The sequence below is a fragment of the Marmota flaviventris genome, chromosome 6, assembly GCF_047511675.1.
Source record: "Marmota flaviventris isolate mMarFla1 chromosome 6, mMarFla1.hap1, whole genome shotgun sequence".
Lineage (NCBI taxonomy): Eukaryota > Metazoa > Chordata > Mammalia > Rodentia > Sciuridae > Marmota > Marmota flaviventris.
Window position 1 is genome coordinate 66522581 of NC_092503.1, and position 72089 is coordinate 66594669.

Below are 72089 nucleotides of genomic sequence, written 5' to 3' on the forward strand. Positions count from 1 at the left end.
GAAAAAGGAAGGGAAGAAGGGAGAAGGCAGGAGAAAAGATAGGAATCAATGAAGAGAAAGAAGGAAAGGATGGGAAGAAAATAACTAAATCCCATATTTAAACTTATTTGTAAGGAGCATATTGAGATTTTAACAAAGTGTCACTAATATATTGTCAGATCACTAGAAGATAGTTAGATAAAATAGGTTTCTCAAATTCATAATTGAAAGTGTTCTATTTTTTAAGCACAGTAATTATCATTAAGATGGCATGATACTTTTATTTTTTAATTTTAAAAAATTTTGTAGTTGTAGATGGACAGGATGCCTTGATTTTATTTATTTTATTTTTATGTGGTGCTGAGAATCAAACCCAGTGCCTCACTCATGCTAGGCAAGTGCTCTGCCATGAGCCCCAGCCCCAGTCTGGCATGATAGTTTTAAATGGTAAATTAAAACACAATTTCTCTGGAATTCTTGGAAACCTATGCACAAAAAAATATCATAGCATTTGAGTTATTGGATTTGTGACTCTAAAAGTTAAAATTTGAAAAAAAGTCCAAATGTTGCAGAGCATAATTAAAGGAAATCAATATTATCTCAGCCATCTTTATAATACATGATGTCTCAGTGCTGAGCAACAACAGAACAGTTGTCTGTGAATGATGCCTTAATTAAAGAAAAAGGGTTTTTTAATTAATGATGAATAAAGAGATGACATAGGTCAATCTATGGTGCTACAAATACATATGCAGAATATGGATATTGAATGGAATTAATAGCTTATTCTATAACAAGGATATTTATGAGAGGAGAGGTTAAAGAAACCTCAGCATGTAAAACAACTTTGTCAACTAGTTTCTGATATTAATTTTGTAAGCAAGTAAAGGAATTCTGAAGTTCTCTCAGAATTGTCAGATTTTAAAGGAATATCCATGCATCTTCAAAAATAATTGTCACATTTATTTATAAAAATTAACATACTACTTTATAAAAAATCTTGATATTACTTAATACCAACCTATTTAAAAATGCTTACCCTAAGACTCAATATTTTAGCTACCCTAGAAGAAATTCTTGGATAAACAGGGAATTGCATGTAGTTGTACATACTCATCAATAACTGTTCCATTTAGGGGTTAGACACCCATGGGTGGTAGACCACTGACAAATTAAATATTATTTTTCACTTTTGAACTGTGTCATAGTTCTGTTTTATCCTTTGGTCTCTAGAACATCCTTCATCTTAAGTAGACCAAAGTTAGATGGTTCAATTATACCCCTTTCTAGAAAATTTCAATTCATGATAAAATTCTTGGTCCCAGTATAATGAATTTTTAAAACAGATTTGCAAACATTTGAAAACTTGTATACCATAAAACTTATTTCCTGCAAAGAATTGGCAAGGTTTAAATTCTCAGGTATAAATTGAAGCAATTTTTAAAACTGCTTCCTCACTGTATTAGTAAATGAGTAAAATGATACAATCTATTTTGTAACATATGGAACAGTCTTGAGATAGTGTCTGGCACATGAGAAAAGCTCATTAGTTCAATAAGGCTTCTCTGTGCTTGTCCATCTGTTCCACCGAGACTTTAAAACTCAAGAGTGACTGTTCTTTGAAAGTATCCTTGATGTTTCAGAGTATCTACTCTCTCTTATTTACACCTTTCCCTGCCTACCTCTGTTTTGAGCCTTGTACTAATATATGCCATTTTACTAGTCATTCCTTTTTAATTTCCATGACAAAAAAACAACTAAAGCTAGTTTAATAAAAAAATAATAATAACAAAAAAGTTTGCTGGCCAATGAATGAAGAAACTCAAAGGCAGACATGAGGCAGATTTAGAAATGTCACCAAAGTTCTGTCTCTTCCAATACATACCTTTGTTTGCCTCTGTATGCTGCTTTTATTCTCAAGCAGAAACTTTACATGGGGGACAAAATATATCTGTGAAGTGCTCCAAACCTACATTATGAAAGCTCAGAAGAATAGGTTTGCATGCTCATCCCAGGAGCAAGAAAGGTGGGAACAATTTTTCCAAACAATATCATGTATTCAACCCAAAGCTACCAGATTAATAAATCTTACGGATTTCATTGAGTAGACAAGTTATCATTCTTCAAATTTAAAGGAGAAAATTATTATCAGAAAGTATAAGAGACATTTTGAAAACAAAACAAAAAAACAGATATCTTCTGAAGACATTATTATTTTTCTTCTCAACTTGTGAACTCCTAGGTTGGGAGACATTGTTCATTTTATTTCTTCATCATCTCAAAATAAGCACACTGTGTAGGTTTGTTAAATGAAAGTAAGGTTTTCCTTAAGTATAAAAATGGTCAAAGAATATGATATCTGAACAAAGACCTGAAGAAAGTAGGGGTCTACCATATTTGTAAAAGCTAAGAAAGTATCATGGGTTACTTCAGACTTTATTCAGATTTCAACATTTTCCATTTATTGTTCTTGCTGTTTCAGAATTAAATCTCAGAAACCAAATTGCACTTACTTGTCCTATATCCAATCTCAGATGCCACATTGCATTTACTTGTCATATATTCTTAGTCAGGAGACTAAGTCTAAGAGTTATGTGTCTAAGGCTTATGTCTGGTCTATGACAGTTTCTCAATCTTCCTGCATTTCTCTATCTTGACAATTTTGTGGGCTGCTGGTCAGATATGTTGCAAAACATCACTCAAATTGAGTTGGTATGATTTTTTTTTTTAAGTTTGACTAGAGTGGGGTGTTTATTCTTTTGTAGTTTTGTTTTGTTTGATTTTGGAAAGAACATCACAGAAGGAGCAGTGTTTTTTTTTTTTTAATTTCAGTTTTTGAAGTCAGAAGAAAACTGTGTGGCTGGAACAATACACTAGAGAGACTGAATTAATGATGTAGGAGTGAGAGGGGACCATTCTTACAGTAATGCCTTTGAGGAGAAAATAGGATTTAAAACCCAGGGGGAGGTATTGGCCTTAGATGAAAACAAGGACAGTGTTTTCATAAGAAAAGAAGGGCTGGCAGAGTGTATGAAAACAGATATATGCAGGAGGACACGTGTTTGTGGAGGTTTCTGAATATTTTCTTTTGGTGGTGTATTAGTTTCCTGTGTTTATGTTACAAATCATCACAAATTTAGCAGTTTTAAAAACATCTCACAGATTCAATTGTTAGGATTCCAGGTCTGACTTAAATGGACCTTAAGTGCAGGGATATCTTCCAATCCTATGTGGTCACTGGTAGAATTCACTTCCCTGAAGCGGTGGAAGGGTGGTGGCTTACTTCTTCGAGGCCAGCAAGAGAGGATCTTTATTTATTTTTTCCTGTCTTTAACTCCTAGACTCAATTAGATATTCAAAATAATTTCACCTTTGCTATCTCCATTAAAAGCAAATTATGGTACCACACAAACTCAAGGTGAGGGAATTATGAAAATGTGTGACTCAGTATGATCTCCATTTGCTTCTACTTTCTCAGGTAAGTAGGAAGCAAAATCAGCACTTGCCAATGAGGATAATGGAGAAGGTAGTAAATGTTTCAGGAAATGGGGGGAAGTATGAATAATGCTAAAAATGAGTGTACCTTTTGATAAACAGCTCTTTGAAATTTGTAGGGCTCTTGAACAGGGAGTTTCTTAGGATAACTGCTTATCCAATCCAGTTCTTGTACTTTAGTCAATCATTACATATTTTGAGGGCATTTATACGACTGTGTCAAAAGTAGTTTGCAAGGATTGAGTCTACTGTCCTTTTTAAAATTTATTGATGTATGAGGAATGATGATTAATGGAGAAATGAAGTTAGCATTCAAAACAGGGTTTTATAAATCTTCATATTGATTGAAAAGCATGTCAATATTTACTTCTTAAAAATTTCTGGTGCATATTCTGTTTTAATAGTCATATTAAATTTAGCAAAACATTTAGTGGAAAGAGCACAAGGATTATGCAAATAGCTCAGAAGCTATAACTATCTCAAACATTATACTGTTAGAATAAATGACTAGTTGTAAGTTAGTTTAAATGGGACAATTGCAGAATTTCTGACACCAATATGTTAAATCAACACAATAGGCTTGTTTTTTATGTAAGCAATTAAGTATTTTTTGTTTGCTTGTTGTTTTTGTTTTTACAGAACTTTCCTGAAATTTACTATATATAAAATGCTCATTTAAAAAACTCATAAAATATAACTGCTATTAAAAAACATTTTAGTTAATGAAAATAAAAGGAAATTAAATATGCCAGTATAGATTATTTGAATACAAATATCAACTCATGGAATATATTCATGATCTTCTTGAAAGCAGCTCAAGAAAATATAATTAATGACAATTAGTAAGAAGTATTCATAAATAGACCTCTATGTAACACAATCTTTTGCATATGCAAAACATCTTATAGATTTTTTTCTTTTTCAGTTCAACAGGTATTTAATTCATATCCTACTCGACTAGAGGTACTCAGCATGTAAAGGTGGAGGATATAGTCACCAGTTGGAAACAGGATCTTAAACTACAGGGAATGCTGTTTCATTAAACATAGGGTTGGGTCCCTGTCTTTTAAAAAATGTGAGTATCTGTTATTTTCTCTTTTTATGTGTGATATATTTTATGTCCTGAAGATGTGAAACCAAAGCTGTGCCCTATCTTCAAGGTGCTTTCAGTAGAGATGGAGATAGTAATGCTATTTTTAAAAAGTATCTTAATTAATGCAGATGAAAGGAAATTACATATGTATATACAGTCTTATTTAACTACAAACATCAGGTCATGAAACATATGTACAATCTTCTTGCAAGTAGCTCAAAAAATAAAAATTAAGAACATAAATAAAAATTGAGATATAAGTAAAAAATTTAAAATAAATCAATGACAATTACTAAGAGATCAAAAACAGAGATGAAGATAGTAATGGAAGAAGCTTATCTCGATACCAAGCAGTGAGTGCTGGAACAGGGTATACTCTGTGTGCCTCACTTGTGAGAAAGTAGGAGGAAGTTTAGATGTAGGGAAATATATCACATAAGTTTATCCTATAAAGTAACAATATAGTTTGTTTAGATCCATTCCTTCTCAGGTATACGACATTGGCACGTTTACATGTACAGTTTTCTTAACTGTACAACAAACATAAAACTTTCTTCAGAATGTGGGATGAATATTACATTCAATAAATAACACCTATGACACCAAATAGTGTTTGATACACATTAGGCACTTGTTAAAAAAGTTTATTTCATTTCTTCCTTTACCTTTTGTCCCACATTTCCCCCACTTTCCAGTAGAAGTAAATTAAGTGAAGAACAATGGAAAGGATATGACACACAGGGAGTTTTTCATGATGTTATGAAGTAAGAAATTGTGTTGGTGCTCCATTTGAAATAAAATATAATTGTCGTGATGAATTTGGGAAGAGGAACCAGGAGGAGAACCTGTTACTTAAGGAAGTAATAATTTAATTAACCTGTTAATTAAGGAATGAAACTGAAATAGGGCATGTCATATTCTTTGTAAAGATATTTGTGCTTTGTTCTCTTAATCATTAGTAGTCATTTCAAGACTACTAATGAAGGAAAAGAAGCAAAGGAAAAACCTAGATTTCCAACTTCAGAGATCACTTTATGAGGCAATACTGTAACTGTGTAAACTATTTGGAAGATGTGATAGGCCAGGAGAAAGGTGATGGTGTCCTGGATTTGGTCTGAGGTAGAAAAGATGGAGAGAACGATAAATAAAGATTCTGGGGGAAAAGGAAGCTGTATTTAAATTTACATAGGATGTAGGGTATGAGAGTGTGAAAAGGCAGAGAATTACTCCAAGCTTCTGGTTGCATGATATGATAGATACTGTCATCAACTGAGATAGGGAAAAGGGAATGATGATTGGAAATAGGAATTCTACTACTACTGGGGATAGAACTGTTATTTATGTAGTAAAGATATAGGAAATTCTACTTCTAGTGGGAATAGAATGGTTGTTAATACAATAAAGATATGTTTTATGAGAACTCGCCAAACATATTTGGAAAGCAAAAGAAATATATTATTATAAGCAAAGTATAAGAATTTTGGCAGTTTTTAATTTTGGCTTTGTGCATGTAGTTGTATGTTCTCTGAGTTTTGACCAATGTATGTATGTGTATGTATATATATATATATATATATATATATATATATATATATATATATATATATATATGGTCAGATAGCCATTACCTTAGTCAGAATATAGAACAGTTGCTCCACTTTCCAAAGTGGATTATTTTACAATAAACCAGCTCTCCCCACAACTTTTGGAAATCTCTATGATCTATTTTCTTTCCCTATATTTTACTTTTTTTCAGAACTTTATTTAAATTGAGTTATTCAGTATATAATTTTTGAAAGGATGTCTTTCACTTAGCATAATACATTTAAGATTCATCCATTTTGTGCACATGTTACTAGTGTGTTACCTTTTATTGCTGGGCTGTATTCCCCTGAATGAATGTAGCCGAGTCCACTTGTCATCCATCCATTGAGGAATATTTATTTTAAGATGGGTATAAAAGTGATAGTTAACATCTGTTGAGCAATACTATGGGTCAAGACATTTTAGGTTTTTAAAATATGTACTAACATAATTTTCACAACAATATTATTTAAAAGGCAAAGATTAAGAGTGACAAAATACAAAGTGAATGACAAATGTGAATCTCAAGGTTTTTATGATTTTTTTTTTTTTTTATTTGAGGGAGAGGGATACTGTGGATTAAACCCAGGGCACTTAACCACTGAGCCACATCCCCAGACCTTTATATTTATTCAATTTTATTTATTTATTTGTTGTAGATGGACACATTACCTTTATCTTATTTGTTTTTATTTTTATGTGTTGTCGGGGATTGAACCTAGTGTCTCACTCATAATAGGCAAGCACTCTACTACTGAACCACAATGCCAGCCCCTCAAATTTATTTTGAGACAGCATCTCACCAAGTTTGTTAGGGCCTTGCTAAATTGCTGAAGTTAGCTTTGAACTCCTGATCCTCTTGCCTCAGCCTCCTGAGCTGCTGGGATTACAGGCTTGTGCCACTGGGCCTGGCAAGGTTTATGTGACTTTATAAGATTTACTTTTTCCATAATAATTTTATGGTAGTGTTATAGAAATGCATTTTTTTCTAGTTATCAATAACAAAAAAATGATCAATGTTAAATAGCAATCTCAGAAGATATCTAGTCCAATCTCCTCATTTTAAACATAAGTAACAGGTAAATCATAAATATTTTGGCTTCTTTTTCCTAATTTGTGAGTTATGGTTAATATTCTGACAATTGAGCAAATGTAAATCCTTTTTCTATATAAAATTGTGACATATATAAGTAATCTCATTTTCCTTTATGGAACTTGTTTGTTTTAATTTCCTTTAACTTTGATCATTTATGAGAAACATTATGACACAGACTTATCTAATTAATCATAAGGACTTAATAGACACAAAGTTGTAAGACCTAGAAAGAATAAAAAGCATTTTGAAAGCAGAAAGCTAGTGTCTAAGTCGAATAAATCCCATTCATCAGTGTACTCTGGGGCATAAACTCAAGAAATAGGTAATTAATATAAATACTCCAAAATTTGTAGGAAATCTGCTTGAAGGATACATGCATGGTTTGTTCACTCATGTGTGTGTGTGTGTATGCATTTGATATATGTATCAAATTGGGCTTTGGCATAATACTTTAGTCATTGCATTCATAAGAAAGAGTATTGTATAATTTTGTATGATGCTGCTGCTGAAGATACTTCATTATATTACAATACTTTTATAAAAATTCTAAGAAGAAATTCTTCTTGAACACCAACAAGTAGCCATACTTGTTGATAAATTTCCTTTTATCTTATAACCATGAACATTGTTCAATATAGATGACTTTTTCATGTTGTCTATTAAAATTTTAGAATTGAATCTGTGACCATTAGCATAGCAATACATGTTGTCATACTCTTCAGTTTTCATCCAGTACTGGTCTCCAGGTGATTCAATAGGTATATTCCTAATTTTGTGGTGCTTCTAAGATTGTATTTTCATGTTCTGTCCACTCTAATAAATTTTTGATATACTTTTCAAATCAAAATGGATAAGAAAGAAAGGCAGGTAAACTGAGAACTAGAAAGATAAAGTAGTAAGTAGGCAAGTAGAGACACGTGGCAAAAAGAACAGAAAGTAGACTGCAAAAGTGGGATTTAGAACGAATGTAGGTATGTTTATCTTTTTCTACCTACTTCTCAGCTTCAAAAATGGAACTATATGTAATAAAAAATGTCAAATAAAAACATGTCAGATCCTTTTCAGGGAGTATAAAATCAAACTAGCAACCCCAAAGTCAAATTAGTACCAATAATAGAGAAAATTGGTTAAGAAATATATACCTGGATTTCTTCTTTGGATGTTTAATTTCTGCTCTTAAAAACTGTTAAGCTCTGGAGTAAGTTATCACAATGCCCCTCATGAATCCAGGAATTGTATATTATTGTTATATGCTTGGAATTTATCCAATTCATCACAATAAGTAAATAATCATAAAATCTTGAGTGTAACAAAATACTGAGGACATTTATCATAAAAGTTTTATATTCTTTTGTTTTTGGACGTAACCTTTCCAAACTCATTCTATGATGCTAGTGTCACCCTGATACCTAAGCCAGATAAAGTCACATCAAGGAAAGAAAACTTCAGACCAATATCCCTGAAGAACATAGATGCAAAAATTCTCAATAAAATTCTGGCAGATTGCATGCAGAAACATATTAAAGAGATAGTGCACCATGATCAAGTGGGGTTCATCCCAGGGATGCAAGATTGGTTCAATGTATGGAAATCAATAAATGTAATTCATCAAATCAATAGACTTAAAAGATAAAAATCATATGATCATCTCAATAGATTCAGAAAAAGCATTTGATAAACTACAACATCCTTTCATGTTCAGAACACTACAAAAACTAGGGATAATAGGAACATACCTCAACATTGTAAAAGCAATTGATGCTAAACCCAAGGCCAACATTATTCTAAATGGAGAAAAATTGGAGACATTTCCTCTAAGAACTGGAACAAGACAGGAATGCCCTCTCTTACTACTCCTACTCAGCATAGACCTTGAAACTCTAGCCACAGCAATTAGAAGAAAAAAAATTAAAGGGGTACAAATAGGAAAAGAAGGACTCAAACTATCACTATTTGCTGATAACATGATTCTATACTTAGAGGATCCAAGATCCAAAAAAACTCCACCAGAAAACTGGATCCATCCTACATTCAAAAACACTTTTCAATACTTGCCAATGTGTTATAAATAGAACATAATTATATATGGATATAGGTGGACATTCTTTTTAAAAATCCACTCTTTATGTTTGGGAGGCTGAGGCAAGCGGATTGCAAGTTCAAAGCCAGCCTTAGCAAATTAGCAAGGTCCTAAGCAACTGAAAGAGACCCTGTCTATAAATAAAATACAAAAATAGGTGCTGGGGATGTGGCTCAGTTGTTAAGCACCCCTGGGTTCAACTCCTAGTACAAAAAAAAAAAAAAATCCATTCTTTATTTATTAACTTGTAATATTTACCTTTGGTGGCAAAATACTTAAAATCATTTCTACAGAATCTCAATACCTGTATTCTAATTAGAAGAAACATGCCTAAAATCTTTTTAAGGATGAATCAAGGAAAAATAAACATGAAATGAGAAAATAGTACTACATTAACAGAATATTTTATTTGGGAATTAAATTATGACTTTGATTACAAAGACATAAAACTTAATGTGGAAAGGTAAAAGGAGAATTTGGGTTCAGCAACTGTTCATATAATCATTGTCACTAAATAATTTTTGTAAAATATTTAAAAAGATGAGAGTAATGTTCAATCATTTAATTGAATAAATATTACAACAAAGGCATATTTAAGAATTTTGCAATCATATTTGCAGCTGGCTTTTTACAGCTCCATTTTATGTTTATGTATATGTATTTACTTTTGTTTTTTGTGGTACTGGGATGGAACCTATCACCTTGCACATGCTAGAAAAGTGCTCAACCACTGAATTACATTTTCAACCATTTTTAAAATTTTTTTGAGACAGGATCTCACTAAATTTCTCAGGCTGGCTTGGAAATTGCAGTCCTCCTGCCTAGCTTCCTGAATTCCTGGGACAGGCATGTGTGATCATGCTCACTTTTAGGCAGCTCCATTATACTATTAATAACTTAATATTCTGGAATGCGGTTATTATAAATTTGGGGAATCAAGGTATAATATATAGGCCACATGTGGTGACTCATCTTTGTAATCCCAGCTACCATCTCCATATAAAATTTAAAAAGGGGCTAGAGACATAGCATAGTGATAGAGCTCATTATGCATGAAACACTCGGTTCCATTTGTAGTACTGAAAAAAAAAAGATTTATAGAAGAGCCACATTCAATAAATACAAATTTATTATGTACAAACAAAATATTTTTCATCTAACCTTGACTAAAGATGAATAAGTATCTATAAATAATGAAGGCAAAGTAGTACCTCAATTCTTAAGGAAAAAAAAAACACTGCCCTAAACTGACAATTCAGCTTTTAAGTAGCTATATAACAAAGGAATGATAAATTTAATTTGGAGTACATTGTTTTTTAAAAAAGGAATGCTCTGTACCATAAAGCTCTTTTGCATGTGACTAGGTCCATTTATCATTTGGAAATGGTATATATTTATGTGAATAAATAAAATTTTGCTGGTCTTTAAGAAAATATTCTTTTATGGCACTGTAGTATGAGAGTGTTTGACTTTAATTCAAAATTTTCCATTTACCCTACTTTTATTCAACACAGTACAAGCCAGAGCAATCAGAAATGAGAAATCAATAGATATTCAAATTGAAAAGGAGAAAGTCAAATTGCCATTGTTTCCAGATGACATAATCTTAAATATAGTAAATGCTGAAGATTCCACACACAAAAAAGCATTAGAAAAACAATTTTTAAAATTCTTCAAAGTTGCAGAGTACAATATTAACATACAGATTCAGTAGTGTTTCTGTATTCATCAATAGCAAGTTACCTGAAAAAGAAATCAAGAAAGCAATCTGATTTAAAATTGCTACAAAATTTTGATATAAATAGTTAAGGATTGTTTCTATAGGCATTGTAGAGTTTTGGAAGAGTCATTATGCCTACTTAATAACTGATCACTCTAAAAAAGCACATGGTGATGAATTGGTAGATTCTCTGGTGACTTTGCTGTTTTATGAGATAAGTTTTCCAATAAATGTTAGAGTTAATCATGATTTTACCTGAAGCAAGAAAAAAAGTGGAAAAACGTCTTCCAAAATTAAAATCTTTGTATGTGAATATGTGAATATTGACAATACTACCTAACATCTATTAATAAGAAATCAAAACATTTCATAAATAAAAATGAATACATTTTAATATACAACAAAATATTTTCATGTACGCTTTTATTAGGTGAAAATTATCTATTCCATATAAGAAAATAGTTGTTTCTCAAATCATACCATCTTAAAACAAAAAAGTAATACACAACTCAGATAAACATTAATAACAGCAGTTTTTGACAACATTAGTCCTTAAAAGGGGCAATAAAATATTTGGTGTCTATATAATCAAACTAAGTGACTAAATCATAAAAAACTATATCTTATAAAAGAATTCTTTATGATTCATGTATTACATATATCACTTTGTTTTAAAGGTTATTTTAGCTTATCAAATTTGAACACATAGTTTTTAAAACAAAAAATCAATTCTTTGCTTTTATTTATTGGGATCATTATAATCTGAATTCTATTAAAATCAAATGGCAAAGGGAATTGTAATGGATACCTGAGGAAGACTATGAAAGCATTCATCCATAAGAACTAACAAAATTATTAGAAACAATTTAAAATACAGTCACTCCTTGGCATCCATGGGGGATTCATTGCAGGACCCCCAATGAATAGCAAATCTGTGAATGCTGGAGTCCCTAATATAAAAAGGTATACAGTATTTGCATATAACCTACACACTTACTTCTGTGTATTTTAAAGCATTTTTTGGTTATTTATAATACCTAATACAATGTAAATGGTATACCAATAATTGGTACATTGTATTATTCAGGGGATAATAATAAGAAAAAATTTATAAATTCACTACATATGCAACTTTTTCCCCTGAATATTTTCAACCAACAGATGGATAAATCTGCAGATGTAAAACCCATGGATACAGAGGAATATTCAGATAATTATAAATGAGCCATTATGAAAAAAATACTTCAACAGTTTTTGGCATTGAGAATAACTTTTACAATGAAGACAGAATATATTTTATTGTTCTTTGAAATCTAACTGCTACTCTCTGGTTGGAGGAAGGTGTTGGGAAATCACAACAAAGCATAGAGGTAAAGCATGAATTATCTATGTCTGCAGTGGGAAGAAGGTATTTAGAGTGGTGGTATCCCTTTTGGGAATGTGTTGATCATATTTTTACATATGTTCTCTTAATCTCAACTATTTAACAAAGTTTATATTTTTTTGTCATGGAGGCTTCAAAGATACAATGTAAGAAATGGAGAAATTTCCTCTGTACCAGCTATTTCTCCAAAAAATTTTAATAAAACATGATATATTATAAAAGATTAATATATATGTTATAATTTACCTTTATAATAATATATAGTGGTTAATTGGATATGAAGGAAAAAATCAACAGGTTACATTTGTATGACTATCGCTCTGAAGATGCTTGGTTGTATCAAAATATCATTATAGTGATTCATTCTTATAATTTCCTCAGAGAATCTAATTTTCTGTGGCCTGATTATTCTCTGGGAAATAACAACTTTTAAGTTATAAATAAATTTAACATTAATGATGCATTTTCTCAGAAATATGAAATTTTACTTCAAAAAATCTTTTTATTTGAAGGATTATTTTATTATAAATTCCAGTATTAATTTGTTTCTGAATATTTTTATACTCAGAAGATTCATATGCAAAATTTGTTAGCATTTCCCTATTTCTTCTTAGTAGAATTAAATATGTAACAAGTAACATTTATATGAAAGAATATATATTAGATTTTCATTGTATGTAGTTACAAATATTAAGTAGAATAATAGAATGCATTGTATTATTCTTTTGTTTTTAAAGTTAAAAAGATCACCTCTTAGCACACAACACACAGTGATCAATTTGTCACAATCTGACACTTACTGATCATAAGTATGTTAACCTGACAGATACCATAAAATAATAATATTTTCAATTGGAATATCAGTATGTACAAGAATTCAAAGTATTGTATTTTTCAGAGATTACTTTAAATATGAAAGAATTTTTGTTTCTTTTATATCTAAAGTAATAAGTAACTGGACCCAGTATGCATGCTTATAATCCCAAGGATTCTGAGACTGAGGCAAGAGGATTACAAATTTGAGGACTAAAGCAAGAGGACTGCAATTTGGACTCTGTCTCAAAAAAAAAAAAGAAAAGAAAAAGAATAGGGATTGGGTAGGGGCAGGTGTGTAGCTCAGTAGTAGAATACCACTGGGTTCTATTATCTATGATAAAAAACAATTTAAAACATTAAAAACAATCCAATAATAGTATTAACTTTTTGCTTTCGTAGTTAACAGCTGGTCTTTAACATAAAATTTTGAGACATGAATAATAAACAGTAACTAAAGATTGGCAAAGAATCCCCAAAATAATACTTGGGGCACTATATATTGAACACAACCGGGAAAGGAATGCTTTCCTAATAATCGAGAGGCAACCACTTACTTTTATAAAGTATTTCCCACAGTTTCTAATATCTGGAATGCAGCATAAGAAACACTCTAAAAGATGCAAAACACCAAGCAAGCTACAAGTAATCAGAGACCTTAAAATGGTGATACAGATTGTGCTGTGGAAAAGAAATCTTCCAAACACAATATGGTTCACAGTTAGCCTTAAGATATCTTATTAAAAACAAAACAAAACAACAACAACAACAAAAAAAAAACCAAGACTATTATTTACAGCAATTTTAAGTTCACAGGAAATTGTAAGAGTGATTATATTATACTTAAACATTTCATCACTATGGGAATGTTGTCCAGAGTCTGAATATTAATACAATAAAGCTGATTGAATCATGGTCAAAATTAGAAATGAAACACATACACCATGTTTTGTTTGTTTTTCTTTAGACATACTGAATGCACAGGAGGCAAGCAGGAATTTACTGTGTGCTAACTGATTTCTGTAACACAACCATTTATCTAATATGAAAAAAAAATTGCCATCAAATTAGAACTTCAATTTAAGCCAGACATGTAATAAATAATGCCACAGGAATGTTATTTACACAATTTCTGTTACATATTTACTCAGTGCAATATGGTAATAAGTGGCAATGATAATACTCTTTTAAAAAGGTAAAAATTATAACAGCAATAATGCATATTGATTTTTATAGTTTTTTTCATAATTCAAAAGTAAAGTCATTTATTGAAATGAGGTGCTTCTTGTAATTATTAAACCTTAATCAATGTAGCTGTTGATCTGATGTGTAAGTTGTTCTATCCTTACTGTATTTTTCAGACCACTTGCGAGTTAGTTCCAGATAAAGACTTGGTTTATGAGGCCGATAATCCAGGTAAACTGTATTACTGGTTCTTTTGGGTACAGCTTTTTCAATTTGAGTTCCTTCATGCCACTCATTAAAAGAGGTGATAGAAATTAAACTGGGGTGTGTCTGAAGAGCAGCACTAAGCGCAACTTCATAATACTTCCCATTGATTCGGTTCCGAGTGTTTTGAGAGTTCCAGGGACGAATGCTGGTATCTATGTATCCTGGGCCCACACTTGGAATAAATATTAAATTGTATTTATCACAAAAGTATTTTAGGTTAGCCCAATTCTGATGTGATGAACCATAAGTAAATCCATTTGTGGCAAAATATGTGTAAATTCCATCAAAGCCACTTTTAAGAATGTCATATTTATGTTTTTCTTCTACGAGAAGTGCAATAAATAATCCATCATAAGGAGAATTGCGAACACTCTGAGACCCTGACGTGGTTAACAGATTGGCCCATTTTTCAGGTTTAGTGATATAGGAATCATAGACATAAAACATAGGAAGAGCATTTCCAGTCTTTGTCTTATACCTATAAAAGGCTGGGTGATTTCCATACCTAGAACACAAACATATTTAAAAGAAAGTTAATATTCACGATTTTTTGTACAGTTTAAGTACACCATTGTTCTTCAGGGAGTTAGTCATAAAAATATAATTAAAATGCATTTTTATTTTTAAACATTAAAATACTGGACATATTATCAAACAAGATATTACATTACTAAACAATATATTAAGTACACTGAGGTTTATGAATGGTGACAAATACCATAAAAAGCCCATTATTTTCTACAGGGAATCATAAACTGATTATTTTATATCAGTAATAAGCATTCCTTTGTTGTTGACAAGTGTCTTTTGTAAGAGTATGGCATCTGTCAAAGATTACTATTAGTAAAATCCTTTAAAAAATGAAACTATTTTAATAAATTCTTTCCTGTTAATGATACTAGATAGAAATAAAAAATAGGTAAGTGTCTATTGGTATAAGTAACATTATCTAAACCTTTTTTAAAATATAAAACTATATTTATATGATTTTTAAAATATAAACTTAAAAATCAATGACAGAAATCATCTTATAAATGTAAAACAATAAAATCAGCAATCTTTATTCATGCAAAAGTAACTTGTAAAAAATGTCAAAAATGGTTGGGCATTGTGGGTCACACCTGTAAACCCAGTGGCTTGGGAGGCTGAGACAGGAGGATCACAAGTTCAAAGCCAGGTTTAACAAAAGCAAGGCACTAAGCAACTCAGTGAGACCCTATTTCTAAATAAAATACAAAATAGGGCTGGGGATGTGTCTCAGTGGTTGTCAAGCACCCCTGAGTTCATTCCCTGGCAACAACGAGAACAAAAAATCAGAAATGTTCCTCAAAAAGTTTGAGATGTTTATTGTGAATATAGTCTAAATTAATTTTATTAAAATTCAAAGTTCACACACCATTCAAATTTCAAGTATAATTTAAATGTGGCCTTCTTATAATAACTATCACAGGATAATACAACAGTAATTATATACATTGAAGAAACTCACTTGTCTATAATGTACTTGACATTTTTGTACATGTTTTCATCATCTCGATTGTTATATGGTTCTATGTGAAAAGTAACCTAAAAGAAGAAAATAAAATCAATTACAGAAAAAAATTATCTAAGGTAAAAATAAAAGTGAATTATATTTTATATATTTTTAAAAGTGACTGATTCAATAACCTTATCTTAAGGTCAATTTTTTGTACTTAGAAGATACCAGAGAATTCTTAGTAATAAGGGTTTCCTCTGCTAATCAATATGTGAAACTCTATATTTATTACTTCAGTTAACCTTCAGAGTTCCATAAAGTAGTTACTGTCTCCATTTTCTAAATGAGGGAATTTAAAGTTAATATAGGTTCAGTAATATTCACAATTTGTTTGACATAGAAAAAAACTGTTAATGTATCAAAAATGAAGGTAATCAGTAAAGTTTAAGTACACCATTGTTCTTCAGGGAGTTAGTCATAAAAATATAATTAAAATGAATTTTTATTTTTAAACATTAAAATACTGTACATATTATCAAACAAGATATTACATTACTAAACAATATATTAAGTACACTGAGGTTTATGAATGGTGACAAATGCCATAAAAAAGCCCATTATTTTCTACAGGGAATCATAAACTGATTTTTTTATATCAGTAATAAGAATTCCTTTGTTGTTGACAAGTGTCAAAGTGTAGGAATGTTATTTACACAATTTTTGTTACATATTTACTCCTCAGGGTCATCCAGTTTGTAGTACGCAATATAGGTAATCTGAATTCAGAACTGAATTTAGTGTGCAAATATTTTATGAAACACGTCAAACACTGTACAATACTTTATTAAAATATCTTATCATAAAAATGTATAACATAGAAATATATCTTTACATTGTACATGAAATATATAGGCACACATTCAATATTAAGATACATATTTTTAAATGTTTTTCCTAGTGGATTACAGTTATTCATGAAAGTGGGGCTCATGCTATATGGAATATAATTATCTCTACTTCAGTCCCAAGTACTTCCTCCTCCCTTTCCTACTCTCTTCCTGTTCCCATTCCTCTACTCTTTGGTCTGCCTTCTATTTCTTTATAGGTTTTTTTTTTTTTTTTTTAATTCGTGTTTGATAGATATACACAAAGGTGAAATTCACTATATTTGCATGTGTGTGTATGTATATGTATGTGTTTGTGTGTGTGTTTGTGTGTGTGTGTGTATATATATATATAATATTTTCACTAAACTCACTCCACTGTTCCTCCCTTTTCCCACTGCCCATCCCTTCTCTACTCTGTTGATCTGTATTTTTCCTTAGTTTGTCTACTTCTGAATATTAGATAAAACATTTGACCCTTAATTTTCTGATTCTGGCTTATTTCACTTAGCATGATAGTCTCCAGTTCCATCCATTTACCAGCAAATGCCACTATTGTGGGCTGGTTCCACAACTTGGCTATTGTGAATTGTGCTGCTATAAATACTGATATGCCTGTATCAATATAATTTAGGCTGATTTCATTCTTCAGGATAATACCAAGGCATGGGATAAGTGGGTCATATGGAAGTTCCACTCCTACTATTCTCTTTTGAGGAAACTTCATGCTGCTTCTCACAGTGGTTGTAGTAATTTGCAGTTCCACTAACAATGTATAACTTTTTTCTCACATTCATGCCAGCATTCATTATTATATTCTTAATGACTTCCATTCTAACTGGAGTGAGAAAACATCCCAATGTAGTTCTGATTTGCATTTCCCTATTAGGAATATTGAACATTTTATCATTGATTTGTTGATCATTTATATTGCTTCTTTTGAGAAGTTACTGTTTAGTTCTTTTGTCCATTTATTTATTGGGTTATTTTATTTTTTGGAGTTAAGTTTTTTGAGTCCTTCGTATATTCTGGGTATTATTCCTCTGACAGAGGAGAAACTGGGAAAGATATTCTCCCATTCTGTAGTCTCTCTTTTCATGCTCATTTCCCTTGCCATGAAGCAGCTTTTTAATTTGATGATGTCTCATTTACTAATTTTACTTCTAGAACTTTACTTCAGGGGTCTTGTTAAGGAAGTTAGTGCCAATATATTAAGTGTTGACCCTATGTTTTTTTCGAGCAATTGCAAAGTACCTGGTCTAATTTCTAGATCTTTGAACTATTTTGAGTTGATTTTTATGCTGGGTGAGATAGGGATATAGTTTCATTCTTATATGTATGAACATCCAATTTTCCAGCCATTTTTTAAAAAATGTTATTTCCCAAACATATATCTTTGGCACCTCTGTTAAGTATCTCATGACTGTATCCTTGTAGACTTGACTGTCTTCTCTTGTAGTCCACTGATATTCCTATCAGTTTTTATGCTGATACCATGCTATTTTTGTTACTATAGCTCTATAGTATAATTTGTGATTAGGTACTGTGATGTTTCCACCATTACTCTTCTTGCTCAGGATTACTTTGGCTATTCTAATTCTTATTCTTCCAAATTAATTTTTGGAATGCTTTTATCTAGTTCTGTGAAGAATGTTATTGTATTTTGATGGGCATTGTATCGAATCTGTGTATTGCTTTTGATAGTATAGCCATTTTGACAATATTAATTCTGTCAAGAACATGTAAGGTCATTCTATCTTCTAAGGTCTTCTTTAATTTCTTTCTTCGGTGTTCTACAGTTGTCATTGTAGAGTCTTTTACCTCTTTGGTTACATTTATTCCCAAGGATTTCTTTCTTTAGGTTATTGTGATTGGGGTAATTTTCCTGATTTCTCTCTCAGATTAATTATTGGAGATTTAAGCATTAGAATATATCAAATTGGCAGGAAATAAAACTCATGTCTCTATAATAATATTGAATGTAAATGATCTAAACTCTCTAGTCAAAAAATACATATGGGAAGAAAGCATTAAAAAATAAGACACAAACATATGTTGTTTATAAGAGACTTAATTTTCAGGCAAAGACATAAACAGGTTAAAGATGAAAAGATGAAAAAGGATACACCATGGAAATGGAGACCAAGCACAAGAAGTGGTAGCTACTCTTAGACAATGTAGATATCAAGTTAAAATTAGTTAGAAGAGACAAAGAAGGTCAATGCATACCAAATAAGAGAATCATTCAATAATGAGATATAATAATTGTAAATAATTATGGCTCAAGTATTTATGCACCTATGTACACAAAACAAACCCTTTTCAATATAAAGAAATAAAGAGACCACTATACAATAATACTGGGTGATTTCAACACACCCCCTCACAAGACATAAATTAAGATACCTCAGACTAAAAAATACTGTTAATCAAATGGACCTCACAAACATCCATAGAATATTTCATCTGTAACAACTGAATTACTTTTTTCTCCATGGCACATGGAATTTTCTCTAAACTAGATCATATTTTGGACAGAAAACAGATCTTAACAAACAAACAACAAAAACACAGATATTAATCCTTGCATTCTATCAGATCATAATGAATGGAATTAGAAATCAATAAGAAGATAAAGAAGTAGAAATCATTTTAACACTTGTAGATTAAATAAAATGCTTTTGAAGGAGGAATGGGTTTTAGAAGAAATCTAAGGAGAAATGAAAAGATTCTTGGCAACGAATTAGATCAAAAAGAGAACATAACAAACTATCTCGGGCAGTACAAAGGCAATTCTAAGAGGAAAGTTTATAGCATTCAATTCCTACATTGAAAAAAAAAAAAAAAAAAAAAAAAAAAAAAAAACCCAGAAAGCTCCAAAATAAATAATCTAATGTTACACTTCAAATCCCTAGGAAAAGAAGAACAAACTAATTTCAAACTCAGTAGAATACAGGAAATAATTAAATAATTAAGATCAGAGATGAAATTGAGAGTAAAAAATAAATATAATAGATCAATGAAATAGAGAATCATTTGAAATGATAAGCAAGATTGATATCTTTCTTTAAATGTCCAATTAACCTGTACTATTATAACAAATTACTGACAAAGTAATATCTAATAGTGATATAGAACAATAACTTTCATAGTGCTTATGCTATTTATATCTTAAGTCTCTATAATAATAGTAGAAAGCAGTAATTAAAATGCTTTTGGCTGGGGATGTGGCTCAAGCAGTAATGCGCTCGCCTGGCAGGCGCGGGGTGCTAGGTTCGATCCTCAGTACCACATAAAATAAAGATGTTGTGTCCACCGAAAACTGAAAAATAAATATTAAAAATCTCTCTCTCTCTCTTTAAAAAAAATGCTTTTAAATGTGCTGTGAAGAGATTTAAATTTTCTACCCAAAAACGATTATACATTAATCTAGAAAATCTGATTATGACTAATAAAACTATCCTGTAGGCCACTTCAAATTGTAAGGTAAACAATACAGATGATGACTTCCCATAAACTACAATCAATTTAATATTAATTGATTAATAAAAGAAAAAAATATAACAATTTTCACTTTTATTCCTAATTTTACTTATTTATCAACAGGAATTAAAAACTTTATCATTTCTCACTAAAAAAAAACTGGTTCACTGATATATTATTCTTCATGGTGTAGGATAGGGAGGATATTGTGAGTAGAAACAATCCTACTCTGATTTTTATATTCTTTTCAAAATCAGCTTACTGAATTACAATTACAAGTGCTAAAGCCCCTGTTCTAGCAAATATTTAGGGAAGATCCAGCTCTTTTGGAGACTGGATCTAATAACAGAAGGGAGCACAATCCCTTTATTTAAAAGGGGAGGAAGCCCAATGGGATTAAGAGTGAAGAACTTCCTGAGGAAAACAGGAAAAACATGGCAAAGACAACTTGGTTGGGGCTTAGCAGGTTGAGCTCACCTCTACTGCCAGACAGCTGCATTTGAACCTAAGGCTGTCTGAGCTAATGGACATGGTGTCCGCATAATCTTAGCAGTCTCAAATTGAGGGACTTTCACACAAGAGTTGTCAGAAAAGCAACCCACCTGCCTTGAGATGGCTCAAACGAACTCATAATTCATTCACAGCCCCCAACACATTTTAAAAACCACCTGAAAGTATAAAAACAGTTTCTTGAGCTCTCATTTCTTAGGACTATTTCAGGGACTGATCAGAAGAGTGGCCCTTGAATTTGTTTTGTAGAAGTGACATCAATAATTTATCCAGTCTCAGAGATGGTATCAGAACCTGCAGATTTCAGATAGCAATGAAAACTCACTAAATGGCACTGAGAGACACAGCAGGTGACAACTTTCCTAGTCAGCTTATTTGAGAGATGCTATCCTAAGTTTCAGGACTTTAAGAGGAAGCAGCTTTATGAAAAAGTATACAATAAAATGTGTGCCTATTTAGCTATTTCTGTCTCCCTAGAGTTCCACTTCTGTTCCCTAATAACTACTGAATTTTTAAATTGCAAAAAGAAAATTAAAACAAAACTAATTTTTCATATATTTATTTTGAAAAAAAAATTGACTGTGATTCAAATAATCTTTTACACAATTCAATGATAAGTTTTGGACAAACCAGTCTATGCTCAATTAGGGTACATGAACTCTAAGAAGTTAGAGACCAGGTTAAAAAAACCTCAACAAATTTAGTAATGTGAAAACTCAAAGTGAAGTGTCCCTTGTTAAAAGCCACTCCACTGCACATTTTCATTAATATTTGCAAACACACTGAACTGAACAAGAATAAACTTGAAGAAATATGAGCAACCTGAAGAAAAGTAAGAAGTATCAGACATGAAATATTACTGCCCAAATACAAAGAACAGAGTAGATGATATAAAAAAAAGAAAGAAAGAAAAAGGAGGAAAAATGGTATCATGAGCACAAGAACAAGAATAAGCATTAGTTTTATATTGATTTTAAGTGCTTCTTAAATTACATTATTAGGTTACCACATGACATGACTTGTGCCTTTTTTGTATTGTTTCATTGAATTCTTTCTCCATACTGAGGCAAATGTCATACTCTTTAATTCCTGCCATTTTATAATACATTTTGTTATCTGGAAGACAATTTTCCTTCATTTACCATTCTTTAAAAGTCTTACTTGAATCAAAGATATTTATAAACTTTTATAATTTCTCATCAAATTCATGTTTATTCATTTATGCAGATTCTATATTTCCCTCAATAAAGTACTGAAGATTTTTTTGTATATCTACTGATTTTATCTTCAATGTAATTTTTTCAATTTTCTTCCATAATTTAGGAATCCTATTGAATTGTACACTTTTTGGCACCAGCCACCTTACTGAAATCATTATTATTTAAAATAATTTTTTTAAGATTTGTTCTTTTTAGATACACATGATAGTAGAGTATATTTTGACTTATTATACATACATGGAGTAAAACTTATTCTAATTAGGATCCCATTCTTGTGATTATATATGATGTGGAGTTTCACTGGTAGTGTATTAATATACAAACAGAAAAATTATGTTTGATTCTGTCTTTCCTAGTCCCATCCTCCTCCCTTCCCTCCATTCCCCTTTTTCTAATCCAATGAACTTCTATTCTACCCTCTTCCCTGTTATTGTGTGTTAGCATCTGTATTTCAGAGAGAATATTCAGGCTTTGTCTTTTGGGGATTGGCTTATTTCATGAAGCCTGATAGTTTCTGGTTCCATTCAATTACCAGAAAATGCCATAATTTCATTCTTCTTTGTGGCTGAATAATATAATATTCCTGTGTGTGTGTGTATAAAATATATATATATATATATATGGGGTTACATGAAATTCATATAATATATTAATATATATATATATATATATATATATATATATATATATATCCTTATCTTTACCCATTCATCTGTTGAAGGACACCTAGGTCAGTTAAAGTATTTCTAATAGTGTCTAGGTAATTTTCATGATGCTACTCTTTTCCCATAGGTAAAATTATTGATATCAGTTATTAAAGATATCCTTTGCCAAGTTAAAGAATTTTGCTTACTGAGAATTTTATAGACCATTATTATCAAGGAGTTATTGCCTTGAATTTACAGTATCCATTAAGATGATCCTGTTTTATCTTCTTTAAATAGTCAATGAAATTTTATTTAATAACACTTATAGATTGCTTATTTTGTGTCAGATACTAACCTCAGAGATTTTACATGTATTACCTTATGAATTCTTCTTACCACTCAGTAAGGTAGGTTCTATAACTATTTCTATTTAGGAGATGAAGGAACTAAGACACAAGAGTTGTATATAAATCTAAAGCCAGGTTTGAATACAGATTTGAAATTGGATTTCATATTCTTGGAACCATTCTTAGATCACGCTAATATATTAAACATTTTCACCGAAATTTTCTTTAGGAATTTTTATTAGATCAATCTAGAAGTCTCTTTTTTGTACTATTTTTGTTGAGTTCTGAAAAAGGATTGTGTAAACTTTATACAAGAAATTAGAAATTTTTCTGAGATTGCATCCCAAAGGTAGCCCTCATTGACCCTCATCTCCTGGTATTTACAACCTTCATAATCCTTCCCATATTATGACAGAACTGGTTTATAAATATACAAACAAATAGTAAAGGGCAAAAGTGATAATACATCATTTCCAAACTTAGATCAATGACAACAACAACAAAGAGTGTAACTTCTATATTGTACCCTCTTTCTGTCAAATCATTCAACGTATTCTGGAGAATCCAGATGCCATGTCTTAAAGTGACTCTAGTAGTCTTGTGAAGAGGTGTACGAAGAGGAAAACTTAAAACCCCTCATACTTCGCTGGAAGGAACTGACTGCTGTCAACTACTATAAGAGAAAGTTTATAAGTGGATGCTCCAGTCTCCACTGATAATAACACCAACCAACAACTGGCCTGTAACCTCCTTGAGAGATCCTGAACTGAACAACCTAGTTAACACACTTTCCGATTCTTCATCCTTAGAAAATGTGAGAGATAATAAATGTGTATTGTTTTAAGCTACCAAGTTCTGGGGCAATTTTTTATGCATAAATAGTACACTTTACAATATCAATATTTCAATATCAAAAGAATCAATAACCAATAAGAAAATCTAGTGCTTTGGGGAAGGCATTTATTTAACTAACTTTTACATTATTTACTAGGAAAATTAATTTAGAATTTTTTAAACCTCTTTCTTGGACAAAATTTAAAAATCCAGAAAAGAAAAAAAAAGAAGACAAAACCTTGGGCATTTTCCAAAAACATCAATTTCTTCTGAATTTCAAAAATCCCAATATATAATTTAAAACTTTCTTTTATACCTATAAGTATATTACCTTCTAATTTTTGATATTATGTTTTCTCCATTTTTAAAAATTCATTTTTCAACTTACAAGTGGTTCACCTATTCCCTCTCTCCCCAACATGGAAACAATTAATAATGAATCTATGTAGGATACTGATTTTAAAGATTTGGATCTTATTTAATTAGTATTATTATTTTAAGAAGGTCTCCTTATGTTGCCCAGGCTGGCCTTGAACTACCAATCCTCGTATTTTATCCTGATGAATAGCTAAAATTATAGGAGTGTGCCATAATTCAGTTTTAATTAATTTTTCATATCATCATTATTGTTCTATCTTCTATTTAATTTTATTATCCATGTCCCATTGATATTGATTATGAAATAATCTTTATTATCTTTTTTATAACATCTTCAATGAAAGTTTGATTTTTTTGTTTACAGCAGGTACTACTTAAATTTTATACAATTTTGTATTTTTAAAATAGTTTTACTTTAATCAACTTTAGGTTATTCTGAAAGTGGTTAGAAAATATAGATTCTAGGACTATAATTTTGTGAATATTATAATTAATGTTGCTACCTATACACAAATTAATTATACTTGAATTTTAAAATAATGCTTACTTTCTTGTTATTCAGTAAAAAATTTCCTCTTGTAATTTCTATTTAAATCTCTTTAATCATCACTCATTTTTGTTTCCAAAACTAATTAATTTCTTTTTTTTTTTTTTTTTAATTTTTTATTGTTGGCTGTTCAAAACATTACATAGTTCTTGATATATCATATTTCACAATTTGATTCAAGTGGGTTATGAGCTCCCATTTTTACCCCATATACAGATTGCAGAATCACATCAGTTACACATCCATTGATTTACATATTGCCATACTAGTGTCTGTTGTATTCTGCTGTCTTTCCTATCCTCTACTATCCCCCCTCCCCTCCCCTCCCCTCCCCTCTTCTCTCTCTGCCCCCTCTACTAACATTCGTTTGTCCCCCTTGTATTATTTTTCCCCTTCCCCTCACTTCCTCTTGTATGTACTTTTGTATAACTCTGAGGGTCTCCTTCCATTTCCATGCTTTTTCACTTCTCTCTCCCTTCCCCTCCCACCTCTCATCCCTGTTTAATGTTAATCTTCTTCTCATGCTCTTCGACCCTACTCTGTTCTTAGTTACTCTCCTTATATCAAAGAAGACATTTGGCATTTGTTTTTTAGGGATTGGCTAGCTTCACTTAGCATAATCTGCTCTAATGCCATCCATTTCCCTGTAAATTCTATGATTTTGTCATTTTTTAATGCAGAGTAATACTCCATTGTGTATAAATGCCACATTTTTTTTATCCATTCATCCATTGAAGGGCATCTAGGTTGGTTCCACAGTCTAGCTATTGTGAATTGTGCTGCTATGAACATCGATGTAGCAGTGTCCCTGTAGCATGCTCTTTTTAGGTCTTTAGGGAATAGACCGAGAAGGGGAATAGCTGGGTCAAATGGTGGCTCCATTCCCAGCTTTCCAAGAAATCTCCATACTGCTTTCCAAATTGGCTGCACCAATTTGCAGTCCCACCAGCAATGTACAAGTGTACCCTTTTCCCCACATCCTCGCCAGCACTTGTTGTTGTTTGACTTCATAATGGCTGCCAATCTAACTGGAGTGAGATGGTATCTTAGGGTGGTTTTGATTTGCATTTCTCTGACTGCTAGAGACGGTGAGCATTTTTTCATGTACTTGTTGATTGATTGTATGTCCTCCTCTGAGAAGTGCCTGTTCAGGTCCTTGGCCCATTTGTTGATTGGGTTGTTTGTTCTCTTATTGTCTAATTTTTTGAGCTCTTTGTATACTCTGGATATTAGGGCTCTATCTGAAGTGTGAGGAGTAAAGATTTGTTCCCAGGATGTAGGCTCTCTATTTACCTCTCTTATTGTATCTTTTGCTGAGAAAAAACTTTTTAGTTTGAGTAAGTCCCATTTGTTGATTCTAGTTATTAACTTTTGTGCTATGGGTGTCCTATTGAGGAATTTGGAGCCTGACCCCACCGACTGTAGATGGTAGCCAACTTTTTCTTCTATCAGACGGCGCGTCTCTGCTTTGATATCAGGCTCCTTGATCCATTTTGAATTAACTTTTGTGCATGGCGAGAGAAAGGGATTCAGTTTCATTTTGTTGCATATGGATTTCCAGTTTTCCCAGCACCATTTGTTGAAGATGCTATCCTTCCTCCATTGCATGCTTTTAGACCCTTTATCAAATATAAGATAGTTGTAGTTTTGTGGATTGGTTTCTGTGTCCTCTATTCTGTACCATTGGTCCACCCGCCTGTTTTGGTACCAGTACCATGCTGTTTTTGTTACTATTGCTCTGTAATATAGTTTGAAGTCTGGTATCGCTATACCGCCTGATTCACACTTCCTGCTTAGCATTGTTTTTGCTATTCTGGGTCTTTTATTTTTCCATATGAATTTCATGATTGCTTTCTCTATTTCTACAAGAAATGCCGTTGGGATTTTGATTGGCATTGCATTAAACCTATAGAGAACTTTTGGTAATATCACCATTTTGATGATGTTAGTTCTGCCTATCCATGAACAGGGTATATTTTTCCATCTTCTAAGATCTTCTTCTATTTCTCTCTTTAGGGTTCTGTAGTTTTCATTGTATAAGTCTTTCACCTCTTTTGTTAGGTTGATTCCCAAGTATTTTATTTTTTTTGAAGATATTGTGAATGGAGTGGTTGTCCTCATTTCCATTTCAGAGGATTTGTCGCTGATATACAGGAATGCCTTTGATTTATGCGTGTTGATTTTATATCCTGCCACTTTGCTGAATTCATTTATTAGCTCTAACAGTTTCTTTGTAGACCCTTTTGGGTCTGCTAGGTATAGAATCATGTCATCTGCAAATAGTGATAATTTAAGTTCTTCTTTTCCTATTTTGATGCCTTTAATTTCTTTCGTCTGTCTAATTGCTCTGGCCAGTGTTTCGAGAACTATGTTGAACAGAAGTGGTGAGAGAGGGCATCCCTGTCTTGTTCCAGATTTTAGAGGGAATGCCTTCAATTTTTCTCCATTCAGAATGATGCTAGCCTGAGGCTTAGCATAGATTGCTTTTACAATATTGAGGTATGTTCCTGTTATCCCTAGTTTTTCTAGAGTTTTGAACATAAAGGGATGCTGTACTTTGTCGAATGCTTTTTCCGCATCTATCGAGATGATCATATGGTTCTTATTTTTAAGTCTATTGATGTGGTGAATAACATTTATTGATTTCCTTATATTGAACCAGCCTTGCATCCCAGGGATGAATCCTACTTGATCATGGTGCACAATTTTTTTGATGTGCCTTTGTATCCGAGTGGCCAGAATTTTATTGAGGATTTTTGCATCTAGGTTCATTAGAGATATTGGTCTGTAGTTTTCTTTCTTTGAAGTGTCTTTGTCTGGTTTAGGTATCAGGGTGATGTTGGCCTCGTAGAATGAATTTGGAAGTTCTCCCTCTTTTTCTATTTCCCGAAGTAGCTTGAAAAGTATTGGTATTAGTTCCTCTTTAAAGGTTTTGTAAAACTCTGCTGTATACCCATCCGGTCCTGGGCTTTTCTTAGTTGGTAGTCTTTTGATGGTTTCTTCTATTTCCTCAATTGATATTGGTCTGTTTAGGTTGTCTATATCCTCCTGACTCAATCTGGGCAGATCATATGACTTAAGAAATTTATCTATGCCTTCACTATCTTCTAATTTATTGCAGTATAAGGATTCAAAATAATTTTTGATTATCTTCTGTATTTCTGAAGTGTCTGTTGTGATATTGCCTCTTTCATCCCGTATGTTAGTGATTTGAGTTCTCTCTCTTCTTCTCTTCGCTAGCATGGCTAAGGGTCTGTCGATTTTGTTTATTTTTTCAAAGAACCAACTTTTAGTTTTGTCAATTTTTTCAATTGTTTCTTTTGTTTCGATTTCATTGATTTCAGCTCTGATTTTAATTATTTCTTGCCTTCTACTTCTTTTGCTGTTGTTTTGCTCTTCTTTTTCTAGGATTTTGAGATGAAGTATGAGATCATTTATTTGTTGGTTTTTTCTTTTTTTAAGGAATGAACTCCAAGCAATGAATTTTCCTCTTAGAACTGCTTTCAATGTGTCCCATAGATTCCGATATGTTGTGTCTGTGTTTTCATTAATCTCTAAGAATTTTTTAATTTCCTCCTTGATGTCTTCTATAACCCATTGATCATTCAGTAACCTATTGTTCATTCTCCAAGTGATATATTCTTTTTCCTTCCTTCTTTTATCGTTGATTTTCAGTTCCATTCCATTATGATCAGATAGGATGCATGGTATTATCTCTACTCCTTTGTATTGTCTAAGAGTTTCCCTGTGACATAATATATGATCTATTTTTGAGAAGGATCCATGTGCTGCTGAGAAAAAAGTGTAACTGCTTGATGTTGGGTGGTATATTCTATATATGTCAATTAAGTCTAGGTTATTAATTGTGTTATTGAGTTCTATAGTTTCCTTATTCAACTTTTGTTTGGAAGATCTGTCCAGTGGTGATAGAGGTGTGTTGAAGTCTCCCATGATTATTGTATGGTGGTCTATTAGACTCTTGAACTTGAGAAGAGTTTGTTTGATGAACATAGCTGCACCATTGTTTGGGGCATATATATTTATGATTGTTATGTCTTGTTGGTGTATGGTTCCCTTGAGCAGTATGTAGTGTCCCTCTTTATCCCTTTTGATTAACTTTGGCTTAAAATCTATTTTATTTGATATGAGTATGGATACTCCTGCTTGTTTCCGAAGTCCATATGAGTGATATGATTTTTCCCAACCTTTCACCTTCAGCCTATGTATGTCTTTTCCTATCAAATGCGTCTCCTGTAGGCAGCATATTGTTGGGTCTTGTTTTGTGATCCATTCTACTAGCCTGTGTCTCTTGATTGGTGAGTTTAAGCCATTAACATTTAGGGTTATTATTGAGATATGGGTTGTTGTTCCAGCCATATTTGTTTATTTATGTTACTAAACATGGTTTGTTTTCCACTTTGATTATTTTCCCCCCTTTAGTGTCCTACCTCCCACTGTTGGTTTTCATTGTTATTTTCCATTTCCTCTTCCTGTAATGTTTTGCCAAGGATGTTTTGAAGAGATGGTTTTCTAGCTGCAAATTCTTTTAACTTTTGTTTATCGTGGAAGGTTTTAATTTCATCTTCCATCCTGAAGCTTAATTTCGCTGGAAACACAATTCTTGGTTGGAACCCATTTTCTTTCAGTGTTTGAAATATGTTATTCCAGGATCTTCTAGCTTTCAGAGTCTGTGTTGAAAGATCAGCTGTTATCCTGATTGGCTTACCCCTAAATGTGATCTGCTTCCTTTCTCTTGTAGCTTTTAAAATTCTCTCCTTATTCTGTATGTTGGGCATCTTCATTATAATGTGTCTAGGTGTGGGTCTCTTATGATTTTGCACATTCGGCGTCCTGTAGGCTTCTAGGATTTGGGGTTCTGTCTCATTCTTCAAGTCTGGGAAGTTTTCTCGAATTATTTCATTGAATAGATTGCTCATTCCTTTGGTTTGAAACTCTGTTCCTTCCTGTATCCCAATGACTCTTAAATTTGGTCTCTTGATGTTATCCCATATTTCTTGGATGTTCTGCTCATGGTTTCTTAACAGTCTTGCTGAGCTGTCTATGTTCTTTTCAAGTTGAAATACTTTATCTTCATTGTCTGATGTTCTGTCTTCTAAGTGTTCTACTCTGCTGGTAGTATTCTCAATTGAGTTTTTATGTTGGCTTATTGCTTCCTGCATTTCTAGGATTTCTGTTTGTTTTTTATAACCTCTATTTCCCTGTATAGTTGATCTTTTGCTTCTTGGATTTGTTTATGTAATTCATTGTTGAAGTGATCCTTCATTGTCTGATTTTGCTGTCTGATGTCTTCCTTGAGACTCCAGATCATCTGAAGCATGTATATCCTGAATTCTTTATCTGACATTCCATCAGCTGCAGCTATTACCTCTTCTAAAGTTGAGTTGACCTGCAATGCTTGTGGTCCTTTCTTTCCTTGTCTCTTCATACTGTTCGCGTTCCTTTCTTCTTGGTGAAACTGTTGTGCTATTGAATTTTCCCCCTATATATTTATATTGGTCTTGTATAGTTGCAAAGTCTCCCTCGTAGGCGCGGGCGGCGGCTCTGCCCCTCCGCCAATCGGGGCAATGTGCCTACCACGCCGGCAGGCCGCTGGGCCTGCTCTGCCAGTCGGTAGCAGGTCCGCCGACCTTGCAGGCGCGGGCGGCGGCTCTGTCCCTCTGCGGGCCGCTAGGCTTGTTCTGTCGGTGGTCGCAGTTCTGCCTACTTTGCAGGCGCAGGCAGCGGCACTGCCCCTCTGCAGGCCTCTGGGGCTGTACTGCCAGTGGGTCGCAGGTCCGTCTACTTTGCAGGCGTGGGGGGGGGGGGCGGCTCTACCCTTCCTCAGGCCACTGGGCCTGTTCTGTCTCTCGGTTGCAGGTCTGACCTGTTCTGATGGTGGTCTCAGTTCCGACTACCTTGCAGGCGCGGGGGGGAGGGGGCGGCTCTGCCTCTCAGCAGGCGGCTGCTCCTCTTCTGCCGGTGGGTCGCAGGCCCGCCTACCTTGCAGGAGTGATTGGAAGCTCTGTCCCGCCGCGGGCCACTGGGCCTTTTCTGTCGGTGGTCACCCTTCCCCTACCTGGCAGGTGAGGGGGGTGGGGGGCGGCTCTGCCCCTCAGCAGGCCGCTGGGCCTGTTCTGTCTTTGGTCCCAGTTCCCTCTACTATGCCGGCGCAGGGGGAGGGGGCGGCTCAGCCTCTCAGCAGGCGGCTGCTCCTCTTCTGCCGGTGGGTCGCAGGCCCGCCTACCTTGCAGGAGTGATTGGAAGCTCTGTCCCACCGCGGGCCACTGGGCCTTTTTTGTCGGTGGTCACAGTTCCCCTACCTGGCAGGCGCGGGGGTGTGGGGCGGCTCTGCCCCTCAGCAGGCCGCTGGGCCTGCTCTGTGCATGGTCACAGTTCCCTCTACCTTGCCGGCGCAGGGGGAGGGGGCGGTTCTGCCTCTCAGCAGGCAGCTGCTCCTCTTCTGCCGGTGGGTCGCAGGCCCGCCTACCTTGCAGGAGTGATTGGAAGCTCTGTCCCGCCGCGGGCCACTGGGCCTTTTCTGTCGGTGGTCACCCTTCCCCTACCTGGCAGGCGAGGGGGGTGGGGGGCGGCTCTGCCCCTCAGCAGGCCCCTGGGCCTGCTCTGTGTTTGGTCCCAGTTCCCTCTACTATGCCAGCGCAGGGGGAGGGGGCGGCTCAGCCTCTCAGCAGGCGGCTGCTCCTCTTCTGCCGGTGGGTCGCAGGCCCGCCTACCTTGCAGGAGTGATTGGAAGCTCTGTCCCGCCGCGGGCCACTGGGCCTTTTCTGTCGGTGGTCACCCTTCCCCTACCTGGCAGGCGAGGGGGGTGGGGGGCGGCTCTGCCCCTCAGCAGGCCCCTGGGCCTGCTCTGTGTTTGGTCCCAGTTCCCTCTACTATGCCGGCGCAGGGGGAGGGGGCGGCTCAGCCTCTCAGCAGGCGGCTGCTCCTCTTCTGCCGGTGGGTCGCAGGCCCGCCTACCTTGCAGGAGTGATTGGAAGCTCTGTCCCGCCGCGGGCCACTGGGCCTTTTCTGTCGGTGGTCACCCTTCCCCTACCTGGCAGGCGAGGGGGGTGGGGGGCGGCTCTGCCCCTCAGCAGGCCGCTGGGCCTGCTCTGTGTTTGGTCCCAGTTCCCTCTACTATGCCGGCGCAGGGGGAGGGGGCGGCTCAGCCTCTCAGCAGGCGGCTGCTCCTCTTCTGCCGGTGGGTCGCAGGCCCGCCTACCTTGCAGGAGTGATTGGAAGCTCTGTCCCGCCGCGGGCCACTGGGCCTTTTCTGTCGGTGGTCACCCTTCCACTACCTGGCAGGCGAGGGGGGTGGGGGGCGGCTCTGCCCCTCAGCAGGCCGCTGGGCCTGCTCTGTGTTTGGTCCCAGTTCCCTCAAAACTAATTAATTTCTAAAATAAGTAATATCCTACCTTGTGAAAAACTTTCCCTCATTTGGATATACCTTAATATTTGAGTAGAATATATTTACACCAACAGCTGTCTTCCATCTTTCACCTGTTCTAAATGTATACAGGATTGTGTGTTTATGCATATTAAACAGACCTTAAGAAAAAATCAGATTTGGGAAAATATTTGAGCTGTAATTTATTTTATAACTACTTTATAAAGATGTAAAGTCATATGATTAATAATACTTTTTTTAGCTTTTTGACATCTATAACCTTTACATATAAATCATCTACAATTTCTGCATTATCTTTAAAAAGAACCTTTCTGACCTCTTTCTGCTGAAATAACCAAAGATTTACATAAAATATGACTAGAAAATTAGCAAGAGATCTTTAAATTATTATAATTTGGACAATGTTTGAAACTTAAATAGAAATTTTTTTTATGAAGCAGTAATATTTTAAAAAATTCTCAATCATTACTTTCATGCATATTAAGTTCTTAATTAAATTACCACTCCAAAAATTGCTTTACTATCTTCTTGTACAAAAGTTAACTTACGTATATCTTGAAAATAAATTAAATACCTTCAGATTATATTTATGAGCTTTATCCAAAATAGTTGGTACCAAGTTATCAGTAGCTTCTCCATTCTCATCACTTGAATCAGGTGGGTACCAAGATAGAGCTAGTACACCTAATAGAAAAAAAGGAGGAGGGGGAAAAAAAAAAAAAAAAAACAGGAAACAAGATGATTGCAAGTAGTCTAAAAAAGGCAGAATAAGTTTCTAATAGTTAACAGTATGAAAGGATAGTTAACAATAAAAAAGAAACATATTCAAAAGAGCTTATTACTTTCTTTAGGCTACATAATATGTTAGTTTGTTTAGCCAATATTTATGAACTCTTTATCAACAAATTCTTTTTAATATCAATGTTTTTAATTAATACACTTCTGTTTTCAGAATAAGTTTAAGGTTTACAGGAAAATAAAACAAAAAGTACAAAGTGCTCATATATACCTGCTACCAGCCTCCAATATCCCCTCCCCAGTTTTCCTACTTAGCATCTTACATTATTGTGATACATTTGTAATAACTAATAAACTAATACTGACACATTATTTTTAACAAAACACCATAGTTTACATTAGGATTCACTGTTTGTACAATTCTACGCATCTTGACAAATGTATAATGTCACATGCTCACCATTATAGTATCAGACAAATTAATTTTACTATAAATCTCCTGTACTCTGCCTATTTATTCCTCCTCCATCTTCCTTTCACTCAGGGCAATAATTGAACTTTTAACACTGTCTATAATTTTGCCTTTTCTACAATGTCATATAGTTGAAATCATAAAATATGTAGCTTTCCCCAAATGGCTTCATTCACTTAGCAATTTGCATTTTAGTTTTCTTCACGTCTTTTCATGGCTTGAAAGACATGAAAAGTTCATTTCCTTTTACTACTGCATAATATCCATCAAATGGATGTTTATCCATTTACCTATTGAAGGACATCTTGGTTGCTTCCAATTCTGGGCAATTATGAATACAGCTTCTATAAACATTCACATGCTAGGTTTTGTGTTTATATTATCTGTTAACAGCAGATTTTAAAAAAAAAGAAAAATTATTATAATTTCTCCCTGTAGTACCTGATTCATTTTGCACTGATAAATTACAAACTGTTAGAAATATCAGTTTGCACAGAAATCACTAAGTATAGAGGGAATATTTAAGATCAACTTATCCAAAGCTTCACATATAAAGTAATGTGAGGCTATTAGAAAGATGACACTGATTATTTAATCAATCAATAGACTTTTTAATACAGGGAGTCAAAAGTAATAGTAGTAAAAGAGAAGTTTGTGGAAATTAGGAAATGAATGTTTAGAAAATATGAGAAAGCTAAATTTAAAGATTTGAATTACAGTATAAGTACTATGTAAAAAGAAGTTCCATTAGAGGAACAGAATAGTATTTTCTTCAATGTTGACCAAAAAAAAAAAAAGTCTATGTCTTCTGTCCTTTCTGAAACTACAAATAGCAAGAACATGAAAGACAGAAAAGGGAACCTAAAACATATGGTATTGCAGGAAAGCTCTGACTAGCCAAAGAGGGAATCACAATCTAGAAAAGGATGTTTGTGAGAAAAATGTAGGGAAAAACTGTTCAAATATTTGAGCTGCCTACTAGCCCCATTAGTAATACCATCAATAAAGAGTGACAGTAAAAAACTTCCAACATGTGGCCTATTAAAAAAAATTTACAAAAGAAGATAAAAAGTGAAAAAGAACATGAAAAAAAATAATGAAGATCACACAATAGAAAGATTATGCCACAAAGCATGTTAAAATTATGAGCAAAGCATTCTTCCATAAAATTAAAAATTAAACAAGGTTCCTGTTTCTAATGACAGTGGAATAATTTCTAAAAATGGTGTAAAAGTAAACCAATACTCCCATGAAAACAACCAAAATTACTAGGTAAAACATGAGTAACAATAATTTCTTAAAGCCGAGAAACTGAAGGAAGAACTACCTAGGCAAACTGAAGGGTGAATGGAAAGCCAGGGAGGTAAATTAGCAAGGAGGCCAGTTTGTCCCAAGCACAGATAACAGAAGCAAACTGGTTCTCAAAGTCAGGGGAATTACATTCCAGGTTCACAATGCTTATGTAGTTCTATATCTTTAAACTCAAATTAAGATGAGTCATGACTTGGTATTCTCAATAATTGCCAGGCAAAAACAAAAAGTAAATTTTCTCAGGAGGAAGGGATCTTCCCCCAGAGTTTCAAACTACTGTGAAAAGTATTTTTTTAAAGAATAAAAAATAGTAATGCATTAACAAATAATAAAGAGCACAAGGAAATAAAGCATCAAATATAAGAATCAACAAAAACCAAAAGTCAATAGAAATTAACATGAAAAACTTAAGATATCAGCATTACAGATATTTAAAACAACTATCTTCATAGTTTAAAAGATAAAAATTCACTTCGAAAATTTCAAAATATTGTCATATGTCCTTCAGACAGTGTGGTGGGCTTTGAAGATATATTTAAATATCTCACTTTCAGTTACATGAGCAAATGATACATTAACCTTTCTTGTTTCTGTGGCTTTATCACCAAACACATAATTTTTACTCACAAAGGTATATTTTAAATATGAACATAAAATTCCAATTTCTAGTACACTGTTCAATAAATTTTGGTTCCTTTTCCTATCATGCTGTTATTTCTCACTTTGATCCCTCACTCCAACCTCAGTGCGCCTTCTACCACATAGGATAGTTTTGTATCTTAATACAATAGTCTCCAAATTATTTCTGTACTTTTTCCTCATCTTCATTACACTCTAGTCTCACGCTGTCCAACTTGATACACACCTCTCAAACAACTTAAAATTTTAAAAATATGTTGTTCACTTAACTAACCACATTTCCAGTGCCCACTAGCCACATATGGTCAGTAATATCTACTGTAATAGATAGTACTTATATACAACATTTTCATCATCACAGAAAGTTCTATTGGATAGAACTACCAAACAATTCTGGTTATACTACAACATGCTAACCACTTCAACCCTAGCTAGTGACTTCTCTTCCTCTCACATTCTCTCTACTTGTATAATCCATGGCTTGGGAAGATTTTTTTTTTTCTCTTTTACTGTTACTATGTTTCAGATTCTCTATTGCATTGATTATGGATTAAATATATCAATATATTCAATATATCTAATTCTATCTTCATACTGTGCTTCACAATTCAATTTATGTTTGTACAGTCTGGTTCTTAACAAATATGAATACAAAAGGGTTGGGAACTAAACCATTTATGGTCCAATTACAGAAGAGGATTAGAAAATTTACAATGATAATGACTCCACGATAGTAACTTCTACAGTAAGCCAACTGAGCAAAAAATAAAGCTCAGTGGTGGAGTACTTGCCTAGCACATGTGAGGCCCTAGTGACATAAAAAGGAAAAAAAAAAACTGTCTAACTAAAAGAAGCCAACTGAATATCTGTATTATTTATACATACAATTTATTACACTCTATCATTCCAACTGCTTATTCAACTAGGAAATTATTTGAAATTGATTCTAGGAATATTAACATACAAGATAGAAAAACCCATGTCATATTCATGCCATCCCTTCAAAGCAATTATCATATAACCTTTAATATAACTCATATGCAGTGATTTTTAAAGTTAAATGATGCCTCTAAGTGGAGTAATAGTTAATAATATATTATAAAATCAGATAGACCTAGAGAATCAAGTACTAATTTTCTCACTGGATAGACTTGTATTTGTAGATCATTTTACTTAAATTACTTACATTCTACTTAAATTACTTAATTTCACACCTATAAAATTTGCAAATTTTTTTTGAAAATAGCAAGAGAAAATTAATAAGTCCCTTATAATAGAATCACCATTAAACTAAAAGCAGATCTTATAGTAGAAATCTTATAGGTCAAAGAGAATAGTATGATATATCCAAACTTCTGGGGCAGGGGAAGCTAATTAAGAATACTACACCCACCAAAACTTTCCTTCAGAAGTAAGGAAAAAATTAAGATTTTCTAAGACAAGAAGAAGTCAAGCTAATTTATCAGCCCCAGAGTGGTTCTACAACTGCTTAAGGGAGTCCTATATTAGAAACAAAAAGACAACAAGTACCATAAGAAATGCATTAACAAGTACAAAATGCAAGAAAAGAACATAAATGAAAAAGAAAGAAGAAAATTGAGCCCTATCAATGCCAAAAAACCTAGCAAAAACAAAAAAACAAATTAAAAAAATCCCAAAACCAAATCACAAAAATGAAAAAGGACAAAAGGAAGACGATATACAAAAGAATAGAAAAAAAATAGAATGGCAGGAGTGTATCTTTACTTACATTAAAAACCTTAAATGTAAGTGGAATAAATTCCCCAATTAAAAGTTACAAACATACTGAATAGATTAAAAGCAAACAAACAACAAACCAGACTGTACATGTGCTGCCTACAAGAAACTCACTTAAATAGTAAAGACATACATAGATTGAAAGTGAAGGAATGAAAAAAGGTAAACCGTGAAAACCAAAAGTGAGGGGCTGGGATGTGGCTCAAGCGGTAGCGCGCTCGCCTGGCATGAGCGGGGTGTGGGGTTCGATCCTCAGCACCACATAAAAATAAAATAAAGATGTTGTGTCCACCAAAACCTAAAAAATAAATATTAAAAAATTCTCTCTCTCTCTCTCTCTCAAAAAAAAAAAAAAGTGAGCAAGAATAGCTGTACTTACATCAAATAAAACAGATTTCAAATCAAAAACTTTAAAAATAAACGAGGAAGGCCACTGTATAGTGATAAAAGGATCAATTCAGCATAGGAAACAACCATAAATATATATGCAGCTAACAATGAAGGACCCAATTATATAAAGCAAAGTTATTAGATCTAAACAATGAAATTCTAATAAAATAAGAGCAGGGTCTTCAAAACCTCACTTCTGTCAATGGATAGATCTTGCACACAGACACACACACAGACACACACACACACACACACACACACACAGAACATCTGCAGGTTAACTAACCTGTGGACTAAATGGACTCAATGGGCATTTACAAATATTTCACCCAACAGCTACAAAATATGCATTCTCCACATCAGCACATGAACATTTTCTTCATGGACCACATGTTAGAACAAAAACAAGTTTTGACAAATTTAAGAAAATTCCAAGAATAATAAGTATCTTCTTTGGCCACAATGGACTAAAATCAGAATCAATAGTAAGATGAATTTTAGAAATTAGAGAAATCAACAACATTCTCTTGAATGACTTATAGCCAATGCAAAAAGCAAAAGGGAAATAAAAATTTCCTGAATTAATGAAACTGAAAAAAAATATACCCAAAAATATAGGATATAGCAAAAGCAGTACTAACAGGAAAATTTACAGTAATAAATGCCTACATCAATAAACAGAAAAATTTCAAGCAAACAATCTAATTATGCAACTCAAGAAATTATAAAGGCAAAAACAAATCAAATCCAAAATTAGTAGAAGGAAAGAAACAGCAAAGATCAGAGCAGAAATAAATGAAATGGAGATTAAAAAACAATACAAAAGACTAATGAAAACAAATAGTCTTTTGTAAAGATAAAAATTATTGATAAAGCTAGACTAAACAGACATGAAATCGGGAAGGAGACAGAAAACAAATCAAAATAGAGATGAAAAAGGAGACATCACAACCAATAACAAAGGAATGCAAATATCACTAGGGAATGTCATAAACAACAATACACTGGCAAATTGGGTAACCTAGAAACAATATAAATTTTTGGACACATAAGCAAACAAAACTGAGCCATGAAGACACAGATAACAATACTTCTCAAACTATTTCAAAGTGAAAAGAAGAGAACTCCTCCAACCTCATTCTACAAGGCCAGCATTATTCTAATTCCAAAACCAAAGTAGGATGTAATAAAAACAGAAAACTACAGTTCAACATTCCAGATAAACACACATGAAAAATTCTCAATATATAAATAAAAGCCAAGAGCACATCAAAATGATTATACAATACGATAAATCTGAGTTTGTCCCAAGGATGCAAGGATGTTTCAACATATGCAAAGCAATAAACATAATATAACACATCAACAGAATGAATAATAAAAAACCATATAAATATCTCAATAGATGCAGAATAAATAATTTGATAAAATTTAACATTCCTTCATAATAAAAATCGTAAAGCAATTCCTCTAAGATCAGGAATAAAATAAGGATTTCCATTTTCATTACTCTTAATAGAAGTCTTAGCTAGAGTATTACACCCAAAGCAAGAAATAAAGGACATCCTTATGCAAAAGGATGTCAAATTATCCCTCTTTGCAAATGACATGGTTTCACATATATAGAAAAACCTAAAGACTACACACACACACACACACATGCACCCATACACGTGAGAAAAGAAAAACTGTTACAGATGATAAAGGAATTTGTTAGAATTGTAGGCCACAAAACCAACATAAAAAATTAGTAGCTTTTTATACTAAAACAACCAAATTGCTAAGAAATTAAGAAGGCAATTGCAGTCACAATAGTTAGAAAAACCATGCATAAATAAATAAATAGATAGATAAATACACATGGGAAAAAACTTAACCAAGAAAATAAACAATCTATATAGTGGAAATTAGAAAACACCATTGATATTAAAGAGGACAACCTGTGTTTACATGCTGGAAAAATCAATATTATTAAAGTGGTCATACTAACCAGAAAAGTCCACAAATTAAATGCAATTTCTATCAAAATACCAGGGACATTCCTTACAAAAAAAAAATGATATTTGTGTATAGCACAAAAGACCTTGAACAGCAAAGCTATTCTAGTGGGGGATAGGAGTGATTTGGAGATATTACATGGACTGACTTCAAAATAAACTACAAAATGATAGTAAACAGAACAGCATGATATTGGATAAAAATAGACACAGACTAATGGAATAGAATAGAGAATCCAGAAATACATTCAAATTTTTACAATGAATTTTAGATGAAGATAGAAAATTCACTATATAAAACCATTTAACAAATGATAAATAAATGATACTGGGAAAACTAGATATTCACATGCAGAAGAAACCAGACTTTTATCTGTCACCACAGGAAAAAATATTAACTAAAATGAACCAAAGACTTAAATATAAGATCAAACCCATGAATCTACTCAAAGAAAATATAGGGCACATACTTCCAGACATTGGTCTGGGAAAAGATATTTTCAATATGACCCCAATAGCAGAGGATGCAGATGCAAAAAATTGACAAATGGAATTACACCAAAATAAAAGATTCCTGTATATCAAAAGAAACAATCACAGAATGAGGAGTAGGGCAGAATGTATTTAAAAAGTTTTGCCCTGATAAAGAATTAGTTTCCAGAACATATAAAGAAATTCAAACATCTCAAAAGAAATAATAGTAACACTAATAACAATAATAAGCCAATGGACTACAAAGATATTTCTGAAAATAGGCTACACATATGACCAACAAACATGAAATGTTTAGCATCAGTTAACATTTAAAAAAGTGCAAATCAAAAGCACATTGAAACTGGGCATGGTGGTGCACACCTGTAATCCCAGCAACTATGGAGGCTGAGGAGGCAGGAGGATTGAGAGTTCAAGCCAGCCTCAGCAAAAGCAAAACCCTAAGCAACTCAGTGAGACCTTGTGTCTAAATAAAATACAAAATAGGGCTAGGGATATGGCTCAGTGGTCAAGTGCCTCTGAGCTCAATCCCCAGTACTCCCCCCCCCTCGCCGCCCGCAAAACAATCAAAAAAACACATTGAGGTAGATATGAACTTATCCCAGTCACAATATTACAGAAAAGACAAAACATAACAAATGATGATCTAGATATGAAGAAAAGGAATTCTTATATACTGTTAGTACAAATGTAAATTAGTACGATCATTATGGAAAATCATATGGGATTTCATCAAATCACTAGAAACAGAAATACCATATGATCCAGCAATCCCATATTGAGTATATACCCAAAGGAATTGAAGTATGAAGGGACATCTGCAGTTGCATATTTATTGCAGCACAAAAAAAGCCAAAGATGAAATCTGTAGGGAGCTACCATGAATTACTTGAGGGTCTTCGTTTAGTATAGAGCCATGGAGACTTAGGTTTTTCCCTTAGGAACTATCCCTGTTCTCCCATGTGCATTAGATTGCCCAAGACACATAGCACCTATCTCCACTCTTGTTGCTCTGGAGTTGGGTGCAATTCATTGCCATGGAAAACCTTTGATGTTACCCGATATAAATAAAGCAAGGGTGGACTCCATCTTGCCTCTTTTTATATGGAAGCTCCATCCCTAAGATCAGCTAGCTCCACCCCTACTTTTTAAAATTACTTTTTGTCCCCTAAGGTTTTTCTGCTGCTTTCTCTTAGCTTTTATTCCTCAGCCAGCCCAGTATACCAAGAGGAACTCCATTTCCAACACCCTCGCAGGACGTGGGCGGGACATATCAACCTATGTGTCCATCAATGTTATATAACATTTACAGCAATATGAAAGCTATATGGATATCACTACTATACAATAGTAGACATAAATTTAAATTTATATTACAAACAGTTGTTCTAAAGGGAATATTCAGAGCATCATGTTAGCTGCTATTAGGTACATTTAAACTCTAAAAATTTAATTCATCTTAGTATAACTTCTATTTCTCCTACTTTTTTTGCAGAAACTTGTAAATAAGATGAAAAAATGAGAATTATAAACTTAATAATACAATATTTTCTGCTTTCAGAAAATATTCTATTATTGATTTCATTTAGTATTTTTGAAGCATCAATGTTGAAGTCTAAGAGACTAAAGACTGTAACACAGTAATTTTCTTTATCATTTTCTCCCCCCACAGTGTTGTGGATTGAACCCAGGGGGTTCCCTACCACTGCTATATCACCAGCCCTTTCTTTAAATTTTATTTTGAGAAGAGTCTTGCTAAATTACCAGGGCTGAGTTGAACTTGTGATCCTCCTGCCTTAGCCTCCAAAATATTTGGCATTACAGGTATGTGTCCGCCACTGTGTCTCCCTACTTCTTTATGTGCCAAGTCTTCTTTATGTGCCAAGACTCTAACACTCTAAATAGTGCTAAACTGAAAGAAAGGAAAGATAATTTTAAAGATACAGAATGAATTGTTGGCTACATATAAATTTCTATTGCCATATTATCACAAATTTATGAACTGGTGTTATAGTTTAGTGGTAGAGTACTTGACTAGTGTATATGAGGGTCCGGGTTCAGTCCCTAGTATCAGGAAAAACAGCAACAGCAACAACAACAACAAAACCCTCAATATTACAATTTACTTGTTTTAAACAATATAAATGTATTATCTTAAAAGTTTTATAGGTCAGATATTTGCAACTGGTCTCAAATGGCTAAAATAAAGATGTTGGACTAGACTACATTTATTTCTGTAGGGTTTAGGGAAGAATCTAATTATGGGTCACTGAAGTTATAGAAGCCACCACATTCTTTTGCTCATGAACTCCTTTTGCCATCTTCAATGACAGCAACAGTGGGTTGAGTCGTTTGCACATCACATACCTTGGACTTTTCCTTTTTCCTCTTTCTTGTAAGGACCCATAATTAATATAATATAAATAATCTGAGATAATCTCATTCAATGGATTATAGAAATCTTTGCAACAGTAATTCTAATTTTTATTTTGTCATGTAAAATAGCATATCTACAGACTCTAGGGATTAGAATGTTTTTCTACTAAGAGCTCTTATTTTGACTCCTGAATATTTCTAAAATTGTTTAAAAAATAAAACTATCCATTGGGTACTTCTATAATTTTTAGGTATCAGTATAACAGACAATATGATGTATTATGCTTTAACTAAAAGATTTGATACAGTAAAAGAATCCAACAAAAAGTAAAATATTTGCATCAATAGTAAAACTACCAATATTTAAAATAACAATAATTACACTATTGTCGATGTTTAGAAATAATTCGTATCATATATATATTTATCTTATAAAATATAGACATGTTTTATAGTATAAATGTATAAAATATAACAGCTACATTTATAATTGAGGGGAAAAAATCATTGTATACAGTTCAATCTGTATAAAGAGAATTAACACTTTGAACAATAACCATTTTCTCTGCCAAACTCAGCTTTTTAAACAACAGTGTAGTCTTAAAATTATAAAGAAGACTTGGATCTGCTACTGGTTTGTTTGTTTGTTTGTTTGTTTGTTTTTGGTAATAAGGGAAAAGTCTTTTGAGAAAGTTCTTCCCTCTAATATAAATCTGGAAATAAAGACAGATACACATACCACACAGAAGCTAATATACTCTAAATAGGCTTTACCATATCTGTTTATGGCATAATATGAACAGAATATAGAAATTAGAGTTGTAAGTTTATTCTAAAAAATAAGATATCATAAGTAACTGAAAAAAGTCACTCCATAGGAAAAAATAATCATCATCTTACATGTTTAGTGTAGACTCACAGAATTCTACATTGTTTTGTTCATGAAAGAAACTTGCATTTTTCTATATACTTATCAACTCATTAGTGAGTTCATGCCTTCATGTAGAGAACAACCATTTTTTTTCTTGTGTTCCTTCTACTAAGAGCACTAATGAGATAGAACTGAAACTGAAAAGTTTACAAAGGTTATAAAATAAAACTGAAGAATTTTCAGACACCAAATTATTTTTTAAATAAAACTGACTACTTAGAAAATAGAACTATCTAAATAAATAGGTATAACTGTAATACAAGGAGGAAAGGGAAGAGAAAGCTGATGGAGATTTCTAAGAACAGCAAGATCAACCAATGACTTAACATCAGTTAAGTTCAAGGTGCATATTTTGAACATTAGTGCATACAAAATAAATAAAATGAATAAATATATTGTACTAGGCCAGAGAATATACAATATACATAAAAATGTAAGAGAAGAAAAAGAAAGGAACAAAGATGATTAGAACAAATGAAAAATAAATAACAAAATAGAATATTTAAAAGCCATTTCACTGTATGATATATAAACAAAATAAACACAAAAAAAATTAAAAAGACTATGAAAGTAGTTTAAATAAATAGAAACACAAAGTCAAATAATATGCTACGTGTGAAACAACACATATGTCTTTTAACAGGTGAGTATAGAAGAAAAATTTCTATAATTATATAATTAAATATTATTCAGCAATAAAAAGACTAAACTGTAGATATATGCTATGTTAACATAGGTGCATTTGAAAATATTGTGGTAAGTGAAATAAGACACACAAATGATGGATGGTTCTATTTTCACAAAGTAATAGAACATTCAGAACTACTTGACAGTGATACAAATCAGATGCACAGGGTCCGGGGATCATGGTGGGTAAATAAGGCAATCACGATGAAACTTTCTGGACTACAGAAGTACCTTACCACTTGACTGATGATATTTATACAGGTGCATGCATACCTTTAAGAAACATAATTAAGCATTGTATTTTATGTAAAGCACAAATAATACAATTGAGAAAGAGAACTAAATTATTTTTCATATTATGTATTAAATTATAACTAAATTTAATACATGATATATATTAAATTATTATTTAATATTTTATTTTTACTAAGAAATCAATAAAAACAATATATACAGAAATACCCCAAAATTTAGAAATTAAACAACATACATTAAAGGCAGTGTTAAAAGGTGGTTACTGTTCTGGGTTCGTGGCTAGTGTTAGAGGGCTTGCTTCGCATTTTTGGGGCACTGGGTTTGATCCTCATCACCACATAAATAAATAAAATAATTATAAAATAAAGGTACTATGTTCATCTATAACTAAAACTTTTTAAAAAATTTTAAAAGTAAAAAGGTGGCTACCTGGATTTTTAATAATACATAGATAGTTTAATTTGTAGGTATGAGTTTAACAATATAATTAATAACACTGGGGAGACCAACTCAGTAATTTAATCTTCCACCAAAATTTGCTTATATACATAAACACATAAGTAAAATAAATTAATTACCAATGGAAGCTGAACGCATCTGTCTCATGTGAGTTTCTATGACAGTAGGATCCCGAGAGCTGTAACTTCCCAACTCAGGATAAAAGCTGGAGCCAATGTCATCTGGAGGACTGTGTCTCCCCTGTGGATAATTCTTGGCTATTCTAGGGTCCCAATGCTCCAAGACTGGATGATTCCAATGTATATATTTACCATCAAATTGTGGGTTTCCATACCAACTGTAATAAAATACATGCAAAAAATAATTCAGAGGTGGCAGTTCTTCCAGGTTAAGTTCAGAAGTTTTGGAAGGTTTCATAGTGATTTCAACACTTTTTAAATTCTTGGTATTTGTTTCACTGTTGATTCTGTCACTCTTTTGAAAATCAGTTTTTTTCCCCAAATGAATAGTTTGTTGATGAAGTTCTGGAAGAAGGTCAAGTCCAAAAGGAGCTCCAAAAGTAGCTGAATTTGGTCTCAGCAATTTTAAACCCATCATCAGAGAGAAAATAAATAGAATAAAAAGTGACAAAATGATGCAAGTCCTTCTCCGAAATTTTGCCATGATGACATACTTTAAAGTCCAAGATAGCAAATGCTTTGCTGTAATTTATTGAAAAAAGAAAATTAGTAAGAGGTATCAATAACATTTTCTAATGTATTCAAAATGAAAACTAAATCCATAGTGATTAGAATAAAATTAAGAAAATGCAATATTATGTTATCAAGTATTAGTAAGTAATCAATATATACATAAACTAAGTGGCAGTACTGATCTGGAAATATCACCATTAGCATGCAAATTATATTCTGTTAAATAAACCTTTCAGGAATTTCATTTAAGAAAATAAATTTTTCATCATTTTAACAGATTTTATGAATATTGAGTAAAGAAAGGGACTTTTCTGTGTATTGGAACTAAGGTTTTCTAATTTTAAACATAGAATTTAAAAAACATAATAAAAGGAAATATGTATGCTGTACATTAAAGTTGAACCATAAACTGGATTTAAAATAAATCATTTTTAACTGAAATTACAATATTACAAGGAGGAAATAATTACACACTTAAAATGATGTTTGGAAATGAAATAGAATCAAACATTTTTTTCAAATGACAGTAAAGAAAAAATCAAAAGTTGATATAAGAAATTTGAGCATTCATGAATTTTGGTAACCAAGGGAAAACACAGAACTAATTCCATGTAGATATTGAGAGACAACTGTATTTACATGTAATATAATATATAAGTATATACAAATGTAAAAATTATCATTGGGTAATATGCAAGATATGTAGAAATGGTTGAATGTGCATTTTTTCTATAAGAGTATAGTAATTCAAAAATAAAAAGATGAAGAGTATACCACCAGCAAATTAGAGAGCTCAAGCTATTAACATAGTATCTGTTCATTTCTGCTATTAACATAGTATCTGTTCATTTCTGCTATTAACATACTATCTGTTCATTTCTGAGAAGGGACAATTCCTACAGTCCTTCAAGTTCTGCACTCCATAATTCCAGGAACTGAAAACTCCATGTGTGGAACATGGGGAGCCTGTTCACTGACTAGGAACAATGGAACAAGATAATCATTTTGGTCTGCCTCTGAAACTTGTCCTGACATTTCCAAGTTATTGAGATAACAATAAATCCTTTCTGTGCTTAAAAAGTGAGCATTCTGACAAGACATGAGTCAGAAAAACATTTTTGTTGAAAGATTTCAACTATATTAACCATATACATAGAGGCAGGGGATATACTTAAAACGTGATAGTTACCTCTAGGTGAGAAAACAGTAATATTTTCATATGTCGACTACAATTATAATAGTTTTATTATATAAAGAATTATGTGATAGACATCATTATCCAAAGTACATGTATGAAGACACAAATTGGTGTCAACATACTTTATATACAATCAGAGATATGAAAAATTGTGCTGTATATGTATAATAAGAATTGTAATGCATTCCGCTGTCATTTATTTTTTTAAATCAATTTAAAAAAAGAAAATAGAAACAGGAAAAAAGAAAAAAAATAATTGATGGCAGTGAATATTGAGAAGGCACAGAGAATGAAAGAAATAACCAAATTACTATTGAAATTTATTTTTGGAATGTTGACTTCAGCTGAATGGAAAGTCACAAATAATACTGAAACTTTTTTACATTTTTCAGGTTCATCTCCTAGATTCACCCATGAAACAGAGTATAAAATTTGAACTATGGAGGCTGTCTTCTTTTTTCTTTCTCTTGACTATAAATATAATTTCTGAAGCTGGTCCCTTTCTCTTTATGCATAACTTAATTCATTCACTTAAAATGTTTAAAATCCATATCATTACAGATAATGTACCAGATCAATCTTTAGAGATGACCTACTGGCTGTAACCCAACCTCCATATTTCAATTGAGAATAAGTCATCTCAACCTAAATAAAAGCACCAGATATTGTGATTAAAGTTTCAGCTCTGCAGTTGCAATGTATGACTTCAAATTCCAATTGTGCAATCTATTTGGTTTGATCTATACAAATAACCTGATCTTTCTGTACTTCTCCTCTCCACTATGAGTTATCTCAACCATAAGATTTTTGTGAGGATCAGCAATAAATGGTTTTAACAACCTTCCTAGAATAATGTCTGACTTAAAAAACAGCAATATGAGTATTTCCAAAGATACAATGCAGCCTTCTTGATAATTCTGAATTCCAGAGTGAAATAGTGTATTGTTTTAGCATTATCCACTTCTCAAATTGGCAATTCTTAGATTATGTATTACAACATGTTATTTACATACAAGTCATATCCACAAGAAATGGAGTCTTTACCTTTACACTCCAGTAGAGACCAACATATCTTACACAGTCAGTAATCATTAGTTTTTCAGCTTATTTAATTTCTGGACCTCTTGCTTTTGACATTGGTATGTATGTGTTCAGATTCTACTGATTACATATACATTTCATATGTTTATAGTCTATATTGAACATACTATACAAGAAGAATTATAAAGATTCAATAATCGTATAAACCCATTTTCAAAAAAATTATCACCTTCAAAATTGTAACACTACAGTGACCCTTGAGATACCTAAAATATCTTGCAGGAAAGGAGAACTACTTACTCAATTTCAACCAAAAAAATAAGTTTCAGACGTTATTTGAGAATTAAAAAAACAAGTTAATTGCAGATGCACAGGTTCTCAAAGCAGGTATTGGCTACTGATAATGTGTTCTCATGAAAGGACAATTTACATTATTCTAAAGTTATACATAAAAGGTTCTTTTGAATTTGTTTTCTGTTTTTGTTATGCTTTCAATCTCTTAAAATGTTAGTTTACTTAGAGGTCCCACATTCAGACAGCTAAGAAATCAGATCTTGAAGCACTATACTATCATCATTTTAAAAATATTTGCTAATAATCACATAACTCAGAAAGGCCAAAGTCTCTTTTAGTTATTGTTATCAATTAATTTATACAAACTCTTCATGCTTTCTCTTGGTGGCGGGATGTTTTTTTCCTGCTATTATTTGCTTCTAATGTTATTCTGTAGGAAATCCTTGGAGATAAATACAACTAATAAGACACATCTGGAACTCTCAGAATCAGTTTCTGTACTAAGGCTTCCTTGCTCAGATCAGTTCTACTGTAAACATTCATACCTTTTGGTCAACAGAAATTCAGTTATGCATAATCTCATCCTTCCAATCTGTGAATTAGAACTTCATTTTAACACTACTAACTTTTTCAAAGTCTATGGTCTAGGATAGTCTATGGCTAAGCAATCTGCTTCAGAGTAAGCAACTTACCAGATCAAGAAGAGCAAGTTCTGACCTAGTAATTAAGCTCTTGCTCCCATACTATTTTGCCTTTCTACAAGGTATTACAGATATCAAGTTTAGAGAATATATCACTTTTTAAGACATGGATGAAAAACATAGTCATGTGTTCAATTAAAATTACGGTTTTAAGAAACAATGACTGTTACCTGCTTCATGAACTGTAGCACACAATATGAAGACAGCGTATTTTTATTTATTCTGAGCATACACTATTTACTCACATGAATAAGAGAGGCAGCTTTGCAAATGTGTTAAGCATAGAGTCTGAAAATCCACAAAATTTACAGCAACGCCAGTTTTTTTGTCAGGTTTACATACACCACAATGAGAGTGGAGTAACCAACTTGACTGTCATGAAAGTGATTTGCAAACAACTTGCAATACCTTGATTTTGTTTCGTATTTTTCTTTCAGCCTACTGCCTACACCCTTCAATGTAAACAACCCCTCATCCCATTCTCATCTAATAAATAGTCTTTCCCTTGCACTTGTTTTTTTTTTTTTTTGGCGCCTTTCCAGGTTCCCTTAACTGTTATCTGTAGGGTTTCGTAACAATAAAACGAAACAAACTGATAGAACTGCCTATATTTCAAGTTCTCTTCACTGAATAGAAAAAAAAGGTATTCATGCTCCACAGTTGGTCTCTGAGTCTTAGCAAAGGATAAAGTCTACAATGGCAGCGCCAAACACTTTAATAGACCTGGGGGGGGGGGGGGGAGAGGAATCTGCACCGTGGCCTCCCCATCCTGCTCCCCTCTCCAGATGCCCAAGGGCGCCAGGAGACAGCAGGGCGACCTTCCTGCTGAACCCCAGGACTTTAGGACTTGAGGCTTGTCCTCTCAGTCGCTTCAAGGCCAAGATGCGGTATGAGAGTTATAAGGGCAAGGGACTGAGAAAAGTTCCACCTAAACCGAAATTTCCAACTTTCTGGGAAGAGAAGAGAAAACCAAGGCGACAGTGGAGAGGAAGCAGGTGGGGTCCAGGTCAAACAGGATTAAAAGCAATGAAAGTAACTAACCTAAACAAGAATCTGGGGGTGAGAGTGACAGGGCGGACCTTAGGTGGCCAAGGGCCCAGGTTCAACGCTCAGAGCCTCCCGCTGCTGGCCGAGGGACGCGGGGTCAAAGGGCTTCAGCAGGAAAGCCGCGAGCAGATTGGCTGCGGGGTGTGCGCGCGCAGGCGCCCACAGTGGACCCCGCGCCCGCCGCAGCCGCGTCACTGGGTCCGGAACTCTTGCAGCTACTCACCAAGGTCTAGGTTCGCCCACCAGTGGGGACTTAGCCGAAAAGCGGTAGTCCAGGAGACTGAGAAAGCTGACAGCTTACTCGCCCCAGCGCAGCCAGTACCTCTGCCCAAAAGGCTGGCGCAGGGCGTTCCGGTAGCCCTGCGGGCTGGGCCGGCGGGGCGGGGCGGGGCGCACAAGGGTGGGCGGGGTTCAGTTCTCCCAGCGCGAGTCTGGAGTCCGTCGGTGGGAGGGGCCTAGATAAAAAGAGGCTCCGGTGTTTTAAAGGGCGACCCCTGCAAGTAAAGGAAAGGGTTGAAGTTGAGTGAGGCTGAGATCCCAGCTAGTTTCAGAAAGTAGAGATGGCAGTTAGAAGTTGTCTTCTATGGCTCAGCTCGGAGAGCTGCTTTGACTTTTTGTTGTTGTCGTTTTAGTTTGGATTTTTGTTTTCCAATATGAGGCATTCAGAGGTTGCTTTTAACTCGAGTATACTGCTTGTTTTCAAAGTTTTAACTTGAGAAACGGTTTTACCTTTTTTTTTTAAATTGCTCTTTACTTGAAAGCCAAAGTAGACAGATAAAAATGACATTTTTTAATTTGCAAATCAATTATCTAAAATCACATTTGTAGTGAAATCAATTGAAACAGTTGAAAATAAGGCAATATAAAGAACAGAAATTTTTGAAATAAATGTAACAGCAGAGGGTTTCCATCTTGCATCAGCCTCAAAAGCCAAGAGAATTCAATGTTTTGTTTTGGTTACATAGTAACGGGGTAATTTTAACTCACAGATTGTAACTATGATATGAAAACTTTTCTAAGGGCTCTCCTTAAAACTCACTGGCTTTTTAAAAAACAACTATAATTGTGAAGCATACATAAATGAGTGTATCATATAATTGCACATTTTAAAGAAGAATTTTTTTTTTTTTACATAACCCACTACAGAGCTTAAGAAATTAAAAAATACCTGTAGTTTTGAAGCCTTCTAAGTAGTCTTCTCAGAAAACATACTTAGGCTTCACATCACCATTATGCTGAATTTTGTACTTGTTATTCCATTTCTTTAATAAAGTAGTTATATACATGTAATTCCATAAAAAATAATTTTCCTGGTTTTGCATTTTATGTTACTGAAACACTCCATCCTTCCCACTTGTAACCTTTTTTGTCTCACTGCACATTCAGATTTTGAAATTCATCAATATACAAATATGTTTCACATCAGCTACTTTGGTGCATCCTTATCCATAGCATCTGCTATTGTCAACCTTAATTTTTCACCTGAAAATAGCATCTAATTGCATTTCTTTTAATTTGCATTTTCTCCCTTCCTATTGAAGATATTGATCTTTTTGTATTCTACAGGTAATAAATTTTCTGGGAAGATACAAAAACAGATCTACACAGACACTGCCAGCTGATAACTTGATAAAAGTACCAAAAACACACTAGAGAAAAGATAGCATTTTTAACAAATGGTGTTAGAAAACTGGAGATACACACACACACACACACACACACACACACACACACATACATATATGAATGAAACTAGACCCCTCTCTCTCACCCTGAACAAAATGAAACTCAGAGTGGATTAAGGACCTAGGGATTAGACCAGAATTCCTGCAAGTACTAAAAGAAAACATAGGGTCAGCACTCTAACTTATTGGCATAGGCACTGACTTTCTTAATAAGATTCTTTAAGCTCAAGGAATATAACCCAAGAATCAATAAGTGGGATGGAATTAATTAAAAAGCTTCTGCAGAGCAAAGGAAGTGAAAGCATGAAGTAAGAGCCTATGAAATGGGAGAAAATCTTATCCAGCTACCCTTTCAACAAGGGATATTGCCTATAATAAACTAAAAGAAAAATCCAATCAATAAATGAGAAAGTGATCTAAGCAGACATTTTTCAAAAAAGAAATACAAATTTCCAACAAATACGTGAAACATTTGTTCAACATCCTTAGCAGATCAGAAATGCAGATCAAAATTGCAGAGAGATTTCATTCATATCCAGTTACAATCAAGTAGAGGAAAGGGATCAAAAGGGAAGGAGGAGGAGGGGGTATGGGGAAAAACTGGGAAGAAAATCAACAAAATTATGCTGTGTCCATGTATACAAATACATCATAATGAATTCCACCTTCATATATAATCGCAAAACAATAATTAAAAATAATACTAATAGAAGGGAGATCAGTAGAGTAGCCAATATTAGAGGAGAAAAGAAGAGAGGGAAATCAGAGATAGTGGGGAATGTGATTGAGCAGATTGTCTGCTTATATAAATGTGGTATAATGAATCCCACTGTTATGTATAATTTTAATGCACTAATGAAAATATGTTAAACAATTTTACTTTAGCTAGGCCTCAATCTTCTCTTTCATATAAATTTTATTATGGCCAGCCAGGATGTATTAAAAGTCTGTGTTTGTGTCTGTATGTGTGTGTGTGTGCATGTGGACATGCACATGTACACATGCACAACACTAATGCATGCTTGCATGGTAGGGGGCATTGAACCTAGGGCAGGTCTACCATTGAGGCACAAGGTCTCATTAAGATATAGAGGCTGGCCTCAAACTTGAGATCCTCCTGCTTTAGCTCCATGTATGCTTGAATTACAGGCAAATTGAAAATCACTTTCCTGTAACTGCAGCAGGACACCTATTTGGGTTTCTATTTGACTTTTTTGATTAATTCAAAATTTGAATTTATAAATTAATTTAGAAAAATATCTTCTTATTCATGAATATTTATATTTGTTGATTTATATTCAGGTCTTTTATGTTCTATAACTCTTTGTAATCCCTTTTATTAAAATTTGAATATTTATCATTATATAGTGACCTTTTTATTGCTAAAATTGAAGTGCGTTCTTTAAATTGCATTTTCTAGAGAGCATAGGTAGAGTACGTTCCTAGCATGTGCAGGGCCCTGGATTCAATCCCCAGAACCAGAAAAAAATTACATTTTCTAATTGGCTATGATATTCTATTAAAAGAGCACCAAGTTTTACACATTGGTCTCATATCAAAAAGCTGTGATGAATTTTTTTGCTTTATTTTTATTACATATCTAGAGTCTATATAGACATTTCTATCATTTGTAAATGAGAATTTTTCCTACTTCTTCACGTTTAAAATCACTTATTCATTTTCTCCTGTTCATTAACATTACCTCAGTATAGTGTTTAATGGAAATATTGATAGTATTGTTATTTTTACTTGATTTCATTACTGTTTAAATTTTGTCATGAAATACAATGATATCTGTGGGTTTTGCTAGCTACCTTATCAAGATTATTAATTATTTTGTTTCTGGTTTCTAAGTGTTTTATTTACTTAATTTTTTTAACCACAGTGACTGTTTACTTGATGAAATGTTTTCTCTGTTATATTGAGAAAATATATTTTTTTCCTATTTTAATACCGTTTGGGGACTCAGTGAATATTCTGATGTTTAATGAGAGGAAGGTTATTTCACTTTATAAATATTTATAAATATAAATATTCATGCCCACTCACTTAAAAACTGTGTCCATTATTACTATCAGTGTAAATAGACTAAGTATATTCTCATTGCATCATCTTCTCAGAAAGTCAGATATGTTGCACAGTATTGTTTCTAAACTAAATTGGGATTGCAGCTAATGTCCTATCCTCTAAATTTGACTGTTCTGCTCATACCCTGTTGTTGTCCAGGAATGTTGACATGGCATTGACAGAGACAATGTTTACAATATTGGTTTTCAATCACATCGTTTTTTAATATTTATTTTTTAGTTGTAGTTGGACACAATACCTTTATTTCACTTATTTATTTTTATGTGGTGTGGAGGATCAAATCCAGAGTCCCACACTTTTGAGGCTAGCGTTCTACCACTGAGCCCAACCCCAGCCCCTATTCCACATAGTTTTTAGCATAGATTATATGTGTGTGTGTGTATTTTTTCTCCTTCAACATCCCTGGTAGATAACAAAGCAATGTTGTGTTGTTACTTTCACATATGTAATATTACATGATCAATCTTGCCATTTTTCAAATATGTGGTAGCCATATTAATGACAAGTTTTCTTTTATAGTCTAGTTTTCTGTTATAATCTAGTTTTCTATTTCTCATTTTTTAAATTGGTTAAATAGTTTCTAGAGTAAACACAGTTTAAGGATTTGGAAGGTATGTAAGTACTGATTAGAAAAGTCTTCAAGATGAGTGAATACTTTGTAAGCTAATGCTTAAAAGAGAAGTCCATTTGCATACATTTAAAATATCTATGTCTACATATGTATACATCTTATACATAAAATATCTGAAAGGATACATGCACTGTGACTTATAATCTGTGGAAAATGGGATTAAGAAGGGATTTCTTTTTACTGTAATTCTGTAGGATTTTTTTCTGTTAGCACATATTTATGTGTTTAATTAAAAATATAGCACTGGAGGAATATGTCATTCATTTAATAAAGGAGTTCTTAGAAGTAAATAGAGCTGTGTATGAATTGATTTTTATTAAATAAATAGATATCTTAAATATGTTGCATCAAAGGTGATCAGTCACTGAATGCAAAAGATAATAATTTGAAATGGGAAGATTCTACAGGGAAAGCTACAAATTTTTCTCATCAAATTCTAACAACAAACTAGCAACCTTTGCTGTCTCCTAAGTACCATTTATTATTATAATAGCTCCCACTACACAGGCTTCTTGAGATATGTTTTCATCTTGCTACTAGAAAGCAGCAGCCTTGTATTTTTCTTTTGCCCTTAGAAATGTGTTTCCTTATTTCTCAAACATAGGCAAATGTTTATACTTTTAGTATTTTTTTCTACCCTCTATTTCAGTGGGCCTTACTATTTAAGTTAATTATTTATTCATATCATCTACATTTGCATTAATCAGAGTCCTTTTGTTAAATAATAGAAACCGACTCTGGCAAACCTATGCACAAACAGAAAGCACCAAAGGTTACAGAGTTGGATGCAGCATGAGGGTGAAGTATAGTACATTAGGTCATAGCAATAATGAGGAACCAAAAGGGGCTGGAAAATTGGGAGCACAACCTCACACAACAGTATGGATTAGGGCACTGCTATATTCTTGGTTTCACTGAACTCTTTCTAACACTGTGATTCACCAAGAATAATTTCTCAACTCTGACCCTATTATCAGTCTCCTTCAAAATCCATATTTTTATTGATATAATTTTGCTGCCTAAACCTACACTGTATTTCTAAGCCTCCTTGGCTACCTTGAAATGGATACTTGCTAAGATCCACAGCCAAGTAATATGATGCATGGCATTTTTGGTTGAAAGGTGATGCCAGCAAGCCATTGAGATGATATGATTGTGTTAAGATTTGCATTCATATGGATATTGGACTCCTGCTGTCCACCTCAGCCTGCTACGGGACTCCTGGAGAGTTCCCATTGGTTGGGGAAGTGCGGTAGGAGGGAATTCCAGAGGAGGAACTTCCTCTTGGGTTCCAGGGATCTTGGAGAACACCGCATGTCGATCGGCAATCTTCCCGGGAGCTTACAGGGCATTGGCGGCAGTTTCAAAAAATAAAGTTTGTTCCTGCTTGAGTGGCTCGTGATTTTGTGCCCAGCCAGACTGCGGCAGATACTAGCACTTTTTTCTTCTTTAATGGAAGATAGAATGTGAAACACAATAGGGCATTCTTCCAACCTCAGGTTCCAAAGGTGTTTTGTTTGTTTGTTTCTTTTTCTGGATGCTTAGTATCAACAAAACAAATGAACAAAAATAAATCCATAAATAAGTTGCATTTATTCATTACAGTATGCTGCATTGTCTATGTCTGATATGCTTTCACCATGGCAGTTCTATTACACATTGTTTTATTCTTTTCATCCCAATTACATTTATAATTTCTTCAATATTTAAAGTTTTTCTCTGTATCACATCTTGCTTTATGAAAGCGTGGCTAGAGCATCCCTTGACACAGTTTGACATTCAAACAATGTAACTCCAAGTATTCCCCTGAGTAGAACAGGAAAGTTTCCACCTTCTGAGAGCAACACTCTTCTCCCTAATGCTCTCATCCTTTTGTCATATGCAGCCACAGAGCCAAAGATCTACCAGAATTCTGTCAGCATGGAATCTATTGTAAATCTATCCTACACTAACTCACAAACTGTGACACATGAATTTTATTATACTGTATTTTATAGTCCTTCCATTTTGTAATTGCTTATTGTTGATCTCTGTTGAGAGCCACAGCCGAAGGGGCCCCAGCAAACTTCCAGCTGCCAGCAAACTTCCAGCTGCCAGCTGATGATTGGCTCACAGCGGCCCCAGCAAACTTCTAGCTGCCAACTGATTGGCTCCTCTGCAGTGATGCATTGGGCTGTTTCCCCGCCCTTTCAGACCACAGAGCTGCTCATTGGGGGACTTTTTTTGGCTCTGCCCACGTGACCCAGCCAATCAGCCTCAAGAGCAGGAGGAGTGGGGGAGGTTGAGAGGCTTGTGGGAAGCCGGTGGTGGCAGTTGGGCTCTGAAGGTTTTTCCTGAGGAGCTGTGTGGTTTGGTGTGTGTGTTATAAAAATAGAGTTCGTTTCTTTTGACAAGTGGCTCCTGAATTGTGCCCAGTCAGACTGTGGCAGATCTCTTTACTGTACCTAATTTGTGAATTAGGGAAATATATAGTATTCACGCCAGTAATTCCATAGACTCTGGGACCTGAGACAGGAGGATCCCAAGTTCAAAGCAAGGCTTGCAATTTGGTGAGGCCCTAAGCAACTAATCAATAACTGTTTCAAAATACAACATAAGAAGGGCTGGGGATGTGGCTCAGTGGTTAAGCCACAATACCAGGTTCAATACCTGGTACCAAAAAAAAAAAAAGTTGATGTGGGGATGTAGCTCATTTGGAGAGTGCCCTGAGTTCAATACCCAGTACCAATAAGTAAATAGTCATCAAAGAATAACTAAGTGCCATCACATTTGAAAATTTAGGTCAGAATTAATAGTTTTTAAATTATCAAAATATGCTCAAGGGTGGGTAACCTGAACCAATGAATCATTATTAAAGTTTTAGGTTATTAATAAAAAATATACTCACAATAATCAAAATAGTAATTATAGTACCATTAGTTATAAAGCCAATATCTAAATATTAGTAAATATACAAATAGTAAAAATCATTAGGAATAAAAAGTTTTAGAAGTGGTAATAAAGTATCCAAAGTACAAAACAAAACAAACAAGCAAAAAAAAAACTCCACCAAGCAGCCTGCGCAATGGTTTCACTAATGAGGTTCTTGGCATAAAGTTAGTTAGAAGAGATCGAAATAAAACACACAGACTCAGTTACCTTATTTCTATTGCCAGGTCCGAGACGGCTCCCCTCTCTGGCTCCAACCTCTAACCGCCCAGCAGGGCAGCAAGGATTACTCAGGGCTAGCAGGAGAGAGAGAGAGTGAACACGCCAGGGAGTAGCCTTTTATTGGGGAACAAGAAATTCAGGGGATAATTCCATCCAATGAAGGTTGGGGGGGGCTGCACTCCAAGGTCAGGGTCAGTGATTGGGCCCCCGGTGTCAGTGGTCAGTCACACCCCCACACGGACGGGTTCTCTCATCAGGAAAGGGCCGGGAAAATTCCGACACAGCCAGAAGCCTCAGACCCTTAACGGGAGTCGCCCAGTCACGTGTCAGGATGGCTTCCCACAAAAAACCTCTTACATCTCAGCAATAATTACTAAATTTTAATTGACTTGTGAATACAAGAATTTTATAATTTTCTATTAATATATTAAAATATTTTATAATTTAAAATATTAAAGAAATATCTAGGATGAATTTGGGGACATTTAGTAAGCAAATGTAATTTTAAATTCTCCCTGAAAAGGTTCCATGAATCAGATTTGTTTAAAGGATGACTTTGACTCACTTACTGCATATTGCTTTTGTGTTTATAAAATATGGGAAGGCAGGTACCTCCATGTTTTCACTCAAATTGTTTAGGAACTGATACTCTCAGAACATAAAATAGGTAGAGTGGTTGCAGAAATAGACTTAAGAGTGAAACTGGACTTTTGGGTAAGTGTCAGTAACATCACCTGTGGAATGGTAAGTGTTATGCTGAACCTGTATAGGTAAGTGCCCAGGAATTTAATTCTGAGTACAAAGTTTTGAAACTCAGGAGTATGGATTTTTAATTCAAAATTTTATTTAAATATTTTCTGAATTAATGATTTTTATGCTGCCAATTCATTATAGATGCTAAGAAAATCTAGTAGATAAAGAGAAGATTTATAAAACCCTGTTTGATCCCTAATGTGTTTTATTGGGTACATGTGAGGATCAAGGCCAGAAAAAATAATGACATTCAATATAAAAGCAATTTTGCCTCCTGGAAAGGGGACAGATCATGACATTAAAACAGGTATTACTTTCAGTCTGGGAAAGGATGTGGAATATAGGCATTCTCACATATTAGTGGGTATATTAATTGGTGGGATCTTCTTGAAGGACAATTGGGCTGAATCTGATAAATTGTATCTGTAATGGGGGTCCATTTTATACTCTGAGTATAACCTTCCTGATGGAACTTTATTAAAATACTAACTTTCTTTTTCTTCTTTTCTTCCTCTTTCCTCTCTCCTGTTCCCTAACAGTGAGGGGGAAACAAGGCTAACATTTTTCCTGTTCCAGGCTAAGCTATTATGTCTTTCACTGCCTGGAAGATTTTCACTGCCCACAAAAATAAAGAAACTCCAAACCTGGAAATTGGAGCATGTGATAGGTCTCACAATGATACCTGATGGACACTAATTAATTATATTTACTGATGATATTTTACCCGAGTCATTGTATTCCTCTTTTAAAAGCCTTGTATTCCCCCTCACAGGAAGAATCACAGCCTCTGTGAGAGGAGAACCCCGAGTTTCTTCTTTGCTAGCTAAGCAATAAAACCATATCTTTTAATCTAAAGTTATTGGATTGGCAATGGAGACAAGTATCTTGTCTACTGTTTGAGTAAGCTATTCTATTTTTAGCAATCTCTTCTATATAGCTACACCCATAATATGTAAATTGTGCAAGTAAATTAACTCTCTTTAGAAATGGCATGAAAAGGTATCCATGTAATATTTAGGGAAAATGAAGTTACAAAACTATATGGATAGCTATATAAAGATATTTATAGTTGTATTAGTTTTGCACTGCTGGTCCCATAAATTACCATAAATTTAGTAGCTTAAGCTTCTAAAACACAACTTTATTATCTCAATTCTATAGGTTATATGTCAGATATGGGTCTCCTGAGACTAAAATCAGAGCATCATATTAGTTGCCTTACTGAAGGCTCTAGGAGAGATTCTGCTTCCTTGTTAATTCAACTTATTGGCTTAATTCACTGCCTCGAAGTTTTTAAACAGAGGTCTGTGTTTTTTTGATGGCTGTAATTGAGGACAGTTCCTAGGTTCCAGAAACCTGGACATTATCTAGCTGGTGAGTCTTCTCTTCCGTTTTCACAGTCATAAATGACAGCTCAAGTTCTTTTCATATGATTTTTCTGCTTTCCTCTTCCATTTTTAAGAATATAAGACTGTATTGAAAACTTCAAGATAATCACCCTATCTCAAGACCCTTAACTTTAACTGCATTTGTAAAGCCCCATTGTCTTGTAAGGTAACATACAGGCAATCATTAGTGGGTTGTGGACATCTTTGGGTGCCCATTGTTCTGCCAACCACAATATCTGTATGGGCATTTAAATACCTAAATTATTTGATGCAAATAAAAATGCATACATAAAATGTGAAGAAAAATGATAAGATATTAATAACAAAACCAAATATGTGTGTGGCATAAATTTGTATAAATATATCAAACAATTTAAAACTTCTATTTCTATGATTAAGATTTCAGTTTTGTAAGTACTTTAAGAATGGTTTGTATATGTGTGATAAGTATGATTCATTCAGCACTTAAAGTACAGGAACAATAAATTGATCAATTAAACTCATATGCTTGATCTAATTCACTTGCCATGTTTCTTCATAAAATCACTTAGGGAAAGAATCAGTCTGAGTAAAATATATGTTCTTTGAATTATTCATCAAAATAAATTAGAGATACTTCACCACAGGTGTCATATGCTCTGAACTGAAGAAATTAACTTTTAAACTACTGATTGGTTGAAATGCTAAATGTCTAAATAGAGTGCTAATACTCAGCACAGAATAATCATAATACTGCTACAACTAATAGCAAGTTCTCCAACCTTATAAAAATACAAATAATAGGCTGACTTATATTCTGCTGATTTATATTTTATAATTTTCCAAGCATATTCAAATGCATTTTCTAAATTGTTAAGACCACTGTGAATACTAAATTGACAGAATAGAAAATATTTTCATCACTTTTCAAAAGAAAGAGTATTCGGAGGTACTACATAAGATTTCATCCAGGTTCAGTAGCTCAAAATTTTGTGAAATAAAAAAAAATACAAAACCAAAATATGTATTTATGTTAGTTTTAAGAAATATGTAAAATATAAAAAATACACAAAATTTCTGCCCTTATGAAGTTGATGGTATAGAAAAGGAGATCATATATATATATATATATATATATATATATATATATATATATATATATATATATCCATAAAGGCAAAGTCATAAGTATTATTAAACAGGGTGAAAATGAAGTGTTATCAATTCAAAGGAAATAAATTACTTGGGTGTGAAATTATTAGGGAAATGGTATGGTTTAGATGTGAGGTGTCCTCCAAAAGCTCATGAGTGAGACAATCTGAGAAAGTTCAGAGGTGACATATTGGGTTATAATAGCTTTAATCTAATCAGTACATTAGTTGACCAATAAGGATTAACTGAGTGACTTCTGAGTGTGGCTGGAAGAGGTGGGTCATTGAGAGCTTGTCTTTGGAGTATATATTTTGTCAGTGGTGAGAGAAGTTCCTCTCCCTTCCCTCCATACCTGATCTCCCTTGGTGTAAAGTCCTGAACTGCTTTGTTCCATCACACTTTTCTGTCATGCTGTTTGGCTTCATGCCAGGACCTGAGTAATGGAGTTGGCTATCTCTGGACTGAGACCTCTGAAATCATGGCACCAAGATAAACTTTTCAGCTTCTAAAATTGTTCTTGTCAAGTTCATGTCAAACAAGTGGTATTTGAACTGGGTCTTAGATGATAGCAATGCTGTGATTTTCTCTGAACAAGTCCTTGAGTGGTGTGGGAGTATAAATTCAGGATTAAACAGGAGTGACTCCTTTGGGGACAGTGACAAAGAGGAATCAGAGAAAAGCAAGAGCTATTGGATAGTCTGACTTAATATCAGAGGACAGATGAGAAAAAGAATCAAAGGTTATTTCATATTTTCTTTTCCATATACATGGAAAAGTTCGACTGCTAACCTTAGACATGGTAAATATTTCCTCACCTTCCATTACTGCCTAAGCTTACTCTACCCCTAACTGCCCCTAACACTCCTCAGAAATTGCTTTGTTCCATGTCTCCAGTGATTTCTTTTCACTCAACATAGTAAGTCCAGTTCAGTTCATATTTCATGTTTTGGCTACATTTCGCTTTGTAGTTTGTTGGCTCCATCTGTCTTGAACACTTTCTTTGATTTTATTTATCCTACACTCTCTGATTTGACACTAGGCAATCCATATAAAATGCCTGCTGCACTTGATGTTTGCTGCAAACACATACTCTGAATGTATTTGCATTAGTTCTGCTATTAGTACACCTACTTTTCTGATGACACCACAATTTATTTTGTAGGTTTTTGTTCTCATTCTAGCATCTAAATAGATCATTTTCTGTCTTGGTACTTTATCTTCTTATGTTACATACTCACTATTGGCTATCTCTATTCAGTTTCATAGCTTCAGTAACTATCTAAGCCCTGAGGATTACCAAATTGAATTTTCCAGTTTAGGCTTTTCTTTTGTCCTCTAAACCATTAACTTTCTTTTAACTAGTTATAAGTACCATAGAACCACAAAGGCATCATGTAAAAGATTAAATTTATGTTTCCTCCCAAATCTGTCCCTTTTCTTATGTTCCATAGCACAGTGTAAAGAATTACATATCCCATTACCTAAAACATAAATTTTGGTCTTTTCCCCCCTCGAGTCATAATAAAATAAATTACCAAGTATTTCAAAGTAACATTTATTTTTTATCTTCTTAATCTCTAATATCACCACTTTCTTTGTTTTGCATAGGATTTGAACGTGCTCTCTCCAAAATCATGTGCTGAGAGCTTTGATACCTAGTGTGGTGATATTGAGAAATGGTGAGATTTTTATGAGGTGGGACATCCCCCTCAAATAGAATTAATCCTGGTCACAGAGTGAATTAATTCTCCAGAGAGTAGCATGTTGTAAAATGAGGACACTGCACAAACTTATTGTCTTCTGTACCCAGCTGATTCCTTTTCTGCCATCCCCCTCAACATCTTGTCATGCAGTCAGGAGGGCTTCACCAGAGAATGACAAGATGGAACCACTCGGGACATTCAGCTTCCAAAAATGTGAACCAAATAAATGTCTTTATAAAATAAAAGCCTCAGGTATTTTACTATGGCAATAGAAAATAGGGTAAGACACCACTCACTACTCCGATTAAAGATTTTACCACTTCTCATTTGATCCTAATTTATTTTTTACATGCCTTTGGCCTTTCAATTCAACCTGTACACTGCAGTCAAAATGATCTGAATTCAAATTTGCATGTAATTACCATCTTTATAACCCTCTGATACATTCTCTGTCCCTGAGGATAGAATCCAGACTCTGTAACACAACTTAAAGAGCCCTTTAGGATTTGGCTGGTGATTACCTCTTTTAGTCTCAAAACTCACAACATAATACCCCCTTCATCTAGCTGTCATGAACTGTTTTCTATTCCCAGACTTGCTTGTGTGACATGTTCTTTCTTATTTCCACACTACTGTTCTCTCTGCCTAAACAGTCTCTTTCTCCCTTTACAATGCTAATTAATTTCAAATTGCATCAATCACTGTAAACATTAATTCTTTTTAAGAAGATTTTTCTGACACTCAAGTTGACAATACGTTCCTCATGTTGTTCTTGCATCCATTCCCAAACTCATCATACATTGGCACTTATCATGCTGTATTATTATAATTACTATTATTATCATCATCATTTTATTTTTGCTTTCTGCATGAGTGTCTCATAATTCTATGTATATTTCCTCAAGAAAATGACCTTATCTTCCATATTCATTAATTACTTCATACAATAACAACTGATACAAAAGCAGATATTCAATGAATATAATAAAAATGGCTGAACAAAGGAAAATAAGAAGGAACAAGTAGAAATATTTGAGAAGGTAAAAAATGATTGAGTTTAGTTTTGGACATATATCTATGACTTGAGGCATCATCAGAATTTTCAAGGCAGGAGCAGGCAATCATGGGAATGGTTGAACCAGAGCTTATGGGAAATGCAAAAGCTGGGATGTGGATCTGACAGTCGTCCACAGAGTAGAGATGACTGAAGTCACAAGACTGGATGAAATTGGATATAAGAAATATATATTTAAGAAAAGGAGAACTAAGGGTGAAATATTAGTTAAAACCTACCTATGTCCATTTTATTAGGGGGCGGGGTGGTTACCAGGGATTGAACTCAGGGGCATTCGGCCACTGAGACACATCTTCAGTTCTATTTTGTATTTTATTTAGAGACAGAGTCTCACTAAATTGCTTAGTGCCTTGCCATTGCTGAGGCTGGCTCTGAACTCAAGATTCTCCTGCCTCAGCCTCCCAAGCTGCTGGGATTACAGGCATGTGCCATGGCACTTGGCCATATGTCCATTTTTTAAGTAAAAATATAGTGAGCCAGAAATCATGTGAGTAAAAACTCTATGGAGGACTTCAGACCAATAAAACGTGATAAAAGTTTATGACTGCAAATGAGAAGTTGTTGATGGTGACTTCCAGATAAATAAAAAACTTGATCTTTGGTATATCTGGTCACTTTGACAACCCAGTGCTCTTAATTACCTAACAATTAATGATAATGCTGTCCAAAAAAAAATATATGAAAACGATGAAAAACCTGCAAAGTGTTAGGAAACATGGCTACTCAGTCTTCTTTGACTATGAAGGAATTTACTTGGAATAAAATAGGAAAGGTATATTGCTTCTTCCTAAGAGTAGTGTGGCATTATAGAAATAAATAGGAAATTCTGGCACTTTATAATTTCCAGTAGAGAACGATAAAGGCAATCACATACACAGAGCAGAACAAATGGGAGGTACTTCTCTAAATCCCTTTATTTCCTCTGAAAACCATCAGTCAGAGTTATCTGCATTAAGGGATATGTAAGAAAGAAAGATACTCAAAGAGGAAACCTGCAAATAGTGACTTTCTTGTTGATTTGGGCAGTTATATGTTTTGGGTAACAGGTGCCTCCAAATCTCCTGAGTTAATTCAGGAATGCTCAGATGTAAAATAATTGGATTGTGGAAGCTGTAACTTCATCTCAGCACATCCTAATTTAAGTGCCTGAGTGGGAAATGTAGGCCAGTGGGGCATGGCTGGAGGAGGTGTATCACTGGGGCGTGCCTTGGAAGGGTACATTTTTCCCTGTAGCCCCTTCCTCACCTGTCTACTTTATTGTTGTCATGAAGTGAGAGTTCATGTCAAACAAGTAGTATTTGAACTGGGTCTTAGATGATAGCAATGCTGTGATTTTCTCTGAACAAGTCCTTGAGTGGTATGGGAGTATAAATTCAGGATTTAACAGGAGTGACTCTTTGGGGGGCAATGACAAAGAGGCAATGACAACCATGCCTTTCTCACATGATGTTCTACCTTATGTTGGGCCCAGACTAATGAAATTAGCCTTCTATGGACTGAGACCTCTGAAACTCTAAGCTCCAAATAAATTTCCCTCCTCTAAGTTGTTCTTATAAGCTATTTTAGTCACAGCAATAAAATACTAAATCAGGCAGTAACTCTAGAAACACAAGTAGGTATATGGTGCACCAAGACTGAAGGCTGGGAAAAATGGAAAATGAGACACAGAGAAGTTCTCATTAAAATACTTATTTTAGCTGGGCACAGAGACACATGCTGGTAATCCCCTAGGCTCTGGAGCCTGAGGCAGAAGGATCTCGAGTTCAAAGCCAGCCTCAGCCAAAAGCAAGGCGCTAAACAACTCAGTGAGATCCTGTCTCTAAATAAAATACAAAAAAAAGGGCTGGGGATATGGCTCAGTGGTTGAGTGTGCCTGAGTTCTATCCTTAGTAGCCCCCACCAAAATTCTTATTTTTAAACTATGGAAAGAAACTCATGCATAGATTAAATTATTCCATTATCCATGCTCATGCCCTAACCTCCTTCCAATTCTTTCTGTAATGACAGATTATTAAGCTTAAACCAATTGTCTTTTTAGTTTAAAATATTAGAGAAATAGTTTGATAAATATACTGAGGTGTCAATAAAGACATTTGTCTATTCCCATGTGATATCTAGGCACATACTATCCATAAATGATCTCTCTGCATTCAAGAAGGAGAAATCAACATGAGAAAAATAAACAGAAATATACTTTTTAATGAAAGTACTAGAGCACAACTGCTTAAAGATATTCTTGAAGAAAAATTAAAAAAATTTCTTGAGAAACCAATGAAAGTATAAAAAATCTATCTTATGTTGTAAAAAAAAATTCATAAGGACTCTTGAAAAAAGAGATACAATATGAAATGACAATTAAAATGATAAATTCTAACTCTGTAAAACTCTCTTAATATCTCTTAGTCTTGGGAGATTTGGACTGAATATATTTAATTGAGGCCTTGTTCACTGCTATATAAGTGACAAGAGAGGAAAGTTCTCCAGGGGACTCCTATGGTTATTTTCCTCTGAGCTGGTGAGCAGCTGAACTAAGGAATGTGTAAACCTTGAATAAAACAAGAAACCCAATTGCTAAGACCGGAACCCATCAATGGGGACTTATGGGTAAAAAGGTTCACGATTAAAGGGAAAAGGCAGTTAGGCACCAAAGAGAAAATTATTATTATTATTATTATTATTATTATTATTTCACTTCTCCAAATTTCTTAGGTGTGTGAAAAATTTACCATAAACAGAAGAGAAAGGCAAGTTACACATCCCTGCAATAAATAGTAGATATAGTACCTGATGAAGTCATTTTAATGATAAAAATCCCTTTACTCTGGTGGTCTTAGATATTAGGTCTCACTCTCCTCAGGAAATTAAACAATTGAATAGGTAATAAAGCCTTAAACTGTGCCATATATTCAACTATTTTCTAAGTGAGTGATTAAATGGGTTCTAGCCAATTGAAGTATTAAAGATAATTTAACCAATATATTTTAGGACAAAGTCATTTTTCTGCAAATTAGAAATGCTCTCCTCTCTGGACTGATATGATATTAAAGGAAATTCATTCCTCTGGACTAATTCAGGCTTTCATCTGACCTCACTCTCCTTTTACCTTGTCCCCCAATTTTGTGTTGAAGTCTCCCATTGACTAAATTCAATCAGAAACCAGAAGCAAATTTCCTTAATCTGCTTGATTCAGCCCCCAGAGGACCTCTTCCTATGGCAAGAGCAGAGTGGGAAGAGGTGGAAAGTACATCTAAAGAAAGCAGTCTAGTAACTAGTAACATGATTAATTCACACAATTAACAATTTTTTAAATCAAGCCTAAAAGTGCAGAATAAACATCTGAATATGCAGGAATATAAAGAAAACTATAGTATGCCATTTATAGCACCACAATTCACAATAGCTAGACTGTGGAGCCAACCTAGATGTCCTTCAATGGATGAATGGATAAAAAAAAATGTGGCATTTATACACAATGGAATATTACTCAGCAGTAAAAAATAACAAGATCATGGCATTTGCAGGGAAATGGATAGCATTAGAGCAGATTATGCTAAGTGAAGTTAACTAATCCCCCCCCAAAAAAACATATGCCTAATGTTTTCTCTGATATAAGGGAGGTGACTCAAAATGGGATAGGGAGGAAGAGCATGAGAAGAAAATTACCTCTAGATAGGAAGAGAGGGGGAAGGGAAAGAGAGAGAGAAGGGGAATTGCATGGAAGATGGAAGGAGACCCTCATTGTTATACAGATTATATGTATGACGATGTGAGGGATAAAAAAAAAAAGAAGTGTGTCACATTAGATTGGGTAGAGAGAAGTGAGAGGAGGGGAGGAGAAGGGGAGATGGGAAGGACAGCAGAATAAAATAGACACTAGTATTGCTGTATGTATATATGTGACTGAATGACCAATGTGATTCAGCAACCTGTACACTCAGAAAAAAAGGAGTAATTATACCCCATTTGATTCAAATGTATGATATGTCAAGATCATTGTACTGTCATGTCTAACTAATTAAAACAAATTTTAAAAAAAGAAAACTATATTCTCTTGAGGCTATTTTAAAAAGAAAACAAAAATGGAGTTTCCTCTTGTTTTGAAATTTGAAAACTAAGTGTTGAAATACATCAGTTTGTCCAGCTGAATCCAAACATTCATTATTTTTGCAATTAAAATCTCAAGGGCTCCATTTCACAACTGAATGATATAACACACACATACAGGTTAGAAAATTAACTGGTAAGAAAATAACTAGAAATATTCTGAAAGAAGAAGAATTAATATAATCATAAAAAGTACAGTATTCAAAATAGTTTTTTTGGTGGGGGGAATATCAGTCAGTTAGATATTCTGAACAGAGAATACAGAAATTGACTTCTATCTTCTTATGGGAAATGTAACATTTTTAATCATTTGGGAAAATATAGATTACAGATAAATGATGCTATGTAAATTGAGTAATCAATTTGGGAAAAAGAAAATGCAGTTAATATCTGATCTCAAGTAAGAACATTGCAATTAGATTAATATTTCAGTGTATTTTAAATGTAAACCAAAAACTTCATAAATATAAAATTACAATTGGGTAAATGTAATTATCCAATTTCCTTGAGTGTGAAGTTTGTAAAATACTTTTTAACAGACCAAAAAACAAAACAAAACAAAACAAAACAAAAACAAAAGGCAAACTAAACTAAAATAAAAAGACAGTGGAAAGAATCTGACATAATTTTTCTATGTACATATATTAATATATAGTTAATCTCACTATGATTTACATCCACAAGAAATTAATTACAAAAAAACTAACTATGGGCATATGGTAGAAAGACAGTAGAATAGAGGGAAGAGAGCAGCGGGTAGAAGGCTGGGAGGGGAGGTACTGGGGACTGAATTAGAACAAGGTACTTCCATGCTTTTATAATTATGTCAAAATGAATTATATTGTCATGTATAACTAAAAAGAACCAATTTTTTTGTAAAATTACAAATGATTTTTTAAAAAATTAGTTCTGAAATTGGAAAAGTTGTAATTAAAAATTTAAATGTAAAAAGTTAAAGAATAAAAATATCTTCTATTCATCTCAATTAAAAATACTTTAACAGTGGGAAAAAAAGGGATAAACTAGAGTATTTTTTAAATGGATGAAAGACACTCATAAAGAGTAGCCAGACATAAAATTCAAAGGGCCAATATGCAACAAAAATGCTAAATTCAGGATCGGTTTCATGAATGAGCAACCTATAGAGACACACAGGGCCCCAAGTAGATAAAAGTCCCATGTTTTATTAATCCTCTGATGTCACATTCTTGAAATTTAAATAATTTTTGAACAAAAGTGCCTGACTGTACAAGTTAAAATTTCATTTTAAAAATCCTGAAGATATAACATCAAGAGTATAGATCAAGGAACACTCTCATACACTTTTAGTTCAAGTAATTGCAAACACCATATATCAAAATTTAGAACAAATATTTTTGCCCCACCCAGTTTCTGTCCAGGAATATATCTGTGGGAACTAATTAAACCCATATACAAAATGGTCATAATTACAAAAAAATAATAAACCAATATAAGTGTCCATAAATATTGTTTATGAATTGAAGGACACATTTATGTGATTTTATATTTCAGTGTGAAGACTTCAATAAATTGTATACACATACAAAAAAATGGAATGTAAAGATGAATAGCTTATGGAGAGATATCCATGATTCATGGTTAAGAAAGAATCAGGCTGCCTAACAGCAAAGAAGAATGAAATGCTGTAGGTAGCCCTAGAAGAATTTTATACATACACATACAAATGTTTGAAAAAGAAAAGTGTAAAGATAGTTTTCTTTGGAATTACAGGAAATTTTCATTTTGTTGTTACATTTTTAAATAGTACTTTGACAATGAGCTTTCATTTCTGTTAAAATCAGCAAATTTGAATATCAATAAATAAAAATTGTGAGATTTACAATTACAATATTTAAAGAAATAATTTTTTTAAAAATAATTTAAATTTGGTAAAATGCAAGATAAACTAAAAGTGGTAAAAATTTTGAAATAAGCAATATAAAAAGTTTTAAGTTATTTCAAGCTTGCAAGTAATGCACCTAAAAGCTGGTAAGTGGAAGTAAAAGCATACTGATTTTCTCAAGAAAGGAACAAATAAATGTATACTGATTTCAGCTCTCATGTACATGATTAGAGAAATAGGGTTTCATTTGGTTTTGCAAACCATAAAGGAGGTAGTTTATGAAGATTTTGAGAAATATGAAATATTATATTAGTACCTGATTTGATATAAAAACATAAGGTAATATATCTGAAACTAAAGTGAAGAACAGAACTTAATGAGAAACAAAATAATTTATTTGGATTCAAACTTAATTGAAGGGAGAGAAAATCATACCATACTTTGTAAACTGTAGAAAGTTTTGGTATTTCATCTGAAAGGAGAACACAGAGAATGTAGCTGAATCCAGATGATGTGTTACAGTTGTTGAGCTGATTCTCTGTTGATTAAAATAAATACATAATCTCCAATAAATTGCTTCCTGATATTCCTTTAAGTTGTTTTACTTGAAAGAGATTTAAAATGGAGGAAAGTAGCAGGCATCTAAAATAAATGCAAGACCACCTGCAGTGTGATTCTCTGAAGTCTGATGATTAGAGATATTTTAGTCAAAAGAGTCTGATATGAAATATCACATTTCTATCATCATTTTCATTGAAAAGGGGTCTCTTCAAGGCAATCCAGGACAGTATGAAAGTCAAATTTTATCTGTGTGTTTGAGCTGTTAAAACTCACTTTTTAAAAACTGAATTAGATATTTTGGGAAAATACCAAGGCTTGGGATACTGGGTTATAAGGTGGTTCCATCCCGAAATTTTTGAGGATTATCCTCACTGCTTTCCAGACTGGTTGTACTAGTTTGCAGTCACACCAACAATGTACAAGTGCACCTTTCTTCCCACTACCTCACCAGCATTTATTGTTCATTTTCTTGATCATTGCCATTCAGACTGGAATGAGATGAAATCTTAGTGTAGCCCTCCCCGACCAGGGTATTTATTGTATTTCATTATTCTTGGCAAATGAGACAATTCCAGAAAATTCATGAAAAACACTAGGCAAAAGGCAATAAATAGATTTTAAAAATGTTTAATTTTTGCACGATAGGTGCAAATTTATTAAGGAAGTCGGGGCCTAATCTGACATGATAGAGATTTTGGCCTACTTTTTCTTCCATTAGGCTCAAGGTCTCTGATTTGATTCATAGGTCCTTGATCCACTTTGAGTTGAGTTTTGTGCATGGTGAGAGATAAAGGTTTAACTTCATTTTGTTACATGTGGATTTCCAGATTTCCCAGCAGCATTTGTTGAAGAGGCTATCTTTTCTCCAATGTGTTTTTGGTGCCTTTTCCTAATATGACATAACTGTATTTATGTGGGTGTGTCTCTGTAAAAAAATATGGAGTGCTTCACGAATCTGCATGTCATCCTTGTGCAGGGGCCATGCTAATATTCCCTGTATGGTTCCAACTTTAATATATGTGCTGCCAAAGTGAGCACCTTAGTGTAGTTTTGATTTGAATTTCCCTGGTTGCTACAGATGTTGACCATTTTTTCATATATTTATTGGCCATTTGTATTTCCTCTTTTGAGAAGTTTCTGTTTAGTTGTTTTGCCCATTTATTGATTTGATTACTTTTTTTGGTGTTAAAATTTGGGGGGTGCTTTGTTTATTTTGGATATTAATATCCTATTTGGGTAGTAGCTGGGCAAGATTTTTTCCCCATTCCATAGGCTCTCTCTTCATGCTTTTAATCATTTCCTTTGCTGTGCAGAAGCTTTTTAATTTGATGGTATCCCATTTATTGATTCCTGATTTAATTTCTTATACTTTGAAGTTCTTGCTAAGGAAGTTGGTGCCAGTATCTATATGATCGAAGTTGATTGTATGTTTCCTTTTAGCAGTTGTAAAGTTTCTAGTCTAATTCCTATGTTATTGATTCATTTTGAATTTTGTGCAATGTGAGAGATAGGGGTCTAGTTTAATTTTTCTCTATACAGGTATCCAGTTTCCCCAATATCATTGATATATTTAAGCCAACTGTATTCTTTCTTTTTTAGCCAAAAAAAAAAAAATAGTCTTTTCTTCAAATATATTCTTGTTGTCTTCGTCAAATATCAGATGACTGTAGGTATGTGTAACTTTCTTCATGTCTTATATTCCGTTCCACTGGTCTTCATGCCTATTTTGATGCAAACACCACACTGTTTTTGTTACTACAGCTCTGTAGCATAATTTCAGATCAGGTACTGTGATGCCTCCTGCTTTATATTCTTGCTTAGTATTGTTTTAGCTATTCAGGGTATCTTGCTTTTCTAAATGAATATAATAAGTCGTTTTTTTCCTAATTGTGTGATGAATGTCATTGTAATTTTGATGGGATTGCATTGAATCTGTATATTGCTTTGGGTAGTATGGCCATTTTGACAGTATTAATTCCACCTATTCAAGAACACAGATGTCTTTCCATTTTCTAAGGTCTTCTTCAATTTCTTTCTTTGGTTTTCTATA

At 33.7% G+C, this 72089-nt stretch overlaps 1 protein-coding gene and 1 non-coding gene across 8 annotated transcripts; both read right to left on the reverse strand.

Moving 5' to 3' along the window:
• Positions 1–11455: 11455 nt before the first annotated feature.
• On the reverse strand, positions 11456–50267 carry Manea (mannosidase endo-alpha). 7 transcript variants are annotated; one of them, XM_027928258.2, is made up of 5 exons: positions 50130–50267; positions 45053–45634; positions 33003–33112; positions 16186–16262; positions 11456–15201 (listed from the first exon to the last, which is right to left on the reverse strand). In XM_027928258.2, the coding sequence occupies exons 2-5, from the start codon at positions 45594–45596 to the stop codon at positions 14550–14552; spliced, it is 1383 nt and encodes a 460-aa protein (XP_027784059.1). In that variant the 5' UTR covers positions 45597–45634; positions 50130–50267; the 3' UTR covers positions 11456–14549. The 7 variants fall into 7 exon arrangements, with proteins under 7 accessions (XP_027784059.1, XP_071469305.1, XP_071469301.1 ...); XM_071613204.1 differs by having other exon boundaries at positions 45053–45270; positions 50130–50178; XM_071613200.1 differs by lacking the exon at positions 50130–50267 and adding an exon at positions 49901–50011.
• Positions 50268–70970: 20703 nt separating this feature from the next.
• On the reverse strand, positions 70971–71077 carry LOC114086984 (U6 spliceosomal RNA). The gene has a single exon (XR_003581719.2). It is a non-coding gene; the product is annotated as a U6 spliceosomal RNA (small nuclear RNA).
• Positions 71078–72089: the final 1012 nt, after the last annotated feature.

What these genes read in the sequence shown, in the direction of transcription:
- Manea (XM_027928258.2), bottom strand. Translation starts at nt 45,596, where the DNA reads ATGGCAAAATTTCGGAGAAGGACTTGCATCATTTTGTCACTTTTTATT. An exon ending in GATGCGTTCAGCTTCCATTG is followed by an intron (nt 33,113 to 45,052) that starts GTAATTAATTTA and finishes TTTTTCTATTAG; the next exon opens with GTGTACTAGCTCTATCTTGG. An exon ending in GTCAAGTACATTATAGACAA is followed by an intron (nt 15,202 to 16,185) that starts GTGAGTTTCTTC and finishes TTTGTGTTCTAG; the next exon opens with GTATGGAAATCACCCAGCCT.